This window comes from Talpa europaea (genome assembly GCF_964194135.1).
Source record: "Talpa europaea genome assembly, chromosome: 1".
Classification (NCBI taxonomy): domain Eukaryota; kingdom Metazoa; phylum Chordata; class Mammalia; order Eulipotyphla; family Talpidae; genus Talpa; species Talpa europaea.
Genome location: NC_140073.1, coordinates 153,003,044 through 153,067,035, shown reverse-complemented (window position 1 = coordinate 153,067,035; position 63,992 = coordinate 153,003,044). Strand labels below are relative to the sequence as shown.

Sequence of the window (63,992 nt, the reverse complement as noted above, 5' to 3'; positions counted from 1 at the left end):
GGGACAATACTTCAAGAAGAAATAACACTCATTAACATATACTCACCAAACGAAGGAGCACCAAAATATATCAGACAACTGTTGTCCTCTCTGAAAACAGACATCAGAGAAAACACATACGTAGTGGGAGATTTCAACACACCACTATCAACAATGGATAGATCAACAAGACAAAAAATAAGTAAAGAAACTAAAGCTCTAAATAAGGACCCAGAGCATTTGGGCTTAACAGACATCTATAGAACACTAAACCCAAAAAAAACGGAGTACACATTTTTCTCAAGTGCACACGGATCATTCTCCAGGATCGATCACATACTGGGCACAAGACAAACATCAACAGATACACCAAGATTGAAATCATACCAACCATCTTTTCTGACCACGAAGGCATCAAACTAGAAATAAACCATAAAAAGAAGGCAAGGAACTATCCTACCTCATGGAGATTAAAAACCACACTACTGGAAGACCACTGGACTAACGAGGAGATCAAAGAAGAAATTAAAAAATTCTTTGAATTGAATGACAAGGAGGACACCAATATCCTAAATGTATGGGATGCAGCAAAAGCAGTAATAAGAGGAAAATATATAGCAATAGAAGCTCACATCAAAAAACAAGAAAGAACTCAAAGAAACAACCTAATCTCGAAGCTCAAAGATCTAGAAAAAGAACAACAAAAAAAACCCCAAAACCAGTAGAAGAAAAGAAATAATAAAAACCAAAGCAGAAATAAATGAAATTGAAACTAAAAAAACAATCCAAAAGATCAATGAAACCAAGAGCTGGTTCTTCGAAAAAATCAATAAAATAGACAAACCCCTAGCCAGGCTCACAAAGGAAAAAAGGGAGAAAGCACAAATAAACAGGATCATCAATGAAAGAGGAGAAATCACAATGGACACAGCAGAAATCAAAAGAATAATCAGTAACTACTATGAACAGTTATATGGAAACAAGTTCAACAATCTAGAGGAGATGGACAAATTCCTACAACTCTACAATACCCAAAGCTAGATAAAGAAGAAATAGAACACCTAAACAGACCAATTCCAAGTAGCGAAATTGAAATGGTAATCAAAAACCTCCCCAAAAACAAAAGCCCAGGACTTGATGGATTTACAAATGAATTCTATCAAACATTCAGAGACAAATTAGTGCCTATCCTTCACAAACTCTTCCAAAAAATTGAGAAGGAAGGGTCAATACCAAACACGTTCTATGAAGCCAACATTACACTAATACCAAAACCGAACAAGGACAACACAAAAAAGGAAAACTACAGGCCAATCTCCCTAATGAACACTGATGCAAAAATCCTCAATAAAATTTTAGCTATCAGAATCCAACAATGTATCCATAAGATAATTCACCACGACCAAGTTGGATTCATTCCAGGGGCACAAGGATGGTTTAACATCCGAAAATCAATCAACGTTACCCAACACATCAACAAAAAGAAATATAAAAACCATATGATAATATCAATAGATGCTGAGAAAGCTTTCGACAAAGTGCAACACCCATTCATGATAAAAGCCCTTGAAATTCTTGGGATACAAGGAACATACCTCAACATCATAAAGGCCATCTATGACAAGCCAAAAGCCAGTAGCATTCTCAATGGTGAAAAGCTGAAAGCAATTCCATTAAGATCTGGAACAAGACAAGGATGTCCACTCTCACCACTGCTTTTCAATATAATACTGGAAGTCCTAGCCAGAGCAATAAGACAAGAGAAAGACATCCAAGGAATCCAAATAGGAAAAGAAGAAGTCAAACTATCACTATTTGCAGATGATATAATAATATACATAGAGAACCCCAAAATCTCCACAGAAAAACTAATTCAACTCATCAATCAATTCAGTAAAGTGGCAGGATACAAAATCAACACGCAAAAGTCAGTAGCCTTCCTATACACAAACAATAAATCTGAAGAAGAAGAAATCAAAAAAACCATCCCTTTTATTATCGAAACAAAAAAAATCAAATATTTGGGAATAAATCTAACAAAAGAGGTAAAGGACCTATACAAAGAAAACTATAAAACACTGTTAAAAGAAATAGAAGAAGACACAAAGAAATGGAAAGACATCCCCTGCTCATGGATTGGAAGAATAAACATTATTAAAATGGCCATCCTACCAAAAGCAATATACAGATTCAATGCTATTCCAATCAAAATTTCAATGTCATTCTTCAAAGAAATAGAACAATTATTGATGAAATTCATATGGAATCACAAAAAAACCCGAATAGCCAAAGCTCTACTGAAAAAAAAAGAAGGAAATGGAGGCATCACACTCCCAGACTTCAAACTATACTACAAAGCCATAATCATCAAAACTGCATGGTATTGGAACAAGAACAGACATACAGACCAATGGAATCGAATAGAAAATCCAGAAATAAACCCACAGATTTATGGTCAACTAATCTTTGACAAAGGAGCAAAGACTATGCATTGGAGCAAAGAAAGTTTGTTCAATAAATGGTGCTGGGAAAACTGGGTCGCTACATGCAAAAGAATGAAGCTTGACCACTACCTCACACCATACACAAAAATCAACTCAAAATGGATTAAAGAACTAGACATAAGACCTGAAACCATAAAATACATAGAAGGAAATATAGGCGAAACACTACGTGATATTCACATCAAAGACATCTTTACAGACACATCACCCAAAGCAGTGATAGTGAAGGCAAAGACAAACAGCTGGGACTACATCAAATTAAAGAGCTTCTGCACAGCAAAAGAGACAATAACAAAAACAAAGAGAAACCCCACCAACTGGGAGAACATTTTTGCACCCAACAGTAATGATAAAGGACTGATCACAAAAATCTGCAAAGAGCTGATGAGACTCAGCAACAACAAAGAAAATAATCCAGTCAAAAAATGGGCAGAAGAGCTAAAAAGAAACTTCTCTGAAGAGGAAATGCAAATGGCCAACAGACATATGAAAAAATGTTCAACATCACTTGTAATCAGGGAAATGCAAATCAAAACTACCATGAGATACCATCTTACACCAGTGAGAATGGCACATATTAAAAAAACTAGCAACAACAAATGTTGGCGAGGGTGTGGAGAAAAAGGAACTCTCCTGCACTGTTGGTGGGAGTGCAAACTGGTCCCACCACTATGGAGAGCTGTGTGGAGATTTCTGGACCTACTAAACATAGAGCTTCCATATGATCCAGCAATTCCACTCCTAGGTATTTACCCAAAGGACACAGAAATATCAATTCCAAAGAACACCTGCACCCCTATGTTTATAGCAGCACTGTTTACAATAGCTAAGCTTTGGAAACAACCCAAATGCCCAAAAATAGATGACTGGATCAAGAAGATGTGGTACATATACACCATGGAATATTACTCAGCATTCAAAAAAGATAAACACATGCAATTTGCTGCAACATGGATCGCGCTGAAAGGGATCATGCTCAGCGAAATCAGCCAGAAAGAAAAAGAAAAATACCGGATGGTCTCACTCATAGCAGGAATCTAGAAAACTTAAATAAGGGACCAGGAAAATGAATATAAGAAAGTGAAAATCAAAATCAACAAAAAACTATGAACCAGAGACACTTTTTGGGGGGTGGGGGGCGGGAGGGGAGGGATTGGGGTCAGAATGGGGCATTTGCAATTGTATGGGGGAATATAAAAATAAAATTTATTATTTAAATTAAAAAAAAGAAATATATGTATTATATACATACATACATATATACACGTTTGGTCTTCATCCCAGTTCTGGCATAGAGCTCCTAAAACCTTTCAAATTTCCCAGTGGACAGTAACAAACATCTTTTTTTATGTCAATGAGGTGATTTTTTTGAATGTCCCTAGGTTATCCAGAGGCAGAGACTGATCTCTAGGTGCACCCGTGTGATTAAAGGGTTGGAACTTTGAGTCCCATTTCCTCCCCCACCCCTCCCCACCACCCATCAAGTCCAGAGAGGGGAGAAAAACTGATTGCTCTATCAATGACCAAGGCTGATGATTTAATTGATCATGCCTACACAATGAAGTCTCCATAAAAATCCAAAAGATGCTCAAAAAACTCTCAGGATTTGCTGAAGGAGGAACTGTGATCACTGAAATGGTAAGGCACATAAAATCTCAAGTGTGCATAGCAGTGGCAACCTGTGCAGCAGCCTGGGGGACTGGAACCATGGCAACCCCCATCAAAAGGAATATTTGGGTGTGGTTAACTATCTTTTTTTTTTAAAAAGGATTTATTTATTTATTTGTTTGTTTGTTTATTTATTTATTTATTTATACAAGCACTGGATACAGTCAGAAGCACGGGAGGGTGAGAGAATTCACCAGAGCCAGAGCGGGGAGCAGAGCAGGCAGAAGGACCGAAGGACACTGCTGAGGGGAGCAGCGGGCGGCAGGAGAGGTCTGCGCGCCATGTGGGACCCTCCTCCGGTGGCCGGGGAGCAGCCAGGGATCGAACCAGCGTCGCAGAGCTGCAGGCAGCTTCGCCACCCAGCGCTCAACCGCTGCGCCACCGGGGAGACCACCATCTTTTAACTATCTTGTCTTCACAAACACAACAGCACATGATGCTCAGCTATGAGTCATACATCCTGCATGCAACTGCTGACGCAGAACCAAGAAGCCAGGAAAGAGGACCACATTCAGAAGCAAAGGAGTCTGTCCACCAAGAAGATCCAGTCATCTAAAAAGGAGCTGGCCCCAAATATGGCAGTTTGTAACTATCCAGTAGACATCAGCTAAATTCACTTCTTATCCTACAATATTTTACTTTTGTGTTCTCAGGCCTGCTTCCCAAAATACAAATCCCTCCCCTTTCCTAGGTAGAAAGACAGATTTGAGTTTTGGGCTCCTGTCTTCTTGACAGCTGACTGCCAATAAACCCTTTCTTCTCTCAAACTGTTGGTGTCATAATATTGGCCTTCTGCACATCAGGCAGCAGACTCCTTGGCTTGGTATCAGAACCTGCAAATTACAGTATCAGTGTTGCCTCTGTGAAAGTCTACTATAGAGAGACTTTTGAGTCTCATAGGTTTGGAGTCTTAACATCTCAAGTCCTACAGTATTCCCTCCCCCCTGTCAACACTGATTGTACGTGGGGTAGACATCTTGTTTCTAGATTTTGGGGTTCCTGGATATTCCTGAGTTTTGGAACTCCTCAGTCCTTGACAGTGGCCATGCAAGAATTCAAAGCTATATGTCTTAGCAGAAGCAAAGGCAAAGTTTATTTAGAGACAGCAGGAAAGTTCACCCACGGAGAGGTCCCAGGCAAGTGGAGTCCAGGGAAAACAGCTGCAGGGAGAGGTGGGAGGATCCAGGGTATATGGTGTGCAGGAGGCTGCTCACTCCATCCCTTGCTGCAGTATATTGCGCAGGTGCTCCCAGGGTGTTGGCTTATTGATCTGGGCAGCAGTTTTTAAGTCATCCCCATCCTGTGCTCCCTGAGGTGGTTTTATCAGCTCTCACAAGGTTGGGGCAGAGGTCTGCCTGTCTCCCTTTGCTGCTTATTGCTCTCCTTGGGCTTTATCAGCCTGCCTGGAGATTGTGGTGGAGGGCTGCCTTTCTCCCCTCTGGAGAGTCTCTTGACTCTCCTTGGTTTTATCAACTCAGGCAAGTGTTTCCTGTGGACCTGGGAGTAGCTGGCCATTAAATTTTCTTTAGGCACTGCCCTCCCCAATCTAACTGCTGAGTAATCTGACTTGGGAAAAATTCAGTAGCCTGTGCTGAGTCCGCCAGCATTTGTCTCTTAAAAAATCGGACCCGAGTATTCTCAGAGATGGTCGTCTGAGTGTGATGTCATGTAACTGACCTGCCAGTCATGTCAGTGTGGACAAGTAGGGGAGACAGAGATGTGGGAGAGAAGCAGCGAGGAACGGAGACAAAGGAGGCCACAAGAGACCACAGAGTTCCAAAACATATAAAATGGACTCTGAAGAGGCACAATAATTATACCGATGTCCTAAAGGCATAAGGAGATGCAACTACTACAGCGTCCTAAGAATCTAAAATGCCATAGCTCTTTGTGAAATCTTTTGCTGAAGGCAGAAATTTTTCCCCTGCGTATTGTGTTGTCAGCCTTTGTGAAGAATTTTCCCTATTCTGATGGACTATTGTGCCATTAATCTGCTACTGAACTCCAGATACGTATTTCCCCTAATTTCCAGTTCTCCAGAGACAACCAGAAATGATAATTGTCATCATCAAGCTTTGTTTTAACTGCAAATTTTTTTAATCAAAAGCTTACATGGAATGTCTCCATGATAAACAGATACATTCACGTCTGCTCTCATAAATGCCTCCTTCTTAATGACACACCCTGCACACACCCCTGGAATGTCTTCAGGGCACAAATATGGAAACGGAGGGGACCCAATGAAGATGCCAGGGAGACACTGACAAGTGGGAACAAACCCTGGATCCCTGGTCTTGGGGAATACAGTGACTGGAGACTGACCTCACGGCTCTTCTCTGGCCCTTGCTTCCTACACCACGGGCACACAGCATCGCCAAGCTCACGTCCTTTCTCTCTCAATTCAGAGCCACCATTACTTACATCTTTGGGAGGCAACTCTTAACTTAGGCTTGGAGTATCTGGGGCTTTTAGCTTTTATTATGACCAAAATTGCTCCATACCTCCCCCAGAACTCTATCTTATTCCCCATGCCTGAGACTTGAACCGAACCTATGACTCAAAGAAAAGGGCTGGCCCTGTCCTGCCAGCAGCCCTCGCAGGAGTTGAAACCCACCCTGAGTCCTAGGCTAAGGGTGGTCCTGCTGGCAGGGTGTGCCCTGGTGCCAGCCTTCCCGTCCCCCTGGGCCACCCAACAACAACCTCTCCTGGGATTCTGTTGCCAGGTTTCACTCAGTTAATGGGCTGTGTTCTCCATTATTTGGTCTTGCTCCCCACCCCACATTCTGCCTAAAGCCCCAGTCATCTGCTGTAGCACCCCCTTCATTGCTGATGAAGCCATAACTGGCTGGATCCCTTATTCCTGCTCAGCGAGACTTCCCCGTCCCTGCATGTGCCGCCACCCCTTGGAGCTCTCCCCACCCCTTCCATTCTCCACCCCTGTCTAGTTTATGTGACGACACACTCCCATGGCAATGAGCTGGCTGTGTTCTAAGACTCAAAACCCTACACAGAGCCTGAGGGACTGTCACTGTGTTTCCTTTAGAATAAAACTTTAAAAGCTAGACTTTCCACCCCAATGACTGCAGCTGCAGTTATAATACAAGCTAAACCACCAATCCCCCTCCCTCCACATCTAAAATGCTTTCAGGGAATTATTCATTGAGAGCAGGCAAGGTAGTTTCTTCAAGTTTTTTTTTTTTTTCTAATAGGTTTAACTCAAAGATGACACACCGTTTCATCATTATTCTCAACCAATGGCTTTGAGCATTGAATCGTACAGCGTGTCCTCTTAAGCAGAGATGTGAAAAGTAGTAAAATACAGTGTTGACACAGAGAGGCTCATTGTTCAGTGGAAGAGGCTAAAGGTACTATAATTACATAGTAACAGCCAAAAAACAGCAGGTCTAGTTTTATATAGTTACCAAATCAGTAAGAAAGCTGGGTGTGTGTTGGGAGAGTTCCAGAAGTAGAAGCCACTGTTACAGAGAGGAATCTCCATAAAAGAGGGAGGTGTCATGTTCCCTGTCCCACCTTGCTGAGGGGCAAGGCGAAGACACAGGAGACTTGAGGACACTTGGAGAGAGACGCAAGCGGAGGGATGTGTCTGGCTTCTCAGCTTTGGACTTGCACCAGGGACTTGGGGGACACGGAGGAGACGTGTCATTGAAACATGTGGAGACACTTGGGAGAGACATGGGGTGAGAGAGACATGGGGGGCTGACAATGGCAGCTTGTATCTTGATCTGGACTTGAAGTTTGCGCCTATTGCTACAGGCAACCCCAGTGTGAAATGACTGCACACTGGAAAGGGACTTATTTTTTTTTAAAGATTTATTTTTATTTATTTTATTTATTTATACAAGCACTGGGTACAGTCAGAAGCACGGGAGGGTGAGAGATTCACCAGAGCCAGAGCGGGGAGCAGAGCAGGCAGAAGGACCGAAGTACACTGCTGAGGGGAGCAGCGGGCGGCAGGAGAGGTCTGCGCGCCATGTGGGACCCTCCTCAGGTGGCCGGGGAGCAGCCGGGGATCGAACCGGCGCTGCAGAGGCTGCGGGCAGCTTCTCAACCCAGCGCTCAACTGCTGTGCCATCGGGGAGGCCCTGGAAAGGGACTTATAATGAGACTCAACTGCTGGCACACACAAAAAGGGTAAGAAAGGGGTTATTTACAAAAAGGGGGAAAGGAAGAAAGGAATAACTCAGGGAGAAAGATAAAGTGGTCTATGTGTCCTACCAGTCCCACTGAGCTGGGACCCCAACAGCACGCTGAAAGCCAGCGAAAAACCAAGGCCCCCCCAAGGCCCACATGTCTGGTTACACCAAGCCTGGCTGCTTGACTCCACGCTCAGTTCCCAGCATCCTCCCTTTGGTGGTGATGACATTATGGATTTGTAGTCCTTGGATCTCTTTGGTCTGGGGGCGGGGGTTGGGGTCTGTAAAACCTATTTGTGGAGTTTGTTCAGGACATCCTCTCCCCCCAACACCATCATCCCAATCTTGCCTGGTTTATTCTGCCCCTTTCCTATGGTTCCCTGCCAAAAGGTGCCTTATAATCGTGGCAAGCTTTCTGATCTCAGTGGCCCTATTTTGGGCCAACCTGTTTGGCTGGGCATGTCATGGGTTAAGAGCCAGCACGAGAAGCTCCCCCATGCCCCCCAACCCCCCACCCCCTCACCCCCACCCCCGCCACCTTTGCCTGGTATTCAATAGAAGCTGAGCAAAGCAGGAAGCCCAGCTGCCTGCTGGGAGAAATGTGTGTGATGAAACTAGCCGGTGGTTTGGAATACTTTTACGCACATGAACTCTCCAGGAGGGCTGCAAAACTGCCTGATCAATGGGACAAGTTTTATTGTCTTTAATTTACTTATGAGCCCCCACGGAGATCAGCCAGAGGACTCTCCCAGCCTCCAAATTCCATCTCAGAGTTATATTTGCTTATATACATCGAGTTCAAGGCAACCAAACCCATATAATAACCCCTCACTGATACATAAGACCTCCACTTAATGACAGATCTTAGAGACTGTTTCTACTTCTAAAATGGAGAATACCTGCTTCCTTCTAGCCCAAAATGGCTCCAGCTTTGAAATAAAACCCTGGAGCTAAGAGACTTCAGCAAAGAATTGCAGTGTAATCCACAACTGCCCTGTCAGAGTCAGATCAGCTACCACAACTCCCAGCAAAAACCCTGTAGGGAGCAAATGTGTGGGAGGGTTAGATTGGGTGCAGTCAAGACCAGAGGAGACCATAGGTTTCAGTCCTAAGGCAAACCCATGAGGGCAACACAGATAGGACCAGACCACACTCACAAACAGAACCAGACCCACAACCTACGGCAAACCTGCCCAGGAAACCAGCGCGGTATCTGCAGTAACCGGCCCAGCAAGGCGGCCTGCCTCTCCTGGCGTGCACACTCTTGGGCCTTGTCCTGAGTTCTCAAGCGTGTGGGTGAGGACTCCCACCCAGGTCACCCGTTTTCCCTTGGGGTTGCCCTGTAACACTGCAAGAAATTAAAATCTGTTGCTGAAGTCAGTGCTGCTTTGCTGTGGTAGCCCGAGTAGACTAACACACCACGGAAGCAGCCACCGCCCTTCTCCAGGTAGCTGAGAATGGCTTCCTGTGGGTTCAGCCAGCCTCCCCCAGAATCTGCCCCTGGACATTTCTCAAGGAAGAAAGTTCTTTGAACTTTGAGAGGGAGGAGAGCCTTTGGGCACTCACAGTCAGCCCAGAGGTCTGGGTTGGGGCCGGGTTCTGACTTACCTCCATGGAAATAACTCGTCAGCTGAGAACAAACTCCTGAAATGACTTCAAGTGCTCAGTGCAGAAGGTCAAAGAGTCATGGGTGCTTTCAGAAAGGCTCATGGTCGGACCATCTCTGCCCCCCGACAAGCATGTCCCCTTCTCTTGAAAGTATCTTCCCCTTGGCACTAATTGTGGCCTTGCTTCTTAGGTATTTTAAAAGTCACTCCAGTTCCTGAAGCTTCTGTGGTCTCCCCAGCTATTCTCCTCAGTGAGAAGAGTGGGAACCAGCATTTACTGAGCGCCGGACTCCTGACACCAAGAATAAGCACTGACTACATATTCGCTGTGTTAACCATCTGGAAACAGCTCCCAGAGGTGCCGGAGAAGTGGGTGAAATCACCAAGCCTCTCAGGTGTATGCTGGGACTCCCGCAGATAGGAAAAATGACCCGTTTCTAGCAAGTGCTTTCTCGGGCAGTTAACTTACTTAGCTTTAATCTAATATATATATGTGTGTATATATATATATATATATATATATATACACATGTATATATGTATACATACATATAGGTATGTATGTTTGTATATCTATAAAGGGAAATTCTCTAACTTCCTTCCCCATTTTTTTCTGACCAAAATTTTGATCTAGTGATGTTCTTTCACATCCTCACCAGACTCATTAATCTAGAGACCCCCTACCTTGGTTTAATAGAAACTAGTCCTTTTCTAAACTACTTAATGTTTAAAAACATGAGCTTTTGAGACAGCAGGAAGACAAAGCAGGATGAAACAAACCCCTAAACTGGGATAGAAGTAAATATTCAGGAAGGAGGGTTGGAAAGACGCTGGCTAGTAAAAGTGATGACGACGGTTTTTTTCATTTTATAATCCAGAGAAGTGATCCAAATGTTCACAGCATGTTAATATCGAGAGCAAGTGTAGGGTAACGAAAAATGTCAGGCTTTTCTGCCCTCCCGCCATCAGAATAGATGATGGATCCTTGCAGTCCTGAATGCATGCCTGATGGCGGGCACCTGGAGTAGGGTGTGGGCCTAGGTAGATGGGATTCACCTGGGCTGAGACTGGGCTTTTAAGGGCGGCGTCATGGGGACGCCAGCAGAAGCCGAGAGAGAAGCAAGAGCAGCAGAAGCCGAGAGAAGGCCAGAGAGCCCAGAGTGAAGACCTGTAGGGGGCTGGGAGGCCTGCCAGCCTACCAGCCTCCCAGCACCCCTGCCTGCCGTGTACCTGGTAATCCCAATAAAAACCTGCAAAACCACTGAGGACTCCGATTCCTACTTTACCCGGTCTGCATGGTATCAGAAAACCTGCTTAGTGGTCATTCCTGCCCTTTACAGCAAGAAAGCATCATGCACAAGAATCATTCCAGGATTTCAGGAAAAAATAGCTCAATGCTAAGTGTGATGGTAGACTGGGCCCCAGCCTGAATACATAAGCTCATTGCAGTTTCAGCCCCTCCCAAAAGCATCCTCCTAAACCATCAACAAGGAATTTCCAATCAGCACCAGTGAGGTCATCTCCCTGATAAGAACCCCTGCCTTCCTGAGGGGAGGTGGCTTTACCTAAAATAACCTTTTTTCTTTTGCTAATACCTTCCCTCCCCCCTTTCCATCTATAAATACCCTCCATTTGGTGTAATCCCTTGCAGGATCTCAATGGGATGCTGCCCAGTCTATGAATCATTTCATAAAGTCAATTAGATCTCTAAATTTGTAAATTTTGCTTTTAACAATATGAAATTATGGTGTAGTGGCTGAAATAAAAGTTGTTCCACTCACTTGGCTTGAGCTCTCAGCCTCTGCAGGGGACTCACCAAGGAACAAGAGCGGCAGACTCAACAGACACGTATTCAGTTGGTGAATTCCAAAAACCTGTGTGGCCCCAGCCTGGCTCTGAGGGCTGGGGATATCACAGCATCGACACTCGCCAAGTCTGAGTTCACAGTTTCCACAATCCTGAGTCTTCTGACGGTTACCAAGCAGGCAGAAAACAGATGGTCTTTCTCTCTCTCTCCCTCTCTCTAGATGCCAAAGATCGATATTTATAAACCACAAAGAACAAACAGCAATCTATTTGTTGGTGAACATGAGTCACCGCCTTCCTATGTGCCAGAATATGAAAGGATTTTGTCTTTGGTCTACTGGCTTATCTCTACTGAGTTCATCATGTAACGTTTACTTTTAAAATATGCTGGAGTTGTTTCAATGTTGTGCTATTGCAGTTATTAAACTAGCTAGAAGTTAAATTACCCGTGAATGACTGTAACATTGTTAAAACTTAGAAAACAAGACACAGCAGCCAGGATGGCAAGTCCTTTTGTTTCCTAGTGGGCATATGCTACTCCACAGTGGGTTTCTTCCACTGTACCACCCTAAGCCACAAGACACACCTTTCTTTCTCAGTAAACCACACCTGGCTTTAGCCATAGTCCTGGTAACTTGTAATACTATAACGGGGGTCCCCAGAAAAAGGGGAGGTTCCAGGTTCCCTGCCCCACCCAAGGGAGGGTGGAGCTGAGCTGGAAGGAGGAGAAGCTGGAGAGGAAACTGGGGAAGGAAGTAGGATGGAGGAGTCAGAAGGAGACCTGGACGAGGCACTTGGAGCAGAGTCATGTGAAGAAGCTGCATTTGCTTCTTGGTCCTGGACTGGTTGAAACAGACGTGGGTGAGAGACGTGGGGAGGTTAACAATGGCAGCTTTTATCTTGACTCTGATTTTGCTCTTTTCCCTCCAGACTTGTCTGGCTGCTTCTGACCCTTTTCTGTGGATACCTACCAGGAGGTGTCTTAGACTTGGGGCAGGACTTTGGGTCTCAGAGGCCTTGCTTTGGGCCAACTCTGTTTGGCTGGGCACTTACCCACAAGGGGACGGGTAACTTCAGGTGCTTGATTTGAAAACTATATTCTTTGTCTTTTCTGAGTTGTACACTAATTGTGTTAAAGTTCCTTTCCATTGAAGGTATTATATGTTTTGTCTTGATGCAGCAGATGGAAGAACCTATTTGGAGCAGACAGGTGCAGGGGTTTGGGGGTACCCATCTCCCTGTCCTATAACAATACAATCTTGGTAAAGTTAGAATCAACTCTCTGATTCGGCATTATAAACTTTATGTCAGGTTTAATTCTATTTTCCCCAATTAAGTAGTACAACTTAATTATAGCTATTGTTACTAACACCTTTATATGCTATGATTTCTTTCACTGATGAAAAAAAGAACTCTCTTTGTTTTGAAATCTACCTATAGTATGTATTGCTCACTTAAATACTCCTACCCTTATTTGATCTCTTTGCATGACACATTGTACACTTGATTATACGTGCCAGGCAAAGTAGATCCTCTGGACCAGAAAACCATGATTTTTAGATAAATCCTATAATTGAAAGTGAAAATTCATGGACTACCTCAATCTCTTACCTGCTCTAAGAACTTTTACTTAGTGCATAATACATTAACTTTTACTTAATGATGTATAACTGATTTCTCTCAATTGTCATATGCATATATATTTTGTAATTTTTTATAGCTAGGATATACCACATCTATCACAGCAATTATATTGCCATTTTAATGGCCTTCCATTTTTCGATAGCAAGGTCCACTTATGCTTGGCTATTTTCATTAACATTTATATCTGCCTTTTGGAATTTTCATAAAATTTGAATCATATTTATAGAATAAATGGCTATTTCAATCTTATTCTGCTATTATCTTAGAATGTGACCATTAAATTTATCTTTTTATTTAATGGACTTATTCCTAAATAGGAAATGTGTTATTGTTATTAATGTATTTTTGTAAACATTTTTTGTGACTGTATTCTGTGTCTTTCAAAAGAACTTACATTTGTAGTATTGGTGACAAAATTATTATTAACCTTGAACACCCCAGTTATACTGTCACCTATATTTTGAATGAGCAAAAAACGTGTAAGCAGAATTTAAAATTTTATGCCCACAGCCAACTGCTCCATTTATACATCCATTCATTCACTCACTCACTCATTTATGCATTCATGCATTCATTCATTCATTCAGTCGGGGGAGGACCATGTTACCCTCCCCACTTAATGATGGGCAGAGCTGAGCAGCCAGGGGAAGCTGTATAACACATAAGGCAGGAGGGGAGGAGAATTCTTTGCAGAAGCAGCTTGACATGTACCCTGGTGGTGCTGGGAAGGGGACATGGTAGGAGACACATGGAGGAGAGACATGTAGAGACATCTGGAAGACACACATCGGTAAGAGAAATGTGGGGGGGCTGACAATCGTGGCTGTTATCTTGATGTGCTATCACCTTTAGTCCCAGCTTTTTGGGACCTGCTTCAGGACCCCTTTCCAATGAGGCGCCCCCCACACACACCGAAACTCACATACCACAAGGTGCTTTGACTATGGCAAGCTTTTGGGCTTCAGTGCCTTTCCCTTAGGCCAGCTTTCTTTGTTGTTTTTTTTTTTTTATTTATGCATGCATGCAAGAACTGGGGTACAGGCTAGAGGTGCAGGGGGGTGAGAGGATTCACCAGAGACAGAGTGGGAAGCAGAACAGGTGGATTGACTGAAATGCACTGCTGGGGGAGCAGCGGGGAGACAAGAGAGGTCTGCTGCGCCATGTGAGTTGCTCCCTGCCTGGGGATTGAACTCATACTGCACAGGCTGCTGATAGTTTCATAGTGCTATGCTTAACCCCTTGTGCCACCAGGGAGGCCCAGGCCAACCCTCTTTGGCTGGGCATTTACCCATAAGGGAATGGGTAATTTTGAGTGTCTTGTTGGGAAACTATTATCCTTTCTTCTCTTCTCCCTCTATGCACACTAATTCTAGTAAAGTTCTTTCACACTAAGAACCTGCTTTGCCTTTGTGCACGCAGGTGGCTGGACCTGTGTTAGAACATGCAGGTTTGGAGGTCCCAGGGTGCCCCTGGGTCCAGCTAAAAATTCATTCACTGAACCTGTATTGTGCACCGACCAGTCATTGTGATAGATGCTGGGGTTGCAGAGATGAGTGAGAAAGGGCTTCTGTCTTAAGAAATTTACTTTATTGGGCCTCCCCGGTGGCACAGCGCTGTGAAGCTGTCCGCAGCCTCTGCAGCGCCAGTTCAATTCCCGGCCAGGGAGATTCCCACATGGCACGACAGACCTCTCCTGTCTCTCCGCTGCTCCCCTCAGCAGTGTACTTCAGTCCTTCTGTCTGTTCTGCTCCTTGCTCTGTCTCTGGTGAATCCTTTCACCCTCCCACGCCTCTGGCCTGTACCTCAGTGCTTGTATAAATAAATAAATCTTTTTTTAAAAAAAAGAAATTTGGGCCTCCCCGGTGGCGCAGTGGCTGAGCGCTGGGTTGCGAAGCTGCCCGCAGCCTCTGCAGCGCCGGTTCGATCCCCGGCTGCTCCCCGGCCACCGGAGGAGGGTCCCACATGGCGCGCAGACCTCTCCTGCCGCCCGCTGCTCCCCTCAGCAGTGTCCTTCGGTCCTTCTGCCTGCTCTGCTCCCCGCTCTGGCTCTGGGGAATCCTCTCACCCTCCTGCGCTTCTGACTGTACCCAGTGCTTGTATAAATAAATAAATAAATCTTTAAAAAAAAAAAAAGAAATTTACTTTATTAACTTGGAAAAGAGGACAAAATGAACTCTAATGTAGTTTATGCGAGAGGGCAAAACATAACATAGGTGAATTTCACATATTTGGAATTGGAGAAACCACAAACCTTTGCTCATAGGAAGATACGGTCCTTCTCCTTTCCCCAAGAATCCAGGGAAGTTATTCTTCCTTCTCTTGCTTGAAAAGCCAGGACGTGAGCTGTTGAGATGAATCCCAGACAACACAGGCATGGGGCTAACTGGAGAAGCTTCCTGGAAAAGGCAAGAACATCAAAAACAGTTAAGCGAGGCTGTTTGGAGAAAAAGGGAAGAGAGTGGAGAAACCCTTCAGGAAGCCACACTGCACCAGAAAAGGCCAACAGTGTGACAGGAAATGAGGGCAAATCTGGCAAAGGCAAGCTTGTAAATGATTTCTGCAGAAAGCAAACTGTCAAAAATGAAGTGAATGTATTCGAAGAGTATCGTCTGTAGATCTAGATACTGGCGAACTTTCGGGTTCAACCCAAATGACAAAGAGGCTTGCCAAGACATCGTGATGGGGGCGAGTCCCGCACGACAGTGGCAGAGTGAAGACATCTGTCTCGCCTCCTCCCTATGCTCACAACTAGACGGTAGCAGAGCGCAGCCAGAAGCTCTGGGGAAAAACACATGACAAGAACACATACTAGCAACCATGGTCTGGTGGACAGGGGTAAGGAAAATTTTAGGTGAACTGTGTTTATAGCGACCCAGGGGCAGTACAGCCCACTGCTGAGCAGAGCCCCTAAGGTTGCTGAATCAGGGCACCCACCAACACAGGAATCTCCAGCCAGCACCGCACTGAACACAAGAGGGCAGAGCTGATGCCCAGGGCGCCGTTGGGGAGTTACAGAAGCAAGAGGGCGAAGTGAGGATTACAGGCCTGAGTCAGAGGCTCTCAATACGGAACTGCAGCCTGAGCCAGGGGAGAAGAAAACGGTCAGATGACCTGTGTCTTCTCGTAGAAAAAGCTACTACTAAGGCCGAGGCTGAAATATTCAAGACACCTGCTATCCCACATTTTAGGGATAAAGCCAAAATGATGAATGAATGTTTATGTAAATCAGAGTATGACACCTGTTAGCAACAGGCACATACACCCCAGGATAAAACTCTGTTCTGGAAAAGAACAACTCCTGGTCTGTGACCCCATATCAAAAACAATCTCACCGAGCACTACATCTACTGCTCAGAAACAGTCTAGACAGCTAGAGTGGGGTGTAAGGGGCACAACAGACTATGGTAGAAGGTTAGGGGTACCATGGTGGTGGTGTGGTAACATACATCTGTAGAAGTATGAACCTGTACACTTAAATTATACACAGTGTTATAAACTAGCGCTTCCTTTAATAAAAAGTTAGAAGGGAAAAACAGCCTAGAGGTGAAAGCTGGAAGCTGACATGAGTCTGTAAGAGACACTAAGGCTGAGAAGCTGGCCTAGAGGAGGGGTCACTCTGGGTCCCACCATACACCTCTGGTAGCCACAGCACAGCAGGAAGTTTGAATCCCCGAAGTTCACTGTAGATGATTCTTTGGTGGCCTACTACCCCAGTCCTTTTTTACCTACTAACCTTGCCAACACCAATTCTCCAATTACTTCAACCGCTGCAAAGGCAACAGTCTGAAAGTCCATGACTATTACAACCCAGAGAGAATAATACCAGATAGACACACAATAAGAATTATTATACTAAAGTGGTTGGAAGCCAATGACAAGGTCATGATACTAAAAAATCAAGAGAAAAAAGGGTAACCTATAAGGCAACACCAATCAGACTGAGCAGACGTTTCAGTAGAAAATTACAAGCACAAAGGGATACTTGTTTATCCCTTTTTTTATTATTATTTTGTTATTGTTTCATTTAAAGTACTTATTTTTTTAAAGATTTATTTATTTATTTATACAAGAACTGGGGTACAGGTCAAAGATGCAGGGGATGAGAGGGCTCACCAGAGACAGAGTGGGGAACAGAACAGGCAGCCCGACCAAAGTACACTGCTGAGGAGAGCAACGGCGAGACAGAAGAGATCTGCTGCGCCATGTTGGTTGCTCCCTGGCCAGCCAGGGATCGAACTCATGCTGCAGAGGCTGTAGATTACTTCATAGTGTGGTGCTTAACCCCTTGCGCCACCAGGGAGGCCCTTATTTAAAGTACTTAAAGAAAAATATTTCCAGCTTAGAATCCTTACCCTGCAGGATTGACTATCAAGGCTGAAGGAAGTGTAAGATGCTGCACTAAAAAGCAAAAACTAAAATCATTTATCAATACCAAACCACACATAAAAGAAGTCTTAAGGAGGTTATTAGAAAGCAACAGAACAAAGAACATAGAAATAACAACACATGAATCATTTGACACAGGGGGAAAAGAGACTAACAGGTGACGCATCAGAACAAGTCAGGGACGAGACCGTACAACAGTCTCATCTATTCGTACAACAGTCTCGTCTATTCGTACAACACGAATAGCCCATCATATACTAATATCAACAGAAGCCTCAAACAATAATTAATTGACATAACACAAAAGACAATGGAAATATAACCTAAACAAAACATAAAAGGAAGATCTTAAAAATAAGGCAAACCAAAACAAAATGACAATGAGCACTTTTGTCTCAATAATCACCTTAAGTGTAAACGACCTAAATTCACCAGTCAAAAGGGATAGAGTAGCTGAATGAATTTCAAAGCAAAATCTAACCTGCTTTTCACAAAAAAAATTTATCTCACCAAAAAGACAAACATAGGCTTAGAATTTGACTAGACAACACTTACATAAGCAAACGGCAACCAAAAAGCCGGGATCAACTATACTTCTATCAGGTACAATGGACTTCCAATTAGCAAAGGGAATATGATTCAGGACCCAGTACAACAACTAGAAATAGCACTATAAATATATATGCACCAAAATAATGGAGGACAAAGATATGTTAAGACAATAACAAAACTGAAGAGCAATCATGACAAAAACACAACAATACTAGGAGATTTTAATGTCCTACTTAGAACAGTGGGCACATCAATAAGACAATAGTCTTAAATAAGGAGCTAGATCACAGGATTCACAGACATCTACAGAATCCTCCTTTGAAAACTGCTGCATACACATTTTTTTACAAAGGTACATTTATAGCGACCCAGGGGCAGTACAACCCAGCTGCTCAGCAGAGCCCCCTAAGGTTGCTGAATCAGGGCACCCACCAACACAGGGTACATAGAGCATTTTTAAGAATAGGCCATATATTGGGACACAAGTCAACCGTCAATAAAATGACAAAGACCAAAATTGTACAAGTACTTTCTCTGCCCACAATGCCATAAAATTAGAAATCAACTATTGGAAAGAAAGAAAAAACAGAAAAAACTGTGACTGTGTGGAGAATAAACAATGTGCTATATAATAGCTATTGAATAAAAGAAAATTAAAGCAGAAATCAAAAAATACCTGAGACATATGAAAATGAGGGTGCAAGTTACCAGGATCTGTGGAATGCAGCAAAAGTGATTTTAAGAGGGAAGATAATTGCAGGCCCACAAGAAGCAAGAAAAATCCCAAATAAATTACCCCATACTAACGCAAATACAGTGTGAAAAAAAAAAAGAACAAACAAGACCCAAAGGAGAAAATTATAAAGATAAGAGTGGCTTTAAATAAAATAGAGATCAAAAAGACTACACACACACACACACACACACACACACACACACACATACACAAACACACATACCCCAGTCAAAGGGGATAGAGAAGCTGAATGAATTTCTAAACAAAATCTAACCACACATAAAAAAAGTCCAGGGCACCATAAAAAAAAGACAAATTTCTTTTTTTTCCTTTTATTAATTTTTAATTTTTTTTTTTACATTCCTGGTCATTTTTGTACAGTATTTGATTTCTCCCCTCAGGTGCAGTCCCTGTAAATATCCCACCCCACATCACCTGTGACCATCACCATGAGAGATGCACAAATTTCTAGATCAATATAGTCTAGCCAGACTACCCTAGGAAGAAAGAGCTAAGTTGAACAAACCAATCACAATCACAGAAATAGAAATTGCAATAAAAAATCTTCCCCAAAACAAAAACCCAGGACAAGACAACTTCACAAATGAATATTATCAAAGCTTTAAAGAAGAACAAAGGCCCATCTTGTTCAAATTATTTTGAAAAATATAAGAGGGATGCTCCTAATACACTTTGCAGTACAAGCATTACCCTAATACTGACAACGCAAGACAGGGAAGTTATACAACCAATATCCCTGATGAACATTGATGCAAAAATCTTTAACAAAATACTCACAAATTGAATTCAACAAGGATGGTTTAATACATGTAAAGTAGTCAATGTGTTACATCATATCAACAAAAGCTAAGGTAAAAATCATGTGATCATATCAATAGATGCAGAGAAAGCATTTGACAACATTTATTATCCATTTATGTTTAAAACTCTAAAACAAGGTGGGAATAGAATGAAAGCCACATATCACAAGCCAACAGCGATGTAATATTCATTGATTGAAAACTGAAAGCTTTCCCCTTAAGATCAGGAACAAGAAAAGGATGCCCAGTGTCACCTCCTCTGCTTAACTTAGTATTAAAGGTCTTGACCAGAGCTATCAGACAAAAATAGGAAATAAAGGGAATTCAAGTTGGAGAAGTGAAACTATTGTTATTGTAGACAGCGTGATATTATATGTAGAAAATCCCAACATAAAACCGTTATTAGTAACAACAGATGAATACAGAAAGTGGTAGTTTCCAAAATCAACATACAAAAATCCATAATTTTTTACATACAATGAACAAGGAGAATAAGAAAGCAAGAAAATGATTCCATTTATAATTGCTTCAAAATGCAGAGATCAAAAAGAAGGTAAAAGAACTACACAATGAGAACTACAGCACGTCATTACAGGAGTTAGATAGTGACACAAGGAGATGGAAGGACATCCCCTGCTCATGGACATCCCCTGCTCATTTTAATATAATCAAAATGACTGCCCTGCCTTGTATAATATATAAATTTAATAACAATGTCAGCAGTAGTTTTTAAAGGAATTAAACCAAAATATTGAAATTTTTAAGGTACCACGGAAGACTAAACTGACAAAATAAAAAAAGATCAATTCTGATTAAAAAAAAGAATAGAAAAGTACATTACCTGATTTCAAACTTTAAAACAACAGTATTAAAAACTGTATGGCATTGGCACAAAAATAGACACATGGATCAGTGGAATAGAATCAAAATCCCAGATGTCTATGTAAAATGCATACAAAAATTTGGACATCAATAAACACTATGAGGACTCAAAGGTTAAGAGAAAGGGGGCAGGAAAGGGACCAGGGGGCACAGGAGATGGTGGTAGGGAAAATAATGTAGAAACTTTAAAAAACAAAGAATAACTTGGCAAAGCAAAGTAAAGGTTGGTATAAAAGGAGGGAGAGGTGTCAGGATGCAGACGTAAGAAGCTACAGATGACCAGTATCACAGAAATGTGTGGTGCTTGACACAACTGGAGCAATCCAGGTGACAACACAAGTGCAGGACGTAGGGCCTGGTCCTTCAATAAGGGAATGATGCTTTGAAGGATAAATCCCAGTGGTGGGCACCATAAAAGCATGCCTGTGTCACTCTGGGCTAATGAGACTTGCTCCATTACTCAAAGAACCTTCCAAGAGAACTCTAAATGTCCTGCCTTCATTTTCCCCACCAACTTGGGCATTTAAATCATCCATTTCCTTGGACTGAGCCTCACAAATCAACAGAGAATGTGGAATCCTTGGCTGTGGCAACTCTGCTAAAGAATCAGGTTCATATCTCAGTCTCCAGTTCTTGCCAATATTATGGAACTTGAGTATCTATTATCACCCTGCCTTGATCTTAAATATGTTTTCTATTTGGTCTATGTCTATACTTCCTAAATTCCTGGTCTCAAAACACTGACTATTATGTCTGATCCAGGTCTGGGGGATCACCTGGAGCCACTGGCTTTCACAGGTGTCGGAGTGGTGCCTTGCAAACCCCCACCTGGATCCAAGGAAATGCGACCTGATCGGAAGGCAAGCATACCTACCAGAGGAAGGGCAGCCTCCACACAGAGGACAATAGGAGATAAAAGAGTTGAGCCGTGAGTGAGTAGGGTCCACACTGGGACTTGAGTTTGCACGACCAAAACTGTAAGAACACACATAACCCAAGAGGGATATGCTCTTTCGTCAGAGCCCGCCTCTTGGTATAACCTCAGGAAGTGACTAATTTGATGCTGGAAATGTAACCAATGGCATCCACCCCATGGATTGGTTCACAGAGAGGATATTGAAATAACAGCTGAAAATAAAAGGGTTTTTGTTCCCTTAGAACAATGACTAGCAAAGAGTTACAAAGTAGTAATGATCACCAACACTGAAGACGCAAAAGGGCCTGATTAATGTAATATGCTGATCCACTCACAAATATATCCCACAAGCTGAGAGATCGTCATGAGGCCACCACAGTATTATTTTATTCAATGAGTAGCTACTGTGAGCCAGACTACTGTGAAAAGTGCCAGTAGTTAGTTAAGTGGAAAAATAAGACAGACTCCCTACATTTGTGGAGTTTACAATCTTTCAGCAGAGAGATACGCAAATAGTTTCAACACTGTGAGTTAAATGCTTTAATTCAAAGAATTAAAGAAACCAAGAGTGGGGAGTCTAATATTCCTAGAAAGGAAACTTTTCAGAGGACAATGACTCTTGAAAATAATAAGGATTCATTCATGTAGAGAGCCAGCTTTCCACGCGTTCATTTGTCACAACTGTGTTGAGTGCCTCCTACTGTTCTAGGTGCGATGGACTCAAAATTGAATAGACAGGCATGGTCTTTACTCTAGTGAAATTTACACCGGTTGGGGGTGGCTGACATTTCCAGGAGAAACACAGGATAGTTAAGAGCATCTAAGACCCACCTTCTGGCCTCGTTTCCCCTCCCAAATGTCTTTTCCCACTGAGACCAGTCAGCTTTGACCACTCAACCCAGAGCATATCTATCCTTTTGGCAAGTAGAGCTCTCCTCGTGAAACTGAAAAAAAAAAAATGCTTGTCTATTGTTTGACATCACCATGGGATAATTCCAGAAGGGCATAATGAGATAAAATCAAATTTCTGAAAATGAAGACCTGAGAATTCATTCCAAGCCGCCCTAACAGGGAGAATTGGCATGACATGAGAACTCCTTACCTTACTTGATGGAGGGGAGGTCTTTTCTGCCAGTAGAAAGACGAGTTCTCTATTCCAGAAAAAAGTACGTAGGAGAGCAGCAAAAGTTACTTTGCAAATCCTAAGAAGAACTTCAACACCCAGCATCAAAGTGAATTAAGGGGCAGGCATGCTCCACCTGCAATTCTCCCAGAATCTTGAATCTTCAGCCCCAAGGCCCTTCCATGGCGCCTGCATCACGTGTCACACTGTGATTCAACATATGAGGAGCTGCAAGATCTCGGGGAATGCTGGGAGTCTGGTGGCCACTTCCTAAAAAAATGTTCAGTATCTTCTGTCCAAGAAGGAAGTGGAAGAAGCCAGTCAGCACCTCCCTTTCCCCAAACAGGGGTCCCTAGGCAAAAAAGATGCTTACTCTGTACCCCTTCTGGGCTTGAGAACTATTTTCTGGTATTTGAAAGTGACATGGGGAAATTTTTCTGAATTTTTCTAAGTGACGTGGGGAAAAATTCAAGCCACTACGACTAGTGGTTTTAAGGCAGACCAACTTTCAAAGATCTCAGACTGTGCGCATAGAAATGACCACAATTTCAAAACAGGCAAGAGAAGAACAGTTAGAAGCTTCTGCAAGGAACAGTTGGTAGCATTCTGAAAACTCAGATTTCCTGTTTGCCAACATGTTTGCTATAAATACCTCAAGCTGCTAATTACAAGTGTTATACACCAGCTTTCCTGCATATTTATAGCCTTCTTTTCTTTTTGAAGTTTTTCAAGTAATCCCTGTTTGTTGTCAAAAATGTTAAATACAGATAAACATAAAAAAGAACATCGGGGCCTCCCCGGTGGTACAGTGGGTTAAGCGCAGCACTGTGAAGCTGTCTGCAGCCTCTGCAGCGCTGGTTCAATTCCCAGCCAGCCAGGAGCAACCCACATGGCATGGCAGACCTCTCTTGCCCCGTCCGCTGCTCCCCTCAGCAGTGTCTTCAGTCCGTCTGCCTGTTCTGTTCCCCGTTCTGTCTCTGGTGAATCCTCTCACCCCACACGCCTCTGACTGTACCCCAGTTCTTATATAAATAAAATAAAATCTAAAATAAAAAAAAGAACATCAAAATTCCCCATAGTTCCACCACAAGACGATAACTACTGCTGATGCTTGCACACACAACCCCTCAGCCTTAGAATGGCACATGTTAGGATGAGCTTCTCAGCATCCTTCCTTCCCACACCACCGTGGAGCATCCATACATTTTGTTGCCATTAACCCCACATCCAGTTGCGGTGTAGGTCCTGTGTTGCCTAAACTAAACTATTATACAATAATCTCACACTCTTGACACAGTGCTTGGTTAGAAACCAGCCCCTAACCCAGACCTAAGCCAATCAAAAGAATGTATTTCTTTGGCCTCCAGGAAAGGCACATATTCAAGATGGTCCAATCAGAGCAAGCCTGGGGCTTCTGGCAAAGGCCTGGTAGAGACCCTGGCTCCTTCTCTGCCTGGACAAGGTGTCCTGGGAGCTGCTGGCGCCATCTTGCCCCTATAAGACACCTGCTTTTGGATGAAGAGATGTTTCAAAAAGTAAAAACAATATATAAAAGGAAATTAAATCTTTCAGAAATTTTAAAACGATGTCTGAGTTGCTAAATTAAACTGACACCAGGGCCTTCCTGGTGGCGCAGGCGGTTGAGCGCCGCGCTATGAAGCTGTCAGCAGCCCCTGCACCACAGGTTTGATCCCTGCCAGGCGGCGAGGGTCCCACATGGAGCGGCAGATCTCTCCTGTCTTTCCCACTGCTCCCCTCAGCAGTGTATTTCATTAGTCTGCCAGTTCTGTTCCCCGCTCTGTCTCTGACGAATCCTCTCACCCTCCCACGCATCTGGCCTGTACCCAAGTTCTTGTATAAAATAAAATAAATAAATCTTTAAAAAAAGAAAAAAGAAATAAACTGACACCAAAGTTGGTCTTACTTTTGGATTTTCTAGTTATACAAACTAGTAAATTTCCTTATTGAAGTCACTTTAAAATTGGATTTTCTATTAATTGTAGTTGAATTAATTGTAATTGTACAATTTTCTATTAATTGTAATTGAAATTGTAAGTGACTTTTTCCTGCATGTTTTTCTCTCACGGTTAATGATTAGTATAAGTGAAAGCAGTAATTCCCTTCCTGTTGCCAAGGTTGTAAGTGAAATTATAAGTCATTTTTATGATAATGGGTTCACGATTTATATTAAATATGAAAGAGATGTTTTACTGTATTTTCATCAGTGCAAGAGACTCAATAACTCTCTTTTCCCCAACTTGTTAAACACTTTCTTATTTGGAAAAAACATGTTCACTTAAAGTCATAGCCCTCACACTCTGAGTGGAAGAAAAGTGTAATTGAGAAATGGTTACAAAAATTATGACAGGTAGAATAGCCTGTAAGTCTAACAGGACTGGCCGAGATTGGAATTAAATCATTCATAGTTCATGTGTATTTTCTAACCACTGTGCATCAGTATTCAATGAGATCAGTATATTTCCTTTTAAATGCATATTTTAATTTTTTAAAAGGTTCTAGAAAGTTATTGCAGGACTACCTGTTGTATTCTAAGAGAGAACACCAAAAATGAATCACAAATAATGTTTTTCCTATAAAGCAAAAATTTCAAATAATTTCAATTCACTTGTGATAAAAAATTTGTATATTTTATAAGGTTTTTCTAGGCTTTAAGTATTCATCTTTTTTGTAAATATTCAAATAAGTTATGTTTTTTAAATACATACGTGTCACTTTCATGCACAGAACAAGATCTGGAAGGATACACAGTAAATTAACAATGGTTGTTTCCCAGTGAGGACGAGTGATTAGCTCGGGAGGAAAGGAGGCACCAAAGGAAACCTCTGGCTTGTTATATTAATCATATTCATATTGTTTGCCCTTCCATACTGAGACAGCTCATATATTTACTTTATAAATCTGCAAACAATATTAAAGTTTTAAGTACAGAATGGGAAAAATAAAATTTTCCTTAAATAAAAAATGATAGCTTGTGATTTTTTTTGTTTTTTTTTAATTTAATTTTATTTTTATATTCCCCATACAATTGCAACTCCCTGATTTTGACCCCAATCCCTCCTTTCCCCGCCCCCACAAAGTGGGTCTCTGGTTCATAGTTGTATGTTGATTTTGATTTTTTTCTTTCTTATTGTTATTCTTTTTCTTGGTCCCTTATTTAGGTTTTCTAGATTCTTGCTATGAGTGAGACCATCCGGTATTTTTCTTTTTCTTTCTGGCTTATTTCGCTGAGCATGATCCCTTCCAGATAGCTTGTGATTTTTTAAGGGATGTGTTTTAGCTACTTGATAAGAATGACTTTCAATATGAATAACAGAAAAACCCAAGTCAAACGGGCATTTCTCACTTCATAAGGTATCATGGGGCAGACGCCGAGGTTGGTGTGTTACTTCAGGGGTTCATTGTGGTCATCAAGGTCCAGGGTCTTTCTGTCTTTTTTGTTTGGTCACCCCCTGTGTGTTGGCTCTTTGCCCTCATTCTGGTTTCCTGACAAAATCACTGCAATAATTTCTGGTATCATAGCTGGTCATTACCACATCCAGAGAATGAGAGAGGCCTGTCTTCCTGTGTATTAGTACAGAGACACCTTTGCCAGAAATCACAGAGCTGATTTTGCTCCAGCCTCATGGGCTAGAGTTGAGTCATAAGCCCTTTCCTGAGCCAACCTTGGCAACAGGAAGGGAATTACCACTTTCACTTATACTAATCATCAACCATGAGAGAAAAACATCCAGGAACAGGAAAAAACAATGAGGCTTCCTGAAAACTATCTGTTCAAGTATGTGTTCATAAATCATAGACCTTGGTATTGTTAAAATGTTAATTCTCCCCAAATTGATCCATATATTTAAAGCAATTTTGATCAAAACACTTGCAACCTTTTTTAAAAAATAGAAATTAACAAGTTATTTATAAGATGTATGTAGAAAAACGAGGAACACAGACTACCCAAAACAACTTTGGAAACGTTGGAAGAATAATACTGCCACATTTTGAGATTTACTCTTTTACAATAATTAAGACAGTGCAGGTTGAGGTATAGATAGACCTATTCAGATCGATGAAGCAGAATATAGTCCAGAAAGACTCATGTATATATTATAAACTGTTTATTGACAAAGATGTTAAGGTAAATCTATATTAAATGGAGAACTTTTTAACAAATAGCACTGAAATATTGATTGATAGATAGATGCAAAACAACGAACTTTGACTTGTACCTTGAATCATATACAAAATTAATTTAAATGGATTATAGAACTGAATATAAAATCAACAACTCTACAACTTCTAGAAGAAAACATGAGGAAAATCTTTGCAACCTTAGGTTAGACAAATATTGTTTAGATAGGACACAACTCAAATCATAAAACTTCTAAACAAAGGGTCAGGAAAATGACAAAACTTGCAAATTGATCATAGATCTGAGGCATCCAGCAGGGGAGGGAAAGGGATCAAAACAGTTGTGCTGCCCCTGAGGGTGCTGGAGCCTCTGTTTCTGCTCAGGCCCCTGCACAGCCCTCCAGCTGGCTCCTGCCGTGGCCCTTTTCCTGGCTTCAGGGCCAGGCAGGCAGCACCCCATTCTCTTGAGAAAATATGGCAGCTGCCATCTTGACTGCATGGTAGATTCAGCTTGGGTGGCACATTCTAAACTTTGATTATGTTCTTCCCTCCCAACCCTTCGGGTCCTGCAAAACCTCTTGCTTGTGTTTCCTGCTGGGAGGTGCCCTGGATTCATCCTCCTGGAGGCTCTGCTTTTGGGCCTGGTTTGCTCTGCTCTGCTCTGGGTCCTGCCTGTTTGCTGAATGTTACCTTACAATTGGGGGGGGGGTAGGTTGTTGTGAAGGGCAACACCACGCTGACAGTCATGGGAGTCGTGGAGTGGGCTACATAATGCAGGATGCTGCTGAGGGGTAGATCCTGGCCATTTTTATTGATAGAACAATCATAGAGCATCAGCTCCGTGCGTTAGGAGGACAAGGAGAAAGGATGGTGACACTCAGGAATGTCATCTAGGGCTTGGGGGACACGAGTCTGCTGATCATGTTATCAGCTTGATGACCAAGTGTTGTCATCGAAACTGAACCCCGGACCCCCAGCCATGGTCCTAATCTTATCAACAAAGCGTTCCACTGGTCAGCTTCTGGGGTCCCTTGTCATACATCAGTCCTCGGCCCCCCAGGCGTTCCTGGTCATACCTCGTGACGTATGAGTCGGGAGTAAGTTGATGCATCCGTCCTCAGCCCCCTGGGCATTCCCGGTCATACCTCGTGATGCACACCCTTCCCAGGGTGATCAGGCTCTCTGCTCTTGATTGCTATGAAAGGCGACTTGTAAGGTTTGTCTCCTGTGGCTGATTGATGGTTCTGAAGGGCAGTTCTGCCCTTGGATAGGAATGCAGGACTGCGGGTAGCCATAATGGCAGCCGAACAGGCTGCTTAAGTTTCGCAGGCCCACAGGGTCTGATTTCAGAGTCTGAGTGGGGGTCTTACTGGAAATTCCTTCTCTCCCCTACCCCTCTTCTCTCTCTATTCCCTTTGAACCTCTTGCCAGTTATAAATCTTTGAGAACAGGAGATTCCCATTACTTTAATGCACATGAATGGCCACAAACCTTAGACCTAGACACATGGGTTTTTTCCCTTAAGAGTTTGGGGTCCCTGGGCACCCCTAAGTTTTGTCCAGTATCATATCCTGTATCTCTACTTACTAATCTGGCAACCGCACCCCTGGGACCAGAGTCTGGAGGAGAGCGGTGGCCCCCGCCACGGTCGGCTCTCCAAATGGTGTTGCTGAAAAGTCCCCGTGGGCCAGCCCTTTGCTGCTGCTCAGGCTGTTTGCCCCCCATCCTGCTCTCTGCCTGTTGCCCTGACGTGCTTGACCTGCCCACATTTGGGGGAAACTTCAGTCCCGAAGTTCACTTAATGACTCCCCTGCTCCTGTCTAACCATCCCTTGAGGGCAGGACCACCTGTTGAGAACTAGGCACTTGCTCCCAAGGACACTGGCTTTTGCTCACCCTTAAGCAGCTTCAGAATAATCCAAGGGCTGGTTAAGGACACAGTCTCCAGACCCGGTAAGTAAGACCTTGTCACAAGATTCCAGGCGATTCATAGGCGCACGAAAGTTCCAGAGGTCACTGAGACTTTTATAAGGATCATCTTAACTCCCCTTTTGTTTTATTGTTTGTTTTGTTTTGTTTTAGATTTATTTATTTTTGCTTAGAAGAGCTGGGGTACAGGCCAGAGGTGTGGGGGTGAGAGGATTCACCAGAGGCAGAGTGGGGAGCAGAACAGGCAGACGGACTGAAATCCACTGCTGAGGGGAGCAGCGGGCAGTCAGGCGAGGTCTGCTGCATGATGTGTTGCTCCTTGGTCAGGGATGGAACTTGTGCTTTGGTGGCTGCAGACAGCTTCACAGTTTGTGTCTTAACCCCTTGAGCACCGGGAAGCGCCCTTAACTCCCCTTTTGAATCCAGAAAGGTAGAAGAAACTTCTGGCTCTTGACCTTGAGCTCATCTCCTCCCAGCTTCCTAGGCTCACCCCCTGAAATGACTCTGTGCTACCTGGTCATTTCACAGATGGCACAGGACCTGCCTCGCAAGAGAGTGGTGAGAAGAACTCAATTTCACAAAGTGCTTATTTAGCCAACTCCACCCCTGGCCAGATGCACTCAGGAATCAGGTTTTTGCTCAACTAAACCAAGGCCATAGACAAAGGGGTTCATGTCTTTGCCCCTGAGTTCTCTTTCTCTTTTTTCTTCCTTCCCCCTTTCTCTCTACTTACAGCAACCAAGACAAAACCCAGCAGAAAGCAGAACCTCGAGATAAAGGGGAGAGGGTGTAAGGGTCCAGGTGTCGCTAGGTGGGGAGCTGGAATGGGCAGAATATTTGGCAAAGTATGATCTGCGGATCACGTCAAAACCATTCCTGGGTCCCGTCCTCGACCTTCAACAAACAGCTGCAGTGATTAGTTCGATGTAAATAAACTTTGGGTTCAGGGCCTCCCTGGTGACGCAGGGGTTAATTCTCAGCACTGTGAAGCTGTCCTCAGCCACTGTGGCAGGAGTTTGATCCCCAGCCAGGAAGATACCCACATGGCGCAGCAGACCTCTTCTGTCTCCCCGCTGCTCCCCTCAGCAGTGTGTTTCAGTGGATCCACCTGTTCTGTTCCCCACTCTGTCTCTGGGGAATCCTCTCACCCCCTGTACCTCTGGCCTACACCCCAGTTATTGTATGCATAAAAAAATAAATCTTTAATAAAAAAAACAACTTGGGGTTCATTTATAGCATAAGAAAATGCCTCTGCAGCTGCAGAATGGAGAATTAGATCCTGGGCATGACCGATACCCTCGCACCTCCCACCATCCCGTTGCATCTTCTACTTTCTCCTAAAGCCCTGAACACCGCACGACAGCACCAGGCCGCGAAGGAAGGAAGCAGAATGGAAAGCAGAGAGGCCTGGACTCGCCGCAGCAAGGACACACACGAGCACAGCGAGCCCCAGCATGAGGGGTGGGAAGTGTTCACGGGCCTTGGGCGCAGGAACCTCAGGCTTAGTGTTCATGCCTGGCCAGCTGGGGCAGGAGATGAGTGGACCAAGCTGTCTCACCCCCTTCCCGTCCCTGGCCTCCCTGGGCCCTGGGCGCTCTGTTCACGTGCTCCCTGTGGGAGATGCCTCCATGGCACCTAGGAGAATCTCATGTTCTCGATACATGCACCCCACAGCTAACTTCCTGCCTGTGTTTCCTGCCCTCACTTCCCTCCGCCCCACGAAGGAATGGAGAAACAGATCTGAGTTTAGATGCTTACCGTTCAGAGGGCAATCTCTCCCCAGGTAGTGAAAACTTCTGTGAATGTTTTCAAAAGATAAGCTCCCAAGGGTCCATGGGGGGGGTATTTGGGGAGAAATGCTTCGGAGTGCACTTCGTGGTCTGGGAAGGAGGTGGTGAATAAAGTCAGCCCTGGTGCCTGGGAGCAGTTCCTCACAGGGCCTTGCAGGATTAAGTCAGATGAACCGGGTGCCTCCCTGGCTGTGCCCCTCTCTGTCCACAAAGCAGTCTGATTGGTGAGAGCCAGGTCAGCAGGCTGCCCTGGGATCCAGCCAGCACCAAGTGTCTGAGCTTGAGGACGACCTCACCAGAACTTAGACTTGATCTGAGAACCTGAGAACAGTGCACAACATGAGGAGAGGCGTAGGGGGAGCCGAGAAGATGCGCCCTGTCTCAAAGTCTTCCGGCCCACCTCCTGTCAGATACCTGACAAGCGTTGCCTCATCAGCTGCTCCAGATTCTAGAGTCAGTGAGAACAAGCGTGACCCTTGCAGCAATATGGTAACTCACCGTTGGTTCATCTACTCATCTTTCCCAGTGTGTTTGACCACGGGGACGATGTGAGGCACCTAAGATTTATATCATTTAAGAGTCATCAAAAATATGTCACCGAGCCTCCAAGAGCCTCTCCGCCACATCATCTTACTGTGCTTTCACTTATCACTTGCCTGCCTTTATCACTGTCTGATTAGGCCATCCATCCATCCGTTTCCTTGTCCGTTTGTCTGCTGATTCCTCTCCCCTACTATGAACCTGACGGTGATGTCGATGGTGATGATGGTGATGGTGATAAGTGACTACTCTGTGCCAGGCACTATTGTGGTCTCTTTACATATATATTTTTTTAATCCTCATGACAATCTAATGAGGTAGGTGCTAATATTATCCTCCTTTAATGGGCGCAAAACCCAAGGTCACACGACCAGACTTCAAGCCCAGAGTCCGTGATCGCTAGGGGGGCAGTGGGGAGCAAACTCCGGGTCAGCGAGTGTGTCCTAAACAGGCATCTCAGCCACCTTCCCAGCACCGTCTCTGTGCCAACATCTCCGGTGTCTAGGCTACAATTCTGAACCTGAATGGGGGCTCCTGGGAAGGAGAAAGGAGCAGGGTGGCTGTGTGGAAAGGGGAGAGGGAGAGCAGTCCTACAGGCAGACGCTTCTGCTGGTCTTTCTGCTTGTACGTTTCTGGCTTGAGTGCCTTGGCAAGCCGGTGAGCCTGTTCTCTTGAGAGACGAGGGCAGCCTTCCTCTGGACTTCGTGCTTTGCTTATCTCCTTCCCTCCCGGCCCTGTAGACCCTGCTCAACCCCTTACTTGCATTTTCTGCCAGGAGGTTGCTTCGGTTTGTTCTCCTGGTGTCCGGCTCTTGGGTTTTGGCCACTCCACTTTGGGCCCTGTCTGGTTGAACTTTTGCCTGCAAGGGAATGGCTGGTTTTGGAGTTTGATCAGTTCATATTTTGAAATCCTTTTCTCCCTTACTCTTCTTCTCTCTCTATTCCCTTTGAACCTCTCACTGATAAAAAATCTCTGAGCATACCAGGGTTCAAATACTTTGCTTTGATGTTGTGGATGGGCACGAACCCTTAGAACTGGTAAGGTGGGATTTTCCCCTGAAAGTTTGGGGATCCCTGGACACCCCTCAGTTTGCCCAGTAGCATGAGCATAACCACTTAGCTACAATGCCCTGCCAGGTTGAGTTAGACAGACCCAGTCCCATAAGAAAAAGTCTGGTGGGGAACATGACACAAGAGATGAATGGCTCTACCAAAAGCAGAATGTGCTAGAACAGACCAGGTGATGGACTGGCTCGAGGAACAGTGAGAACATCCTTGCTCAGTGACAGAATAGGTGCAAGGTGTCCTAGAAGTACAGAGAGGACCAAGAGGGAAAGAAGAGAGAGGCTTCACGTGACCGAGAACTTGCATGACGAAGGCCCAGACACACGAGACCATAAGGCCAGGTTCAGAGCGCGAGGAGAGGAAGGGAGAAGGACCCCATCTGATGGAGACCCGGGTCGCGCAGCCGCCCCAGAGCCAGACGGGGCCGAGACTGGGAGGGGAGGAGGTGGGTGTGGGTGCTCAGGTGGAAGGCATGAAACCACAGCAACACAGCATCATGTGTGGGCAGACTGAGGGGCACCCAGGGATCCCCAAACCTGCAGACTCTGGGTGGGCTCTGCCATCTGCCACATAAAGACAAGACATAATCTCGGTGCATGAGACCTTCAGTGGGAAAGAACTTTAATAGAATTAATGTGTGATAGTGGTTTCCAATAAAACACCCAAAGTCACCCATCCCCTCGTGGGTTCATGCCCAGCCAGACAAGAGGACCCAAGAGCGCAGGGAAGGTGTTAATTCTGAGCAAAGGAAACTCCTTGTAGCTTTCCTGTATTTTCGGGACTGCCTGAGATCCCTGGCTGGAAAGAGGAAAAGAAAAGACAGTGAGATTAGCTACACCTTCTCCCACCCTTCCTGACGAAGGCAACGCTGCCTGCTCGCGCCCAAGGGACTCTGCCATGGACAGCAGATGGAGAATGACCCTGGGCCTTCGTGGAGCACAGGCCTGGCGTGGTTCTGAGACTTCCCATATTTAAAAAATCTTCCTGAATTCCTCTGAATTCTTCAGAGAGCATTTCCTAAAATGGAGTCATTTTTTTTTTTTTTTGCTGGTTTATTTTTTTAAGTTTTATTAAAATATGTGTAACATGCAATAAAATTTTCCCAACATGTATAATAGTCTATGGCTTGTGGTATAGTCACAGATTTGCCCATATCAGCAGAGCTTAATTTTAAAACCATTTTCAACATGCCAGAATAATGCCCCCCTGCATATTGCTGTTGTTCCCCATTGAGTTTGTCCATCTGCATTCCCTTTCCATGGCATTTGTCCCCACTCCCGCATGCCTCATCCCCAAAATGCCCCACCTGGGACAAATACTAATCTGCTTTCTATAGTTAGGAATTATCCTATTCTTCGCAACTCACATAAATGTAATCATACAATCTGTGGTCTTTGTCACTAGATTTTTTTTTAAGGATTTTTTTTTGAAGATTTATTTTATTTATTTATTTTTTTTTTAAATAAATTTTATTGTTATATTCCCCATACAATTGCAGCCCCCCCATTCTGACCCCAATCCCTCCCCTCCCGCCCCCCTAAAAGTGTCTCTGGTTCATAGTTTTTTGTTGATTTTGATTTTCACTATCTTATAGTTATTCATTTTCCTGGTCCCTTATTTAAGTTTTCTAGATTCCTGCTATGAGTGAGACCATCCGGTATAAAATGGAGTCATTTTCTATAACGACCCCAGCACCATTTTCAAAATCAAGAATGTAACAAGGTTATAGGACTCTGACCTCATCTCCTGCCAGAGACAGAACTGACCCCGGCCACTCCTCGGGGAAGTACAGGCACCTGGACTCGGCCCCGCTCCCGCCTCCTTCCCTGGACCATCCCTAACCTGTGTCGATCTTCCAAGATAGGGGCTTCCTGGACGAGGACAGCCAGTTATTTTTTTCACATAAAGTTTTGCCTGGGGCTGCCTCACAATGAGAGGGATGCTGTGTCTCTCAGCCCCTCACACTGGGAGGCCCATGTCCACCCACTTAACACGCTCCAAGTCGTCTACACCTTGCAGCAACCCCAGAGGTAAATATCCTCACTGGTATTATGACTATTATGAGCCCCCCCTGCCTCCTCATTTTGTAGATGTAGAAATGCCGATCAACCTCATTAACAGATGACGTAAGTGATGAGATTGGGATTGGAATCCTGGCTACGAGGTTCTACTCTTACAAGAGTGGACAGCCCATGTCTCTGCTCTCCTAGGCCCTGCTCTCGGGAGTTTGTCCATGAGGCACAGTGGGTTCAGAGGTTGCCCTGAGATCTAGGGGTTTGGGGCAAGGAAAATTTTGGAGTTATTTGATTCAGGTGCCACAGACAGGCTAAAACCCATCAAATTGTACATTTCAATACATTCAGCTCATACTATATCAATTATACCTCAAAATTTTATAAAGTTTCAGGGCAAATAGCTGACAAGATCTTACAGACCTCTTCCGAACAAGAGCGACCATCTGTACTTACGGTACTTGCTGGGAACCCCAACCTTGACTTGCTGACAAAAGCCGGGTTAAATGAGTAATTTCTGAGAAGACCAGGCCCCGGGAACACTAACAATCCATTTGCTCAAGTTCCCATCAGCAAAAGGAGAGCATTTGGACCACATGAGCCTGTATCTTGCCAAAACAACCTCACTTAGCCATAATTTCTCAATTATTTTTTAATCAAGAGGTGATTATCAGAAGGGGTAAGGTGAAATCTCCATGAATATTCTTTTGCACAAAAAAGAAAAGAGAAACAAGAAAGGGAGGGAAGAAAAAAGGAAGGAGGAACCTGTGGCAGACAGATCAAAGATGCCCACGTCCCAACCCTTAAAATCTGAGAATAGGCTACCTTGGATGACAAAGGGGAAATTAAGATCCCAGGAGGCACTGAGTCGGCTAACCAGCTGACCTTAAAGCAGAGAGATTATTTAGACTGATCAGTTAAGCTGAATGTACCCCCAAGGGTGCTTAAAAGCGGAAGCGGGAGACAGCAGGAGAGAGAGGGGCACTGTCACTGGAGGAAAGAGAGCACCACGCAATGTCACTGGCTATGAAGACAGAGGAAGTGGCCACGCGCCAAAGAATGTGGACACCCTCTGGTCTGCAGATGTAGAAGCTGGCTGCTCTTCCCTAGAGCTGCCAAGAGGAACACAGCCCTGCCAACACCTTGGTTTTAGCCCAGCAGGGCCCATTTCAGAAGCCTCACCTCCAGAACTGTAAGATGACGAATCTGTGTTAGGGGGATGTATTACAAGAGCAACAAAGAAGGACTATAAAAGGCTTCCGGTGAGTAACCTGACACCTGCTTCAGTTATTCACACATTCACTTAACACATACTGAGAACTTTCCATGGCAAAGCACTGGGTGGGGTGCCCCATGGAAAAAGGGTAGGTGCTCAAATAAAAACTGTGCCTGGGGCCATTGTTAGGGGGGAAAAGGCTGCCCTTAAGCTAATTCCATACAGGCTTTGTGGACTCCACCCCCACCCCAGGCCAAAGCCAAAGACACTGGGAACTCCACATCCCATCACCACCCAAGGGAAGGTGGCTGGGACCTGAGGGTGGGGTTCAGCAGCCAGGTTGGTATAAAGCCAGACACGTGGGCTTTGGGGGGGGGGGGTTCCCCCATTTTGACTCCCGGCCAGCTCTGAGAGTGCCTTTGGGTTTCCAGGTCGGCGGATCGGGTAGGACGCATGAAAGACTTTATTTCCCTATTTTCTCCCTGAGTTGTACATTTTCCTTATTTCCTTTTCCCTTGTAAATAAACCTTTTATGAACCTTTTGTATGTAGTGGAGTATTAATAAATCCCTTTTAAGCGCGCGGGTGAGGACCCACAGCCAGGAACCCGCTCAATATCGGGGCTGTCCTATAATAGCGTGAGTGGAGGTGACAGACAAAAACCAGATGCAGGAGAGCGAAGGGAACGGCAGGAGCCAGAGCGCCAGGGAGGACAAGGTGTTGTAGAGCAACCCCGATACAAAACAGGGTGCATCATTTCTCCCTAACAAAGGGACTATCACCGCTCCCCATCAAGAATGAAACTGCAGGCCCTGCTGACGCTGCCCATTCCCAAGTGGCCCCGACTTGGGTGAGGGTCACTTTTGTCTCCTGTTCCCCAGCTCGGAATGGGAAGCTGCTTTTGCCCTCCGCTGGATCTTGGTGAGGCTTCGGCCTTTTGCTCCGGTTCCGAATCTGCGAGCGCTCGCGAGCCGGGCGCCTTCGGCTGCAGCCAGCGCTTTCCACTTCAGCCGCCACCAGAGTGTGCACGCGAGGTGGCTGCAATTTTTTTTCTGCCAAACCAGAATTAGCCGGTCCAGGCATGAGCGAGCGTGGAGATCCGAAATCGCACGGATTGGAAGGAGGCGCGGCGAAGGCTCCGGCCCCTCCAAAGCCACCCGGACCGCAGCCTCGAGCCCGGGGCGCCGGCGGGGCCGAGTGACCGCGGAGCGGGGAGCCCGGGAGCCCCGGAGCGCGCGGAGCCGGGCGGAGCGCTGCAGCCCCCGCGTCCCCAGGATGGTCGGCGCCCTCGCAGCCGTTCGCTGCGCGCGGCGGCTCGGGGGGCCCCGAGGAGCACCGCCAGCTCGGGGATCCGGGCCCGGGGCCGAGTGAGGCGCCGCTGGGGGGCCGCGGGCGGTGAGTACCCCGAGGCCGCCAGCCGCGGCCGGCCGCGGATGGAGGGCGCGCGAGGGGCCCTCGGAGCGGGACGCGGGCGGCCGCTGCACCCTTCACCTCGGCCAGCAGCGGCGCAGGCCCGGGCCCAAGCCCGGGTCGCGGGGAGCCGCCGCGCGGTGCACCCCAAGACCGCGCCGAGGCTCGGGGGTCGCGCCGGGCGGCCGGCCCTGGGGCTCCGGGGCTGCCGGGGAGGCCCCTCGGCGCGGGCTGCGGGGACACGCGCCCGGCCCCCCAGGGCCCCGCGCCCTGGAAAGTGGGGCGCTTCGCCCCGCGCCCAGCCCCGCTCCCCGGCTCCGCGCGCGCGGCCGGGCTGGGAGATGCGCATCTGGCGACGCTGGAGCGGGGAGGGGGCGCTTGGGGCTCAGGGAGCCTCCTCGCGCCGGGACTGCCGTCCACCTCCCTCCCTCGAGCGGGGGCCCCGGCGCGCCCGGGACAGACGGGTGCGGGGGGCGCGGGGGGGCGGCCCGGGAAAGGCGGGGACCGCGCGCCCTGGAGGGGCCGGGGCGGGATCCCGCGGGGTCGCTCGGGCATCAGATCCCGACCCCCTGGCGCTCCGGATCGAGGCTCCTCCGGGAAGAAGAGACGAAAACGGGTCGAGGAACCGGGGTGCGGGGCGTCGCCGTCGGGGGCCGCGAGCGCCGGGCCGTGCGGGGGGGCGTCTGGGGCGCGGGCTCCGCTGCCGGGGACCCGCTTTCCTTCTGCGGAAAAGTTGCTTCCGTCTCATTAGCGAGGTGGAGAGGCTTGTTGTTGGGGATTATAAGATTCCCTTTCGCCTCGTCTGACTTGAGGTTTAACAAGGGGGGGGAAACGGGGGGCACGAGGGTGGGGCGCGCTCCGGGGCCCCGGCGGCTCCCGCGGGCTCGGCCTCCCGCGCTGCACCTGCGGCTCCTGCGCCGAGGGCGCCAGGGCTGCGGCACCCCCGGCCGGCCCCCCGCGCCCCGGCGCCCCGAGGGCCTCCGTATGTCTAGTCCCCCCAGCCTGGGCTTCACCCTGCCGGGCGGGTCTCCCTGGCGCCGCGGGGTCCCCCCCAGCCGGGCGCGCACCCCGGCCGCGAGCTCGGAGACCGGGTCGCCTCCCGGGCGCCCTCTCCAGGCCCAGGAGGCCGGTGCCGGCCGCGCCTGAGGCAGCACCGCGGCCCGGTCCAGCCCCGGGAAGGAGGCAGCCCCGAGCTTTCACTTGGGGGTCCCCCTTGGCAAGGAGCTCACCTCCTGCTAAATTATCACAGCAGCCAAATTAAACACGAACCACCTGCTTTTGGAACTTACTCCCGTAGCAGAACCGGGGCAGGTTTCCTGCGAAACTCTGACTCCCTCCAGCGGGTTCTGCAGCATTTCAAATTCTCAGCTGAGCCCCGCTGTGCTGCTTGCGTTCCCGCGTTGGGATTTCTCTCCGTGGATTCGCATTTGGAGAGAAGGGAAGGTCGGCAGTGGGTCCTATAATCTCCCCATCTCCTTCCTTCACATTTCCAGCGAGGCCTCTTATCCGTGGGCTTCCAGAAGGCGCGCCTAGAATGGGTTACATTTTGCAGCTTGATCCTTAAAAGAAACCCCTGCTGCCTGCCCCCCATTTACCCCGGGGTGCCACATGCATGTGATCATTTTATACCACATCTGGATGTGGAGATGGTGGGGGAGCTTGAAGTCCCTGCAGTGCAGAAAGACATGGGGTGGGCACCTGGCCCAGAAACCCTCTCCTCTCTTTCTCGCTCCCCCTCTTTGTACGCTCCCCAGAGTAGGATTGGAATACTCAGATGATCGCTCAGCGAAATAAGCCAGAAAGAAAAAGAAAAATCCCGGATGGTCTCACTCATAGCAGGAATCTAGAAAACTTAAATAAGGGACCAGGAAAAAGAATAACTATAAGAAAGTGAAAATCAAAATCAACAAAAAACTATGAACCAGAGACACTCTATGGGGGGTGGGGGGCGGGGAGGGGAGGGATTGGGGTCAAAATAAGGGGGTTGCAATTGTATGGGGAATATAAAAATAAAATTTATTTTAAAAAAATAGAATACTCAGAGGATTATCTTAGATCTTATAATCATATAAATACTAAAATGCTAAAAGCAAACTCTCCCTCTGTGTAGGGAAGGGTAGACATTTATTGTTCTTGTTTGTTTTTGTTAACCTGGTTGAAGGTGATCCTGATTAAGTGAATAGCCCAAGCTGTAATTACTGTCAGAGAGGGTGAGATGTGAAATATGACGGCTCTTGCCTGGGAGCTGTTCCAGCCTCTCGGGAGGACCCACTCCTCTCGGGAGGACCCACTCCTCCATGCACCCGTGTGATGCGCAATTCCACATGCACGCTGGGCCTCTTGACACACAATTGTCATTAAATGCTCTCCAGCATCACTTATCTAGGATCAAATAAACTGGAAATGTCAAGAGCAATTCAGTGACAACTACACCTTTTAACCCGTAAAATAAACAATCCAGTATGAATTGAAGGTCTTAACATAGCTTAGGGGGAAAATGCTTACAATTTCAACTCTGGGTTGAAAAACTCTCTTTTGTATTTTTGTTTCAAAATCTTGCTTAGACATCAATGCCAAATTGTGTCGTTTTACCTTGTTAAACACAGCTGAGCATCGTCCTACACTTTGCTCATTTGGGCCAGTCACCTCCTTGCCAAGCTGCTGCTTCTCCTCTTTCTGGCTCCCAACTAGGACAAGCACCCTTCTGGGCCCTTGCCAAGCTCATCCTCTGGGCCCTGCTGACGATGCTGCTCTTTTCTGAGCTGTGAGCTTCAGAGAACCAAGGCTGCCCATTTCTTCCTCTCTCCAAGCAGGCTTTTCTCTCTTCCAAGGAGAAGAGGTGGAGCAAACACAAACACACAGCCTGGACCCCCAGCAGGCTGAGATACCCCAAGAGGATTGTGGAAGCAGGCACAGGGCAAGTTCTCTGTGGATTCAGGCAGACGGATAAGGGAGAGTCCTGGAGTCCTCAATGTCTTTTTCAGGCTGTAAAGCTCTTTCTACAGCAATTGTTGTGGGGCAAGCCCGCAGGCTGGCAAGGCAGGGAGGCCAGGGGGCAGAAGGCTGGCGGGCCTCCCAGGCCTGGTGAATCTTTACTCTTTCTCTTTGGGCTCTCTCTGGCATCATCTTGTGGTCCTGCCTCTCTGTAGGTCCTCTCTGCAACCCTTCCACTGTAGTCATCCTTACAGCCTCAGCCTCCAGGCTCAGGTGTACACACTTTCGCATGCCGGTGCGATACTCCAGGTGTCCACAATCAGTCATCCGTGCCTGTGCCCACGTTCCCAAGTGCCTTCCGCATTCAAGGCCGCAGGTGATAGCCAGAGGCCAGCAGCGTTAAAGCCTGACCAATTCACTTACCCTACGTGGATTGACTCCAAATAGCCACTCACCTACTAGTAAGGCTGATCCAGATGACGTTTAAAAGCTAGAAACAAGGACCTCTGTTTTCTTATAATAATATTAATATATATATTTATTCAGAATTATTTAATTATAAGATTAAAAATAGAAAGGAAAATTACTTGCAAGACATCATCCATCATCCATCCTCCAAAGAATGATCTCCAACATTTTTTTGTTTCATCCCAGTTCTTTGTTCCCTATGGACACATTCTCCTACACCACCACCTCCATGGGATTCTTGCCTGTGTCCCATTGTGTACCCCACGTGTCGTCACAGCGTAGCTTCCTTTCCATGTCATCAGAGAGCCTGTCTGATTTTACTTTCACTGGCAGACTTGCATGGATGGGCAGATCAGGCTGGCTTTATTTAACTCACCCTCCAGAGTTGGATTTTAGAGATGGCTTCAGATTTCTTTTCACTATTTCAAGATTTCACTGTTATAATTAAGTTGAATCTTGAAGGATGAGCTGAAGTTCACCAGGAGGTTGGAAGGAGAGATGTGTGTCGCCGAAAAAAGGCAAAAGAAAAGGTCGTGCACGCACATTTAAGATGCCGTGCAAGCTTAGGGAGCTGCAGGTGCTTCCTCAGGCTGGAGAGCAAAGTGCAATGTGGAGGGAGGGAGGAGGGGCAGGGAAGACCGGCCTGGCGGAGACTGCAGATAATGCAAGAGGAGAACCTGGCTGCTCCAGGGGCAAAGTTGGACACACATGCCGATGGGGTGTTTCAACTTGACCCAGTAGATAACTTGAAGGGGTGGAGAATTACATGATAAGATGCCTCTTGTCACTGCCAGCAGTCTGGATATCGGAGAGGTGGAGGAAGCAGTGGTGGGAAGTCTCCTGGCATACAGCAGCGATGCAGGCAGGAGGGTTGAGAACTGGAGGAGTGTTTAGGAGACAGAATAATTTAATAAATAAAAACAACAACAGGTAAGAGAGAAAGAAAACATCAAGATGAGCCCCAGCACAGAGCCATTAAATTGGGCATCGTTGGCTCCCCAGTGCCCATTTCTTCCCAACCAAGTCTTAGCCAAAGCCAATGCCTCATAGTCTAGGGGTCAGCAAACTGTTCCTTTGAAAGGTCAAAGTAAGTATGTTAGGATTTATGGACCACATAATCTTTAAAAAGGTGGAAACAATCTTAGCGCAGTTCCCTGTCACTGCCTCTCTGTTCCATCAGAAACTGGCTGAGAAAAGCACCACAGCTGGGGGCATTCTTAGTGTATTGGGATCATTCTCTTCCTGCCATCTTCCTCCATTGCAACAAAATGATTTTCAGTAATAACCATGTGGTGGTGTATAAGAATCACCATTTTCTTATTTGTCCTTCTGTTTTAAAAGGATTTAAAAATAGATTTCCATTTTAAAGATTTCATTCAAATCAAGTCAAGCATGTCATGGGCTGAGCAACATGTCACTTTCCCAATCGAAGCTTCTCACCTGGCAGTCTTGCACTCTGTCACACCATTTTAAACTGGCACAAAAGTAAATCGCCATGTGGCACATGGAGTGACGGGAGTGACATAGCACTGAGCTGTCACCGTCCACCCCTAGTGTCTGGCTCCAGGCTGAAAGCTGGGGCGCCGCAGGGCCTGGCGTCTGCATGGGCTGAGCTGAGGCCCACAGTTCTGTGCTCTTAGGGATTACTCTCAAAACAAAGGGTGCCAAGCTGGGGTCAGCTCTCTACCCAGGAGCACCTAGGATTCAATATTATCCGAAGGGGAGTTTCAAAGCATGTGCTTTGAAGTTAACACACATAACATTAAAATGTAAGTGCAAAAGATTTTTTCACAGAGAAGTATTTGCTGACACACTGTGAAGATTGAAAGAAAATAAAAGCATAACAGCTTTCAGTCCTTTGAAGGTTTTAAGTTCTCTGTGGAAAGTGCTCCACCTAACTGCCAGCTTCTGGGCAGTGCGCCTGTCTGTGCTCCATCCGCTCCGCCCAGGGGTGCTCCGCCTTGGAACAGCCCACCCATCAGCCATGCATCGTAGGCAGCATTGTTCATTTCTTAACATCAAGGTTCCTCTCTAACCTCCATCCTCTTCATCCCAGCCAATGAACTAGCTTCCTGCTGCAAAGAAATGAGACCAACTGTTGTAACTTTCCACCCCTCTGCTCCCCATCCTGTCTCCCCTTCTCTGTCTACCTCCAATCTCGGAGGATGGGTCCTTCCCCCTGATCAAGACCAACCCTGTCCCACCACCTCTGAGGTCTCTCTCTCTTTCGCTCTCTCTCCCTTCCTACCTACTTCCCCCCTCTTTTGCTCTTTATCCTCTGTCCCTACCACACACTCCATTCTCATCCAACACAAAGCCAGATCCTCCCCTGACCAGGCCTCCGTGCCCTCTAGCTCCGTCCGGCCTCCCTCCTCTTGTTCAAACATCTTGAGAGATGGATTTACACAAAGCACAAATCCCATCACGTCTCTCCTTTGCACAAACCCAGCCTCTGGCTGCTCATTACAGAGGAGATAAGCTCCAAGCTCCTTATTCAGCACCAGCCACGGTCGGCTCCCTGGCAACCTCACCCATATGTCTCCCTAGATCACCCTTTCCTGAGTCTGATTTCCTGTTTTCCAAGCAAATTTCTGGTGACTAATTAAGTTTCCCTGGTAAATGGGGGAGGGGATGGCTTGTATATCAGACATAAATTTTATTATTATTAGAATAATAAATAAATATATTAATAAATAATAAATTGGTTTCCTCCTTTCTCAGTCTCCTGGGCTCTGCTTGTATGAGTTGGTCCCCCAAGGCTAGTCCACTCTGGCTGTACTGGACAAGTGGAAGGCTTGGACCCTTGAAACTGAGAACTAGATCCTCTGCCAGGGCCCACCAAGGTGAAGGCGGAAGACCCCCTGAAAGGCTTTCAAGGCAGGCGCCTTCCTTCTGTGGCACCTTTGTTGTGACCGGTCAGTTTCCATCTCCATGATTGTGGGCTCTGGAGTCAGGGGCAGCTGGGTTCAAATCCCGACTCCCAGTCTGGCCATGAGAACTTGGGAGAGGCGCGAAACTTCTATTTCATTTCTTTAAAATAGGAACAGGGCCTCCCTAGTGGTACAGGGGTTAAATATCAGCATTATGAAGCTATCCCCAACCTCTGCAACATGAGTTCGATCCCCAGCCAGGTTGCTGACCCACATGGCGCAGCAGACCTCTCCTGTCTCCCTGCTGCCCCCCTCAGCAGTGTATTTCAGTCAGTCTGCCTGTTCTGCTCCCCATTCTGTCTCTGGTGAATACCTCTGGCTGACACCCCAGTTCTTATATGCATAAATAAATAAAAATAACAATAAAATAAAATAGGGACAATGCCAGTTACATAGAGAATGACGGTGAAGATGAAGGGGCACACCCAGGCATTTGGTCCTGTGCAGAAGTGGGGTGTGTTCCCAAATCTGCACAAAGACTCATGAGAGTCTGAGACGTGACGGGACCACCTTGGTGACCCGGGGGAGGGAGAGCGAGCCAAACGAGATGAAGGTGCTTTTGTTCTGATGATCAGTGAAATTATTTGTCATGTGCATTTCAGGAAATCTTGGAAGATGTATACAAGTCACGAGGATATTAGGTATGATTTTGAAGATGACCCCAAAGATAAGAAGACACTCAAGCCCCACCCCAACATTGATGGCGGATGGGCTTGGATGATGGTCCTCTCCTCGTTCTTCGTGCACATCCTGGTGATGGGCTCCCAGATGGCCCTGGGCGTCCTCAACGTGGAGTGGCTCGAGGAGTTCCACCAGAGCCGTGGGCTGACGGCCTGGGTCAGCTCCCTCAGCATGGGCATCACCCTGATCGTGGGTACGTGAGCACGCGGCCTGCTGTGATGCTCATGGCCCGAGTTTTAGAATGTTGGAACTTGACACAGCGGATGTTAGTGGATGTCATTTTTTTGTTGTGATAAAAGATTCGTAACAGAGTTTGTCGTTTTAATCATTCAGAGGTTGACAGTTCAGTGTCATTGAGCATATTCATCTCTGCCACCAGTCTCCACAAACTAAAACTCATTACCCATTAAACACAACTCCCCTCTCCTCTTCCCCACCCCCAGCCACCTCCATTCTGTATTCGTTCTGTGAATGTGACTACTCTAAGGGCCTCATACGTGGAGAATCTTTGTCCTCGTGTGTGGTGTTACTTGAAAGTTAGAGAGAATGTTATATAGAGTGTTGATATTATTTGAGTATGGTGAGATTTTGGAGCATTTTAAAAATGGATCACTTAAAGAAACTCTCTTTTGCCCCAAAAATCTGTTTTCTTAATTGCTATCTTTTATTTTCTATCATTCAAAAACATCTATTTTATACTTATGAATATTTTTGAATGATAACAATTTTAAACACTAAAAATCAAACAACAGTCTTGTTTCAGAGTTCTAATGTTTTTAATTAGAAGTATTGCTCATGTTATTGAAAAATATATTAAACTGTTTTTGGAAAGCATACTGCTACAGCTAACAGGAAGGAATAGTAATGTATCTTTTATTTGTAGTTAAACTTCACCACTCAGCAATCTTGAAAGCCATTCTTATCCAGGTGGAGATACCAAATCAGAAAGTTATTCTAGATGTTATGCTATTATGGCTAATGGGTTTCAGTTTGGGAACTGAACATTCACTGTCAACTAATATTTAAGAAGCATCTATTATCAATCAAGTGCTTTTGCTTACACTATTTCATTTTACTTAAATGACTCCTATAAGGAAATTACCACTATACCCTAGTGCCTTTCACTTACTTTGCTCAAAAACTAAAACCCATAATTTTACATCTAATTGTTTTTAATGTAAAGTATTTATGGTATAATTTCTGGAACCATAGCAGCCTGAAATCTTTTTCTGGTTCTGTGTGTAAAGTGTGTGAATGACAAGCATATGTGTGCTTTCGGGAGTCTGTGCTGTTCTGGTGATTTCCACACTGGTAATTAATCGCTTGAATTAAATTTAGAGATTTGTTGATCTTGGCTGACATTCCATCGATGTTATTTTGGATGGTACCAGTGATGGTGCTAATGAGAGAAGACAAGGACAAAGTGTTATTTCTCAAGATATATGTAGGGTGTGTATGTTTACCAAAGGGAATTAAGAATGATCTGCTTTTAACATTAAATAAGGGCCCCATTATGTGTGTGTGGGCATTGTTGGCAAGTCGTTTCGGTGGGAAACAGGAATGAATGGCCTCCTTCAACCTGCACTGGCTTGTTAAAACCAAGACTCTATGGAAACTGCAGGCAGGTTTCCTTCGGTGTAGGGAATGTGATAGTTTTGTGCTGGATGTCAGTAAGTTAGTGAAAGGAAGATCGAAGTAAGTAAAGGGAAACTGTGCTTCTTAGAATTCTTAAAATTCAGTTTTCATGTTGTAGCGCCAGCAAGCACAGGGCAGGTTCACTATAGATTCGGGCAGATGGATAAAGGAGAATGCCGGAGCCCTAGGTGGGTTTTTCAGGCTTTAATGCTTTCTCAGAGAACCAGGTACACAGGCACACCGGGCAGGGAGGCTGGCAAGCAAGAAGGCAGGCCTAGGCTGGGCAGAAGGGGATGAGAGGCAGGCAGGCAACCAAGGAGAATCTTTACTCTCTTTCTCTGGTGTTCTTTCCCGAGTGTGGTCTCGTGGACTCATGGTCTCACCTCTTCTGTGGTCACAGCCGCCCGTCCTCTCGCTGCTACTGCTGCCACAGCTTTTAGCCCAGCCTCTAGTCTCAAGTGTGCACATTTGCACATGCACACACCCATATGCAGGTGTCTACAATCAGGCATGTGTGCCTGGCGCCCATATACTCACACTCCCACATGCCTTCTGCATTAACACAATCAAGGCCATAGGTGATAGCCACAGAGGCTGGTGGCTTAAAAACCCTGATTAATTCATTTACCCTACCTTTTTTTTTTTTTTTAAAGATTTATTTATTTATTTATACAAGCACTGGGTACAGTCAGAAGCACGGGAGGGTGAGAGAATTCACCAGAGCCAGAGCGGGGAACAGAACAGGCAGACTGTTCTATTCAGAAATACACTGCTGAGGGGAGCAGCGGGTGCGGCAGGATAGGTCTGCACGCCATGTGGGACCCTTGCCAGCGCCTGGGGATCGAACTGGTGCTGCAGAGGCTACAGGCAGCTTCGCAGCCCAGCGCTCAACTGCTGCGCCACCAGGGGAGGCCCCAACGCAAACCTTTTAAAAATTATATTAATGGGTAGAACCAAACACTTCCTCAATCCAGGAAGTGTGTGCCTGCAACAAAAGTGAAAACCCAGCAAAAGGCTAGGATATGTAATGTCCCACTATTTTCCAAACCATCTGATAAGTCTTAGATATCTGTCGTTTTGTGTTACATGAGGAAGTGACAGGAAGGCACAGAGCAGGATCTCTATGACCCAAGCAGACGGGGTAAAGGCAGAGTCCTGGAGCCCTCAGTGGCTTTTCAGGCTTTTATTGAGCTTTTACCAGGCACACGGCAGGCAGGGGTGACGGCACATCTTCACTCTTCCTGGGCATTCCGGCATTCTCTCGTGGTCTCATTCTCTCTCTTCTGCTGGTTCTGTACTGCTGGTGTCCCCGTGATGCCACCCTTACAAGCCCAGTCTCAGCCAAGGTGTGCCTACCTATGCATGCCCACACCCCACTTCAGGTGTCTGTCTTTAGGCATGCATGCAGGACTGCAGGGATCCATCAACACTAATGCTGGGAGGGCAAAAAAAGCCTGATAATCACTTATCCTAACATGAGTTCTAGAGAAATAAGCAGTGGAAACCAGCCCTGAAATTATGAGGTCTGGTCTTAAAGATGATACCCAAAAGCAGAACCCCTAACTCATAGTGATGACAAGATGAAATTGTCATCTTTAATTTAATTGGGAGTTACCTGAGCACTGGGATTGGGAATTCCTGAATTCCACACAGAATTTCAGCATATAGACTAACCTTCCCACAGGAACAGTGCCTGCCAGATCCACCTCTTTTGCCCTGGGGCTCTGAGGTCACAGCCGAAGACGACTTGACAGCTCCAGCAGTCGCTGCTGTTGGTACATCAGGGCTTTGTTAAGGGAGGAAGTCTTGATGGTTCTCATCAAAAGGAGAATCTTTTTCCTTCTTTTTTTCTTTATTGCAACTATATGAGATAATGGATATTAGCTGACCCTTAGCTTTCTTTGTATAGTGATAAATGTTAATTATTTCTTAATACGACTGGAGAAAATGAAGACACACCAGTCAAAGAAGAAAAAAAACATAACACAGCAAGGTTCAGTTCCAAGAGTAAAAAGACTTTGATTCCATCATGACCCTGACTTGCTGTTGATCATCTTCAGCTGCTGGGTACAGGGTTGCTGCAGATAGGCTAAGCAACATTGGCTGCTTTTCCAAGCAGAAGTTGGAACAACTCTCTTTTTAGCACGTATTGCATGCCAAGCACAATTGTGTACATGATCTCATTTGATGCTACAGCAACTGAGGATGCCCTCAACTCTCTGATGCAGGAAGAACACACAATATTCAGAGACATTAAATAACTTACTGGAGTTTAAACAGCCAGGACAGTTACTGGACTTCAAGTTTGTGCCCACTGCCTGCTACTGCCTCACACAAGCACTGAGAATATGCTGGAAGTGAACAGATAGAAACTGTTTTCCTTTTCTAATCACTGTAAAGCACATTTGGATGACCTCTGTTAATTAAAATTTTTAAAAAAGAATTATGTGACAGTAGTTGAGAACCATCTCCTCTTCGGCCATAGCTTGCATGTGATGAATTCAGTCATTTCATTCTTGTGTGATCTTGGCTGGCATGGGTTTGGCAGTTTCCTAAAAGGTCCCGATTTTTAATAAAGTGTAATCATCTCAGTGGGTCCTGTCTACAGCAGCCTTTCTGGATCATTCTCGGCAGAAGACATGTCACTAAGGGACTATCCAGGCTGCAAAGTCATTTACTCACTACGTAGATTTGGAACAGGGCTGTCGGCCCCAGTGCCACGTCAGAACCACCTGGGGACCTTATGGACCCTGGGCCTCTCAGGCTGCACCTGGGCCATTAGATCAGTAGCTCCCAAGAAGGGGCCCAAGGGGTAGGGTTTGTTTGACTCTGGCATCCAGCCAAGGAGGGAGTCACAGATGTAGAAGTTCTTAACTCTTCACAGCAGCCAGGGTGTGCTCCAGGACACCTGGGCTTCAAAGAACTATCTCCTGCATCCATCCAGGCACCCATGGCTCACCTCACCTGGTTTCCCTGCTCACCTGAACTCTTTCCAGCCTTCTTGCAGGCTCAGGCAAGAAGGGATGAGTGTGTTCGCTGTTGCAGTGTGACTCTTTATGATGTGGGAATAGGCCATGATGTGGAATCTTTGGAAGAGGACAACATCTGATAATGTGGCTAATTTCACCCCCAAACAGTGAAGGTCTCTATTAAGAGGGGTCATCCTCAGAGGACTGGGTCTCAGTTTTCTTTCTGTGGGGAGTTTGTTTCATTCTGTAAATGCTAGTTCAATGCTGGAGATGACAGTGACCGTTAGAAAATGAAACAAGATGGTGGAAAGCTTGGGTCGACTTCCTCTCTTCACTGTATCTGTGTCTGCAACTCTGGAGGAGTCACAGTGTGTCTGGGTGACTTTGCTCATCGGCAGACATGCCTGATGCAGGCCAGTGGTGCAGGAGGTGATGAACAAAGTCAGATACCTTTATCAGCTTTTGTTCTTATCAGTAAGGCAATTAGTACTTTCCTTCTGCTCTCTGGCAGTTCTCCAGCTATGAGTATCTGCCCTTACTTGGGAATCCCCCGCCCCCTTTTTTCCACAAATGCTTTCTTTATCCAACGTATCACAAAAACACGCAGTATCTCAGAGAAGACTTGTTTCTGGGCCCGTCTGTAACATGCAGAATTTTATCGTGCTACTGAGCTGTCCTCTGCTGATCTTTCATTTAAGTTTAAAAGGCCTAGTAACAGTCAAGTTTGCTAGTAAAGTGAGCATGGGTTTAGGAAAATGAATATATTTGTAAAGAAATCATAGTTTCAGCTTATAGTTTCTTAATGGCAGTTGCCCCGATGTTTATACTGGTGTGCTTACTTTATTATTCATATCATGTGCAATTTTATCATGTGCATAACACAGTATACTTATGTAAATTATATTTGCTACATTAGGTCTATCTTAAGAGGTTTATCTACAGAATTATTTTCCATCATGCCACAGGGTAAATTAATGTGTTTGCCCTCCTAGTTTTTTGAACTAGGCCTTCTCAAACCCATTTGACCAAAAAAAATCACATAGATAGAACTTAAAAAAAGTTTCTTTTAATTTCAGTTTGAGCTAAAACAGGAAACTCCTTAGAGTTCAACAAGCTTTTAATATCAAAGAGTTCTACCTGAATTCACCACATGATGTAATAATGATCAAAACTAAGATGGTGTTTAAAATGCACCAGCGCACTGAATATTGAGTACTGCGGTGCTAAAATCTGGAGTGCTGTTGCATTTGGACAAGGACTCACTGATCGGGGGCATTTAGCTTCAATGACATCAGAAATTAGCCCAAAAGAAGTTGACAGAAACGAAAGCATCATAGTACATGATTAGACCATGTCGTGTAACACTGTGCTGCTGAGCGTGGGTGCATCTTGCACAATGACGTGTAACCCCAGATCTGCACATGGCGTGACAAGTGTGTGACCTGACGGGTCCACTCTGGGACTAAGAGTCCGCAGGGTTAAGTCGTGTGAGTGCACTGAGGAGTCCTTTTCAGCTTGGTTTGCGTCTAGGTGTCCTCATGGAAAGACTCTTAATTTCCTGCTTGAAGGATAGGAGTCCAGAGCACTCCTATCCTGTGCTCCCTTTGGTCTAGAGTCCCAACTCAAATGGGTACGGAGGACAGAGGAGGAACAAGTAATGTAAATGAGGGCAGGGGCACAGGTATAAGACTTAAGGGAAGGGGCCTCCCCGGTGGCGCAGCGGTTGACCGCTGGGTTGCGAAGCTGCCCGCAGCCTCTGCAGCGCCGGTTCGATCCCCGGCTGCTCCCCGGCCACTGGAGGAGGGTCCCACATAGCGCGCGGACCTCTCCTGCCGCCCGCTGCTCCCCTCAGCAGTGTCCTTCGGTCCTTCTGCCTGCTCTGCTCCCCGCTCTGGCTCTGGTGAATCCTCTCACCCTCCCGCGCTTCTGACTGTACCCAGTGCTTGTATAAATAAATAAATCTTAAAAAAAAAAAAATAAAAAAAAAAAAATAAAAAGACTTAAGGGAAGGGTGGTGATTGTGGCAAATTAGAGAGCCAGTGTGACCCAGCTAACAGGCCCAGCTACTGCACAGTTGCAGTTTATTTGGGCTGTGTGGGAGGATTTCAGGAGAGCCACTGGATTTTTTTCTTAATTGTCTTAATTTTTAAACATTGGCAACTGATTCCAACCATTTTTCAAATTTTATTCTTGCTAAACCTAGTGCAGCCACAGGCTGCCTAGACCCTCTAGAACACTAGTTGTAGGTAAGAAAATGAGCCAATTTATGGTTGCAAGCCTGCCTTTCTTGAAAACCTTGGACTTTGTGTTCTGTGAAAGCCCTGAAATTCACCTTTGCATGTTAGATGTATTTTGAGTAAACACTGCATAAAGCAATGTTTTGTTTTTTAGCGTAACACCTCTAGAAGATTTATTATTCTCTGTCTCCATAGGAGGGTTTACTAGGAGTCATGAAAATACAACACTGACCGCCAATTCCTTCTCTCTGCTCCGTGACAGGGCCTTTCATCGGCTTGTTCATTAACACCTGTGGGTGTCGCCGGACGGCCATCATCGGGGGGCTGGTGAACTCCCTGGGCTGGGTGCTAAGCGCCTACGCTGCAAACGTGCATTACCTCTTTATTACCTTCGGAGTGGCAGCTGGTAAGCATCTCGATGCCTTTTAACTTGACTTTCAATGCTTTTATTGGGCATTTTGGCAGTAAATTTAATTGTGGAGAAAAGAAACCCATTACAATATTTTGTCTTTTTGTATCCTGTATCCTCTCCCACCCCCACCTTATACTCTGGAACATACTTTTTAATATAAGATAATTAAATATGCCTGAAGTGTGGGAAAATGACCTAACAACCATCCTTGGCCTCCCTAATGGAACTGAATTAAATTTCTCATGACTGCTTCCAAGTGCTAGTCTTTTCTCTTTGGAGAACAGGAAAAGGAAGGTAATAATCCAGCCTCAGGTGAATAGACCAAATACGAAAGAAATGATTAGCTGTCTCTCATTTACTAATTGCAGGATGGCGTGTGAATCATGGAACAATCATCTTCTCTTTGGGCCCCATTCAAATTAACGAGAGGGCAGCGAAGCCCACAGACACGAGGGTCTCTAGGCAGCATATCTAGAGCGCGGGTTGTGTGGCTACCACAATGGGGCTGACTCCAGGGCCAGGCAGCACAGTTAGCAGATCTGCTCTGCCCAAATACACTCCCAGACACAATTTCCTTTATCAACAGGTAGCCGACTTCACACAGATTAGAAGTCACGTCTCACTTGCCCAGCTGTATTTCAGTGAAGCAGATCCAGGATGACTTTCTGGGTACAGAGCTATGATCCCTTTCTCTGTGACTTTGGGCAACTTAATCTGCTCATGCTTACTTATTCTTGTCTGCTGAGTGGTGTCATTATGAGTGCTGGCTTTACAGGGCTGGTGAACCTACCTACTTAATATATATGTATGTAAAACTAAAGTGGAGAATCCAGAAGTCAGCTAATATATACAAAATGCTTTTGGGCTGTCATTACTGAGGCATGCTGAGGCTGAATGGCCACCTAAGCCTATTTAATAGACAAAAGTTAGATAATAAGACTGACTGCAAAAAGCAAGCGATATGTATATCTATGAAAGGAACTTGACTGAAGTCCTTCATTCTCAAAAGCACTTCGAGGCAGATTTGTATCTCTAACACCCAGGCAGTTGAAATTGTCTGGAGTATCTGCCTATTAAGCATCAAATTAATGTGTGCTTGCTCAATCATACTTATGCAGGGAGGCAGGGCAGACTTCTCCAGCTTTGCCAGAGCTTTCTCTTCAACTCTTAAAGATACCTTCTGCTCCATCCCTGCTGACCCAGAACCAGAGGATATTCTGACCCTCAGGCCACCTCTCTTCACCAGGGTGTGGGACTGAGAACTGCTCCTGTAAACCCAAGGGTGGGGAAGAATGGTTCCAGGGTCTGTGCAGGGATGGACATTATCGGGGCTGGGGCCTTGCCTGGCCACTGAACTTGAGCCCATGTACCCCCAAGTTCTGTCTTATGAGCTCATTTTATTGTGCTGACGTTGGGTGGCAAGGTGACATTGAAACAAGGGTATGGGGGGAGCTACAGGCTCTAAAGGACAGTGGCCAGTAGAGAACACTGTCTGGGTTCTCATGTGTGCACACAATTGCAAGACCACTCAGGCTCAGGGAACAATGGGGTTACGTAACAAACCAGGGAAACAGAGACCTCACTGCCACAAGTGCTAGCTGTCTCACCCAGTTAGTGTCCATAAGTCCTAAAAGAGCACTCATCCAAGCTGGGGCATCCTGCCAGCAGGGGCCTGGAGATCATGGTAAGCAGCAGGTCAGGATCTAACTCGCGGCAGCTGGAGGTGCTCACAGGCAGGGCTGCTGAGACTACACCACAGCAGCTCCACACCACAGCAGCTCCAGTCACAGTCCGGGGTCAGGACAGACAGCCCCCGACGCTGGACCAGACAGCAAGGAAGGCAGCAGCATGGGAGGCCAGTCAACAGAGGTGACCCAGACACAGAGTGTGGGTCACCCGTCAACAGTAATGGGCAGCACTGGCCAGTAGTGCCGGTCACCCAGTCCCTATCATAACAACAACTTGTGAGCTGTTGGCCCACACCAGCAGCAAACAGCTCTTTGAGACTCGAGGCCCCAGGCCTGGTGTTCCTTCCAGGCATGTCAGTATGGGAGCATTTATTATATTAAGTTAGAACAAATGCAGTTCGAATGTTTAGGTCCCTCAGGAGAAACAGAAGAAAGTTCTGTTTCTTTCCATCTTTTTATTCTGCTGCTATTTAGAAATCCATAACCACATTCAATTTCGGTTGTTGGTAATTGTCAGTGACAAATCAAATTTTTTTTTAAATTAAACTTATGCCTTTGGCAAAACCCGGACTGTGACAAATTTCACAAGACAAATGACCCAGTTTCCGCAACAAATAAGTTGCATGGAAAGAGTGAAAGAGAGTTCACATGCACATCAACAAACAGAAATGTGTGGGCCTAACTCAGACCCTTATTTATTTTTTTAAAGATTTGTTTTTATTTATTTATGCATACAAGAGCTGGGGTGTCAGCCAGAGCTTCGGGGTGAGTGAGAGGATTCACCAGAGACAGAGTGGGGAGCAGAACAGGCAGATCGACTGAAATACACTGCTGAGGGGAGCAATGGGAGGCAGAAAAGGTCTGCTGTACCATGTGGGTAGCTCTCTCGCCGGGGATCAAACTCATGTCACAGTGGCTGGCAATAGTTGATAGTGCTGAGACTTTAACAACTGTGCCACCAGGAAGACCCCAGACCCTTATTTAAACAAGTTTTTTAAACAAGTGGAAATTTGAACACCTTCTGAATATTTTTTCACATAAAGGAATTTTCAGGTAAGATGATTATGCTGTTTCTAATTAGAGCTCTGTACTAGATATTTGCACATGAAATAATATATTCAGGATTTGCTTCAAAATAACATGGAGGCAGGAGTGGGGCTGGAACAGATAAGAATGGCCTGGAGCTGATAGACTTCGTGGCTGGGTGATTTTCTTTTTAAGCTTATTTTGAATTTGAGTTCAACTGTTTCATTAGCTCGTAGCTTGTTATAAGTGGTAGGAAAGTAACATTGACAGCGTGCTATGACACAGGTGTATTACCTTTATATACTTAGCAGAACATAACACAGCAGGTGTGTAGCTGCTTTCTCAAAGAGCTGAGGCTCTGCGTGTGTATCACACTTGATCAAAGTCGCATGGTTACTTATAGGGAACAGAGCGAAGGTTTTAATCCATGGCTGCTGGGTTCTTTTTTACTATAGACTACTTACTATAGAGCAAAATGCAATGCCCCAACATTGAATATCAAAGAATGTCTTGGTTCTTTAACAAATAAGTTTTTTTTTAAAGAGGCATGTATTTTATTCATTTATTTATTTGTTTGTTTTGTTTTGTTTATACAAGCACTGGGTCCAGTTAGAAGCACAGGAGGGTGAGAGAATTCACCAGAGCCAGAGCGGGGAGCAGAGCAGGCAGAAGGACCGAAGTACACTGCTGAGGGGAGCAGCGGGCGGCAGGAGAGGTCTGCGCGCCATGTGGGACCCTCCTCCGGTGGCCAGGGAGCAGCCGGGGATCGAACCGGCGCCGCAGAGGCCACGGGCAGCTTTGCAACCCAGCGCTCAACCGCTGCGCCACCGGGGAGGCCCTCTTTAACAAATAAGTTTTTAAATAACCATCAGTGCACTTATTTTTTTTTTTAAAGATTTATCTAAGCATTCAAGAGCAGGGGCACAGGCCAGAGATGCAGGAAGTGAGAGGATCCACCAGAACAAGAGTGGAGAACAGAACAGGCAGACTGACTGAAACGCACTGCTGAGGGGAGCAGTGGGTGAGACAGCAAGCAGATGTCTTCTGCACCATGTAGGTTTCTCCCTGGCCGGCCGGGGATCGAACTCTTGCTGCAAAGGCTGCGGATTACTTCACAGTACGGTGCTTAATTAAGCCGGGTGCTTAATCCCCGGCTGCTCCCTGGTGAGGGAGACCCCAGCGCACTTATTTTGCAGCAAAATTTCTTATACCTTAATGGTGCAAATAGAATATTAAATCTTGATCTTTGAAAGCAGCTATAATTTCAAAATATGATCATTTTCTCTTCCCATAGTATTTTCTTTCATTTCATCCCTTTTTGCGTACCAGGCACTGTGCTAAGCAGAAATACATCAGTGAACAAAACAGAAAGACCCCTGTCCTCACGGAGCTCACAGTCTAGTGAGAGGGGAAGAGGGATCAGATCATAAACAACATACAGAAGAGAGAAGTAAATTAAGTCCTTACTATAGGGGGGAAAAGCAGAATCAGGTAAGAATTTGGGACTAAGGGTAGTGGGAGAGGGAATGCAAGTCAAAGTGGACTTCATTGAGGTGAGCAATGAACAGGAGGGGGCCTGAGCCCCACATCTGTCTGAGGGTAAGATAAGAATGTTCCAGCAGAAGGAACAATTAGCTTATAGAAAGGGAAACGATCTCCAAAACCCCTATTAGCCTTAGAAATCTGGAGGGGTGGGCCTCCCTGGTGGAGCAAAGGTTAAGATACAACCTATGAAGTAATCCGCAGCCTCTGCAGCACGAGTTCGATCCCCGGCCAGCCAGGGAGCAACCCACATGGCGCAGCAGACCTCTCCTGATTCACCCGCTGCTCCCCTCAGCAGTGTACTCTGGTCAAACTGCCTGTTCCGTTCCCCACTCTGTCTCTGGTGAATCCTCTCACCCCCTGCACCTCTGGCCTGTACCCCAGCTCTTGTATGCATACATAAATATTTTTTAATATTTAATATAAAAAGAAATCTGGAGGGAATTTTAATTTCTCAAAGGAAATCTTCTCAAACTAGGTTTTTGTATAAGGATAATCATAGTAGATGGTATATAATTTTGATATTTTGACTTCCAAATTCTATTATTTTCTCAAACAGATATCTCAGGTCTTACTTATAGACTATTGATATTTTCTTTGTCCCTTTGAATATTAGAAAATTAGAGATTTCTGGGGCTACCTGGTGGCGCAGCGGTTGAGCGCTGGGTTGCGAAGCTGCCCGCAGCCTCTGCAGCGCCGGTTCGATCCCCGGCTACCAGGTGAGAGTCCCACATGGCGCGCAGACCTCTCCTGCCGCCCACTGCTCCCCTCAGCAGTGTACTTCGTCAGTCTGCCTGTTCTGTTCCCAGCTCTGGCTCTGGTGAATTCTCTCACCCTCCCGCGCTTCTGACTGTACCCAGTGCTTGTATAAATAAATAAATAAATATTAAAAAAAAAAAGAAAATTAGAGATTTCTGCCTTTTGTGGACTTTAGTCATGGAGGCTAATTCAGAGCTTGGTCGAAAATTAAGGACAGCCTTTTTCTTCATGCTCATGTCCCCCAAAATGCAAATTATTGTGATGTTGCCACCCTCAATGAGGCTTCACTGGAGATGTGGGGACGTGCCCCCACTTCTATTGCAAATCACTTCAAGGCTGACTGAATTGTTCTTAAAATAAGGGGTTGAGGATCTATGACGCCTGACAGTTGCTTCAAGTAGCATGACCCTGAAGTAAATAAAAGTGGCAGATTGCTTCTTGGGGCTTATTTTAGAAACTCAGTTGAAGCAACTCCTCTCGGGAAGGAAAGTTTGGGGTCAGAGGCAGTGTGGGCAAGAGAGGGGCCAGGCTCTGGTGTTGGTTGAATTTCACCCTGGATTCTCCAATTACCTGTGGCAGGATCTTGGGGAAGTATCTTAATTTCCATGAGATTTAAACCAGGTTTTATAAAATGGGCATAACTACAGCCAGCCTTTGGGGGTCATTGTGAAAACCAGATCATCTAAAGTCTGTAAAGCAGCCGGCTTTGTGCACACACAATCTCAGGGGATTATTGCTGCATGTGCTGGTGTGGCTGGTCCGAAGTCAAGGAATTCTGGAACTCTGAAATGATGCTGGGCTGGGGAGGCTGCAGCTTTGGGGAGCAATATCCACACTCAAGGTCCTTTTCTTCTGTCTCCCTCTTAATGTCAGGAGGTTAACATGGGGCCCCATGCTCATTCAAAGGGGGGCTTCTGGTCTCCCGCTGTACCTAGAAATTGAGGACATAACCTACAACCTCTTGGCCTGCATTTCATTTCACTTTTAATAGACAGCATGTTTTCAAGTAGTTTTGGATTCAAGAAAAACTGAACATGAAGTAGTGAGATTTCCCAATACCCCCGCCCCCAACATACACAACCTCCCCTGCCACTTTGTTAATGTTGCTGAAGTAAATCACAAGCACTTCCAATTTTCTAAGCAAGATGCAATCACCAATCAGAGCTGCAAATAAGTAGTTTGTGGTTATGACAACTAGTCACTGTGCATATTTATGGGACCATTTTGATTCCATTTATTCTTCCAATTAATTTGTGAACAAGTTTGCCCATTCCCGAAGCCCCTGCACATTGCCTGGAGGCCTTTTCCATCCCCGTGTACGGAAAACAGAATTACTTCCCTAGGTACCTGGTGCAATTAGGGTGGACAGCAGAGCCCTCAGAATCCATTCATTCTTTCAACATATCACCGGGCACTCCCTGGGGGTCTGGGCGGTGCCCGCCACGGGGGAGAGAGGTGGGGGGGGGGAGTCCCCTCACAGCCCAGTCCTCTGTCCTCTGGAGGCCTGTCCCCGCGGGAGAATGGGGCTCATTCTGTCACTGGAGCAGTAACAGCAAAGCCCGCTCGGAGAGAAGCCGGGCCAGAAGCAGGCTTGGGGACGATGGGCTGGATGCTGACCCACAGAGCTTCCTCTCTCCAACCATTCCTGTGTTTGTGTGCACAGCATGGAGACAAACACAGCAATGCAGCCGAGCTGAGGGGCTGCGCCTTCTGGATCCGCCGCTCACGCTGTGTTCTTCTCCCTCCCACCGCGCAGGCCTCGGGAGCGGGATGGTCTACCTCCCGGCCGTGGTCATGGTGGGGAGATACTTCCAGAAGCGCCGCGCCCTGGCGCAGGGCCTCAGCACCACCGGCACCGGCTTCGGCACCTTCCTGATGACCGCGCTGCTCAAGTACCTGTGCGCGGAGTACGGCTGGCGCAGCGCCATGTTCATCCAGGGCGCCGTGGCCCTCAACCTGTGCGTCTGCGGGGCGCTCATGCGGCCCCTGGCCCCCGGGGCGGGCGGCCCCCACCCGGGAAGGGAGGGTCCCCCGGTGCTCCCGGCGCGCTCCACGGAATCCGTCAGGTCGGCGGGACGTCTGGGCCGAGCAGGCGAGCAGGAGGGCGGGCCCGGCCTCGAGGAGGCCCTCGCGGACCCGCAGGCCCAGGCGTGCCAGGAGGCGGCCGGGCGCAGGGCGGACGCGCGCGCCCTGGGCATCCTGAAGCGCGTGAGCCAGCTGACCCTGAGGGTCCGCAGGGGCTTCGGCGACTGGCACGCGGGCTACTTCGGGACGGCCTCTCTCTTCACCCACCGAAGGTTCGTGGCCTTCGTTCTGTGGGCGCTGTTTGCGTACAGCAGCTTTGTCATCCCTTTCATCCACCTCCCAGAAATCGTCAACTTGTATAATTTGTCGGAGCAGAACGATATTTTCCCTCTGACCTCCATTATAGCAATAGTTCACATCTTAGGGAAAGTGATCCTGGGCATCGTGGCCGACTTGCCCTGCATCAGCGTCTGGAACGTCTTCCTGATGGCCAACTTCACCCTGCTCGTCAGTATTTTCGTGCTGCCGCTGACCCACACGTACGCCGGCCTGGCCAGCATCTGCGCGCTCATCGGCTTTTCCAGCGGCTATTTCTCCCTGATGCCCGTGGTGACGGAAGACTTGGTGGGGATCGAGCACCTGGCCAACGCCTACGGCATCATCATCTGTGCCAACGGCATCTCGGCTCTGCTGGGACCACCTTTTGCAGGTAAACTGTGCGAGGTTTAAGAGCTTAGCGTGTTCTCATTCGTGTTAGGAAGGCCAAGATCAGCAGGAAGGAAGTTTCCACTTGTGTAATGATCCTCCCCCGCCTGCCCTCCAAGTCTTCATTGATAATTTTAGCAGGTTAAATTTCTTTTGAAAGTATCTATAATTTACTTTTTATTGAGTTAACAGTGGTTTGCAACATTGGATATGATTTAGGGGTACAGATTCACTCCTCTCTGGTGTGTGCTGCCACACCCAGCCCCAGGGCACCCACAGTCTCCACCACAGTCCACTGCCCCCCTTTTGTCTATTACCCACCCCCATCTTTTCCCTCTGCTGGCCTCATTTTTGTACTCAGATTCCAAGGATTTGTTTAGGTTTGGTTGTGTCTGTTCCTTTGCTTTGTTTCTTATATTGCACATATTGTCTTTCTCCTTCTGATTTACTTTGATCAGCATCATCCCTGCCAGCTCCATTCACGTGTGGCAATGACAAGGTGTCAGATTTTTTTCACAGCGTAGCATTCCATGTGTGTATACACCGCATGTTCTTAATCCACTTATCTGTTGATGGGCACAAGGGTTGTTTCTTTACCTTAGCTGTTGTAAATAATGCTGCTGTGAACACAGGAGTGCAGATAGCTTTTGGAATTACTGTTTTTGTATTCTTTGGATAAATACCCAGCAGTGAAATTGCTGGATCATATGGTAGATCTATTTTTAATATTTAAAGGTCATTCTTTCATGTAGAATATGGGTGAACTTTTGATCTCAGTCTGCCAGAGAGAGCAGCCAGGTGGTGGGTGGACAGAGCAGAACAGAGGTGTGTCAAGGAGGCAGCCACTGGCCAGCCAGTCCCATCTGATTTCTGTCCCAGGAAACACAGAGAACTGTGTGTTGCCAGAGCTTCTATTGTTAAGGGGTGTTTCTGCCCCCCCCCCAACCCCACCTCTCCCCAAGGGAAGCCAGGACTCTGAATTCTTAGGTTACATTTCCAAGATTTTCAAAACACCATGTTTAGGCCCAAGAGGACATGCCTGTGGCCTGGATCAAGTGTCCTATCCCTACTCCAATGAATTGCCACAAATGTACTGGCTTAGAATACAATTTATTGTCTTGTAGCTCTCAAGGTCAGAAGGTTCCATTGGGTTCCAATTTTTTTTCTTTTTTCCTGTAGAAGATATTTAAAAGTTTTTTCCCTCTAATCATGTTAATTGAGGTAAGGCTGATTTACATCAATCTATTTGTTTTAGGGGTTATGGTTCAATACTCTACAGATGTTATATTTTACACCATGCCCACCACCAAAGGCCCCATGATCCCCCACGGGGCTCCATTGGACCTGGCGCTTCCCCACTCCCAAACTGCCACCTCCCCTTCTGGTTGCCTCAATTTGAAATGCAAAAATTTTTAATATAAGGAATTCAATTTAAAAGTGTAATGACAGGTAATATACTTAGCAGACTACAGAGACAACGGGGTGAATAAAGGGGAGGGAAGGGAGTGACAGGGAATTCTAGGGAGGCAGTGTTTATTACTCTCCCCCGGAAGGGGGACTAGTTCATATACAAAATAGCAGCCAAGAGAAAGATGTTTGAAATTCCAAGAAATTCAGCCTGGGTTGTACTCCTGGAAGTTTGGGGTGACAGAGAAGGAAGGTTGGGAGGGCCCACATCACAGAGCCTTGGAGCTTATACCCAACCACTTCAAACCAAAAAAAATAGTCTGAACGAAATGCAAATTAATTTCCAATTAATTATCATTTGCACTTGCAATCACTGATCATGTGAAAGTGAGGATTTGAATACTAAATGACAAGGTCAGTTTTTGTAGGAATGAGGGGAATGTGAGAACTTCATTTCCTTTTAATGATAGCTCATCATAGACGCCGCTTAGCGCTGCCGGCCGCCATGTTGTCTGCAAGTGCGTCATTCGTCATCATTCGCCGACGTGCGTCATTGTTCTCCATGTTGACAAATGGCCACGCTGAGGGGAAGTTGGTGCATTTCTGTTCCTCTATCAATGTCGGTGTCTTTCTGATTCAGTTCTGAAGCTGAGTCATGGTGTTTGGATTATATATTTAATCTCATTGGTCCCTCTTATCTCAAATTGAAGACAAAGAAGACAGAGCACTGTACTACCCCCTAACTAAAATTCTGATATGATTTTCTTTTTAATTTTATATCACATGACAGACCCAAACAGTTAACTTTTAAAATGTACCCAGAATCTATAGCTTTTGAGTGGTTGGGAAAATTGTCATTTTTAATGTTATCAAGTGTTTGTTTTTCTTTATGATAATCTTGACTGATGTGGCATATTAATTATGCACTAGATGTCATAAAGACTTTATGCAATAAGCAAATAAACTACCACGAAGTCAGAGATTAGTTTACACATTTAGGGTTTGCTTTTGTGCAGCTGTGGTGGGAAAAACTTTTTTTTTTCACATTTTATTTAAATTTTATTTTTATATTCCCCATATAATTACAACCCCCTTATTTTGACCTCAATCCCTCCCCTCCCCGCCCCCCACCCCCCACCCCCCACCCCCCACCCCCCACCCCCCACCCCCCACCCCCCACCCCCCACCCCCCATAGAGTGTCTCTGGTTCATAGTTGTTTGTTGATTTTGATGTTCACTTTCTTATAGTTATTCATTTTCCTGGTCCCTTATTTAAGTTTTCTAGATTCCTGCTATGAGTGAGACCATCCGGTATTTTTCCTTTTCTTTCTGGCTTATTTCGCTGAGCATGATCCCTTCCAGCGCCATCCATGTTGCTGCAAATTGAATGTGTTTATCTTTTTTGAATGCTGAGTAATATTCCGTGGAGTATATGGACCACATCTTCTTGATCCAGTCATCTATTTTGGGGCATTTGGGTTGTTTCCAAAGCTTAGCTATTGTAAACAGTGCTGCTATAAATATAGGGGTGCAGGTGCTCTTTGGAATTGATGTTTCTGTGTCCTTTGGGTAAATACCTAGGAGTGAAATTGCTGGATCATATGGAAGCTCTATGTTTAGTAGGTCAAGAAATCTCCACACAGCTCTCCATAGTGGTTGGACTGCGGTGGGAGAAACTTAAGTTGCAATTACATATCCACTTGCCACTTAGGTATTTTTTTAAAGATATTTTTGGAAAGTGGCTGTGGAATACTATATTTGGTCATTAACTCACATTTTCCTTAGATACTTGCTAATTAATGCCCTTGTTGAAATGGAAAAAGTGAACGTTTAAAATTTGCATTTTTGCCACACGTAAAAATTTTTACATGCTCTAATTCTTTCAGTTCACAGTGTTGGCTATGTGGGGTCCATAACATGTGACTGATGCTTAGAATTATTCACTGAAGTAAAAAAAAAAAATCATAGTTCATAGTGTCTCAGACATGATTGTTATGTGTATTTTGTGTTACTTTAACATCTCAGAACTTGAATGCATTTTGCAAAATCCTAAGACAGTATTGAGCCATATTTTTACCCAACAGAGTTTTTCTTTTTTCCGGAGTCTTAAGATAATGATGTGTCATGTAAATCATGGTATCTGAGACTCCATGACATACATGGGTGGTATTTTACAGTGTGCATTGTAAGATTACTATATGAAAGCATTAAATTATAACATTAAAGTATTATTTGAAAGGCCTGGTAATTTCGTGAGCATTGAAGGCTGTATCTTGGGCAATTTAAAGTTTTATGAAGATAAATACTAAAGTTTTATAACTGTAATTGTGAATTTTATAAAATCTGGTTAATTTGGTCCTTTCTAGAATAGATGTTTGACCTAAAATACTTCAGAATGGAGAGGTGTTCACATGTCTTCTGCTCAGTTTCTATTAGAAACTTCTTTAGAGAAGTTTCTATTAGAACTTCTTTAGAGTTGAGAAACTACTTGTGGTTAAATTTGTGCAAAAAAAATGAGATTCACTTTTTGCTGCAGGTTTTGTGGCAGTTGAATGCTGAGAGCCAGAAGATTCTTCTCGTGGGTGCTGAAAAGTACCCTCGGGGCTGGAAAGCAAATATACCACCCCAAGATACTGAGAACTCTAGCTTATATGGCCCAGACTTAACAGTAGCCAAATGAGATGACATTTAAGTAATTTTATAGAAATATGTACAGTACCAATAAAGGCTTTCTCTGTGTTCCTGACTTTCATCCACTGCATTACTCTGAATATGTCCTTTTTGTTTTATAGGGTGGATCTACGACATCACACAAAAATACGATTTTTCCTTCTATATATGTGGCTTGCTTTATATGGTAGGAATACTCTTTTTACTCATTCAGCCATGTATTCAAATTATAGAACAATCCAGGAAAAAATATGTGGATGGTGCCCATGCGTAGTGTTATGTATGTTTCATGGAAGGTTTCTTTGTACCCATGCCTACCTCACATGGCTGCTGTGAAGAGCCCACAGCGTGTGCAGGTAACTGGCATTGCCACTTGTAAATGCCGTTGTCACTGCTTCACCGAAAGCAGCGCTGCCTTGTCTGGGGAGAAGTGATGCTGGAAGGTTCTGAGGACTTGTATGCTCTACAGGTGTCCTTCAAAGAAAGACACCCTGTTCAACAGCTGGTAGAAATGCCCTTTGAAAAATGTTTTTTTGTCAGTCACTGGGACTAGGGTTTTAGCTTCAGTTTTTCAAATAAAGACAAAAAATGAAAGCTTTTCAACCCAAGGACTTCATTGTCAGGTTTAGGAACGTACCTATATAGATAAATGCATCTTAAGCAAAAGATGCTGAGTAGGTTTCAGAGATTGTTATAATCTATTATGAATCCAGCAGTGTGAAACAAAGGCAGGCCTAAATTTCAAAGGTGATACATTTAGTACAGTTAAAGAAATAGTTTATATTTTTACGAAAGAATTCTGCAGCAAGGGAGTACACTTTCTAAATATTTCTCTTAAAAAAATACTTGCCATCAATTCTAATTGAATATTAACCTGTTGTAAACTGAGTCTTGATATAAAACCTGAATAAGTTCATAATATGACTAATTTTCATCATAAAAGTGATGTTTATGCACGTAACCAATAAATTAAGGGCTATGATTCAAGCACTGGTATTCACACCATTGGCTTCTTAGTTTATAAGCA

The 63,992-nt window shown here is 45.6% G+C and overlaps 1 protein-coding gene across 1 annotated transcript; it reads left to right on the top strand.

The window, feature by feature from the left end:
• Positions 1-43,824: 43,824 nt before the first annotated feature.
• On the top strand, positions 43,825-63,239 carry SLC16A14 (solute carrier family 16 member 14; the record flags this gene model as incomplete). Its single annotated transcript, XM_084253539.1, has 4 exons — positions 43,825-44,083; positions 50,994-51,137; positions 57,915-58,892; positions 63,088-63,239. 4 exons carry the CDS (start codon positions 43,825-43,827, stop codon positions 63,237-63,239), a joined length of 1,533 nt encoding a protein of 510 aa, XP_084109665.1.
• Between the last annotated feature and the right edge of the window lie 753 nt (positions 63,240-63,992).